Raw genomic sequence first — 60948 nt, 5'->3', positions numbered from 1 at the left:
GGCTCAAGTCCACAGGAGTCTTGGGGTTATAATCTTGCCAGATTATTTCAGGGACATTCAGCACACACACTCCTAGCCTAGTGGGTATCTTGAGTGTCCTTGCCTTCCCTTTTCAGGCCCCTGTTACGTATAACACATGATTTTTTACCGATGTCTAAGGATGGCATGCTTACATCAGATCTATGTGTCCTGTTTGCTGCATATCACATCTGGTCAAAGAAAGGAATTGCCAAAAATTGTGATTGTGTACCTACTGAGGATTCTGAACAGTCTTCGAAGCCAGTCCCATCCATGTACAATACATTGTGATAGGGTAACCATGAGTCAGAAATGACTTGAAGACACAACAACAAAAGTCTACTGTAGGGCAAGGTGACCTATACCAGACTATTTCTCTCAAGGAGGGGTTCCAGCTGGTTTGAAATGATAAAAGGAACTCCATGCCACAGAGGCCACTTGGGTAATGCTGAATTCACACTGAATAATGTTTTTTCCTGTTAGCGTAAAGGCAAGCAGACAGCTTCAGTTCCAAGTAAGTAGGATCCTTTGCTCTGCCAGCCGATAAACTTTAATTTTGACCGAGAGCGCACATACAGACACATTCTTGAAATTCCAGTTTTCCAGTTTACTTGATGGTACGTATAATTAGGGACTGATAATGTTCCACAGGTTGGCAGGATGCATGTTGCTATAGCTTACCAGTCATGTTTGTTTCTGTTGTTTTCTTTGAACAGTTGATTCTTGCCAAAGCCAGATAATCCAGTCATTAACTCTGATTTATCTTACATACCAGCGTCAGCCACTAAGTGTATATCATCACTCATGCTTAATTCATAGCAGAATGCAAATTGTGCTGTGTTAGCCTTTCTAAAAGTCCATTAGCCAAAACAGAACCCAGTAATTTATTGTTACCAGTGCTTTAGGATGGAGGAGTGGGAGGGTGACGACAACCCTAAAACAGTGGGTAGGAACCAACATGAAGAGCTATTATGAGGAGCTAAAGAAAGGAACTTGGTTTTCCTGTCTTCAACTAGTCATATCTGTTTATTATGAGCAAATGATTGCTGTTGACCAAATATGGAAAGCATTCACCATAAATTGCCAGAGCTAATTTTTTAAATGGAACAAAACTGATTGCGAAACAGACCTATGCATTTTTTATCACTTACCGCTAGTTCTTTTAGGTATTTTGAAACATTTACTGAATATTGGTATGTACAGCATAGGATATGAACATTATGAAAGAACTGTCAGAGATGAGGAATATTTTTTTATCCCCATGGGGAATAAATTAAATTAGATTTCACCTTATGGGATGGTAGAAATGGCTCTGCTGGGGATATTGCTGGGAAAGGAATAAGCCTCTGCAATTGATTAAATGGGTAATGGTTGAACTAAATCAAGCTGCTCCAATCTTTTGTTAAAAACTCTTCCTCCAACTGTTATTTAATCAATTAACTCTATCAGAATCAGGAACATGGAGCTAGCAATGGAGGCATGTGATATTACCACAGGGACATACCTGTCACCTAAAAGCACACATGCCAGCTGAATGTATTTTTCTTAAGAAACATACAATAAATCAGAGGAGGCTAGAAGTTCACTCCAAAAGCACTATGAGAAGTAAGTGGATCTAACATAATACTACAGTTCTATATCTCCAACATCCCTAAATTGAATTTTTTTCAGGCACACTGCATAGGAGACCAGAAAGACTGCTGAATCTTGCTATCTCTGCCCATCATCAAAGATTTTTTTCATGCCATGGAGATGTGGCAGCTGGGATCTAGAATTCTGATGAAGAGATCTGGCTTCATATCCTCAGAGATTATTTGGTAATATTGGCAGCCGTTATTTTTCAGCCTAACCTACCTCACAGAATTTTTGAGCAGAGAATATATGACAACCCCTTATCTATTACCTTATTTTCATTATCTAGAGTCTTGATAAGTATTCATTTGCGGGCTGCAGAAAGAGTTCCTTGCAGGCAAGAGATATACCTTAGCATTTTATGTGAAGAAAGAAAATTGAGTCAGTAGGTACTCATATTTTTTTTATTTTCCTAACTGAAATACTTCATTCCTCCCCCCCCCACTACTGATATCAATCCATAATGTGACTCATATTATTTTCTTTAAACTTTTTTCACAGGATGTGCAGGTATCCCTTAATTATCAAAGTAGATGTGTTCCTGGGCATTACGTCTTCAGTGGAAACTTTGGCATCAGAGACAGAAATAACATGGATATGACAGGAATAGGTTCCTAATCAGAAAAGAGAAAAGCATTTCAGTAAGTTTCAGCAGCTAACAGTAATGCACATGATAAATGAAACAACCAGGGCAGTGAGGCCTTGCATAATTAAACAAAATAATTTTCAAAAACCTTCTTCCAAAATACACCCAGAGACATTTTCTTTCTTTCACCAGCCTCCAATTTCTTTGCTTTCCATTTTGGTGGCCCAACTTATAGATCAATGCTCTTTCCTTTTCTTTTTCTAAAAAAAACACCCCATATTGTGCGGAGCAGGTAAGGCAGACTTATCTGTTCTTCCCCTTTTGCATTTTATGCAATTCTGGTGGGAACTGCTGGTATCTTGCCTATTATAAACAAGTACACACAACTGTATAGCACTGGTTAAAGTAGAATCCCACTTTTTTCACACTTTAAGCTTCATTGCACTGTTTTACTGCAGATATGCTGCTGCAGCCTGACACTAAAAATCTGTTTCTCCAGCCATCTTTGCCATGCTCCCAATGCCAATGGTGCTAAAAACCTTCCAGCTACACAGGGGGTGGGGAAAAAATAAGGTCTTTACAAGCATTTCAAATACTTTATAAACATGAGCTCCTTTGTCAAAGGCTTTGATAACTGAGGCATGCCTGTATACCAGTGAATTTATCTTGCATAAAGTCTCATCCAGATACTAAAACTGTGGCCAGGTCTGAAACAAAAGACTACAACAGAAAATGCCCATATTTCTGGTATTTGCTGCATGGAGATGGTTTTCCAAGTTCATCCTTCCTCTCTGAGTCAATGCTAGAGGAAAGATAGCTTTGGATGGGGGGGAGGGAGGACTGGCTTTGTTGGCACATTTTGCTGGAAGCTGCTTTATCACTTAGCTATTAACACAGCAGGAAGATCCTGAAGACAAAACCCATTGCACTGAGATGACTTTTCATGATCAATTATTCTGAAGCATCCTTTTCTCTATGGAATTCCAAAGGAGCTCTGTAAGATGAGATATCTTAGCACATGTGAAGTTTCCATTAAGGAAAGGAAAACCCAGCACAGAGTTAGCAACCTGTGCCTGCTTCAGGATCACAACTACTTTTATTTAGCATCTGTGGGATGATCCCCTTGTGGTGTCCCTTCCTATCAGTATACAGGAGTGTGCTGCAAACAAGAACAGAACTGAAAAACCAGTTTGTTTGAGTGAACTTCCTGCTGGGAATTCCTTTTGAAAGTTGCTCTTAACACTGTTTTGTCTATACTTTTTAGATATGTATAAGCTGTATACAAGTGGTGCATGTTCTGGTTCTGGTGCATGCTCAGGTTATTCATATGTATCTATATTGTATTGGGTTTATTGCACCTAGTGCACTATATTTACATTTTATATATAGGTGTGTGGCACTGCTTTATTACTATGTTACTAGTATTTTGAAACGGCCCTCGGGCTATTCAATAAACTGTACTGAAGTACCGTTTTGTCTATGAGCAATGACAGAGAGGAAAATGCTAAAGATAAATGCTAGGCAGCATTTTCTGAACTGGTTTGTACTCCTTGGGGACAGCATACATACTGTGGGAAACTGGGAGGTAAAAGGGTGCTTGACTGTCTCCATAGAGTCATAGAGTTGGAAGAGATCCCAAGGGCCATCCAGTCCAACCCTCTGCAGTGCAAGAGCACACAATCAAAGCACTCCCGACCGATGGCCACCCAGACTCTGGTTAAAAACCTCCAAAGAAGGAGACTCCACCACTCTCTGAGGGAGTGCATTCCACTGTCAAACAGCTCTTACTGTCAGGAAGTTCTTTGTTTAGAAGGAATACTTTTTCCTGTAGTTCAAATCCACTGTTCTGTGTCCTAGTATCTGGAGCAGCAGAAAAGAAACATGCTGCATCCTCAATATGACATCCCCTCAAATATTTAAAAATGGCTATCATATCACCCCTTAATTTCTCTTCCCCAGATTTAACATACCTAGCTCTCTAAGACATTCTGCACAGTGTGGTTTTCAGACCTTTCACCATTTTGGTTGCCTTCCTCTGGAAAAACTCCATCTTGTCCACATCCTTCTTGAATCATGGTGCTGGTGAGGCCTGACCAAAGCAGAATAGAGTGGCACCATTACTTCCCTTGATCTAGACATTATATTCCTATTGATGCATCCTAGACTCACACTGGCTCTTTAGCTGCTGTATCACAATCGATTATTATTGGTATTTTAGGGCCAAAACAGATGGCCATAAAGGGGCAGATCTATGCTGTATGCAACTGCACACTGTGGTCCTGATCTGGTGATTTTTCTGCCCCCAAAAAAGTGGCAAGATGCTGCTTCTTTTTGGGGATGAAAAAAGCTGCCCTTTCTGCCATGGCAGCAGCTTTTCAGCATTCCTGCAGCATGGCATGTGTAAACCCGTCGCAAAAATGTCATGACGCAGCCCGCAGGGTGGCATGACACCAGCTTGGGGGCATCGTCAGGCCGTGCACCATGCGCGCACTTGCTCCCACAGCACCCTGAAGCCGGCCTTTTATGCCAGTCTGTTTTGGCCCTTGGCCACTTGAGAACACTGGTCTGACCTCTGAGCACTAGATGCAACTATAAATACAAAAGAAAAATCAAAATTACTCTGTGAAAAATAGTGTTGGAGGGTGGTTGCCTGGGCTGAGAAGGCATTGTCACTAGGCCTGACTGGCCTAGTAAACATCATACTTGGGTAGGCATTTGATCTCAAGCCTTTCCAGTCTAATATTCTAGGCCCTACACTACACGAGCTCTCCTGTCCCATTATAGCTTGACACTTAGGCCCGTTACAGACGGGCGTAAAGTACGTCCTGGGGACGTACTAGGGTTAGGGAAAATGCGTGCCTTACGTGCGCACATAACCCTAATACATCCCCAGGATGTACAAAATGGCGGTGCCCGTTCCACAGGGGGGCCGCCATTACAATGTCACGAATGTGCTGCCTCCAAACAGGGCGGCACAGACATGACGTCTTTGCGCCGTGCGAGGGCGCATAGAGCGCCCTTTCCACGGCACTAGAAGGAGCTCTGAAACGGAGCTCCTTCCGTGATTTGTGTCGCTGGCGCAGCCTTTAGACAGCTGCGCCAGCAATGCAAGGGAGAAAGGGGCCGTTGGGTGTCCTTGGGGCCAAGGACACCCCTTTCCAGGCCGCGGGGAAGTGGCCTTTTGCCGCTTCCCCGCAGCCTGGAAAACAGCGGATCAGGGCCCCAGAGGCTGCCGTTCTGGCAGCTGAGGCCCCGATCCGGCGGGGAAAGGAGCGCCTACAGGCTGCCCCAAAGGGCTGGTCTGTAATGCACCTGTGTAGTTTATTGCCTGTGATCAGAAAGTTAGTGCATTATAGGTTAATAGGACCACAAGAAGGTCAGAGCTATTAAAATCATCAAATACTAATTTTACTACCAATGTGCTAATGTTTGTATAATAAATAGCACAGCCACTTGAACTGTTTTGAAGGAAAAGCCAGCCTAAATTGTGAACACCACTCCTTTTTCTCGGACCACACCAGAAATCTACCTGTGCCTTGTGACCCCTGGGCAACAACTGGGCCATTTTACGAATTTTAATTGTGAAAATCAAACAAATTAAGAACTTTCTGTTCTGAGTTACACTTTCTTCATGCATTTGAACCAGATTTTACTTCAGAGAGTACTATGTAGGGTTTCAGTGGTCCAGCTAGCAATAAGTCAACTTCTCAGCAGTAAGAGAAATCCATTTGTTTCAGAGTCTGCAGATGTGTTGAAATCAGATCTTTTTTCCAAACAGGTGTTAACCAAGTCTAAACAAGCCAGGTGGTTTAATGGAATCCTTTAATTCCAAAAAGCTTGCATGAAGATTTAAGGTGAGACACCTGCCTCTGAAACTGCTGCAGAGATCAAAGCCAGGCTTTGACTCTTCAAATTAAAAACCTGACAGGTGCAGCTCATGCTGGGCAGCTCTACCGTGAACAATAGGGTTGCCTGTAATACGCCCATTGACAGAGCAACAAGTTGCAAAATTTGTGCTGCAGCATCTGTGACTGCTGCCCAGCCTTCAGAGCAGCAGCTGACACCTGCCTGCACCGCCTTGTTCCACATTGCTTATGGGGGTGTACATGCATCTTAATGACAGTCCTCCCCAAAGCTTCACCAGCTCTTTGATGCATTTAAAACTGGTGGAGATTCCCAACTTTCTCTTTACTGCCAATGAGAAAAGCCAAGAGGGGCATTTGAAGGAAAGAAGCTGTGGGTGTTAAGCCCTTTCCTTACTTATCCTCTGTGACATCTCCACCTGGTCACTGCCTCAGGAGATAAAATATACAGAAAAACTGGAGGCAATTGAATGCTTATGCATCCCCTTGCTAGCCTCTCTCCTACAAATGCTTCTCCACTGCTGCTTTGCATATTGGTGGCCGCATGTGTAGTTTTATTCCACAGCAAATCAAATGGGCAAAATTTGAATTCAGATTCCTTACTTTCAATCCAGTGTACTACACTCATTGTTTGCTGGATAAATGCCCATCTTGTATTTTTCTAACCCGTTTATGGATTTCCTAAAAAACTTATGTAAGTACCTTTGTAGAACCCATGTATAGAAGGACCACTGGTCTGACCTCATATCCATCTAGTCCTCTATTGTTGTTATTACTAATAGTGATCAACAGTGCCTTGGGGGACAAAATCCCAGGTTTGATAAATGAACTGGAAACATGGGTATCTTAACCATAGTCCTTTTACCATCTGTGTTCTCTCTCTACCACTGGCCTATGGGAATGCTTGTGTTTGGAAACAAATGTACTGGGAAGACATCTTTTATGCTGCAGAATTAATTCATTAATTGACCCAAAATCTAAAGGGAACATATAATGAATTTTCCCAGGGAAATGAAAGAAATCTTAGTCATAACAGACAGTACACCATCTCCTCTTATTTACCCAAACAATATGCAATTCAGCAGAAAGCCCCGATAACAAAATCCACATTTGAGTTACTAGGCCAAAAGCTAGTACACATAAGTCTAAGGTCAGGTCATTCCCAAGGATATTAAAGCGCTCACCACACATATTGCACAGAATTCCTCCCAAGAAAGCATTTTATCCACTTAGTTTTCATTCACTGTTAAGTATTAAGTACAGAGTTCATGAAATATATTACTGAGTTTGCTTCAATGTCTTTTTTTCTTTGTAGTTACTTCTGAATAACCAGTATTTGTTGCAATAAACCAATATTTATTGTACAGTATATGAAAAACAACACTGCATATAATTGTCTTCAATTAGTATTAACTGAAGCCTCCTGGAAAACAGAGCAACATTAAATAAATGATCATAACTGAAATAAAATAGGCTTAAGACTGTCCTTAAAAAGAGATGCTGACTCCAGCTGCTTCTAACTTCTGCCCCAAACTAAAAGCATTCCCTGCTATTTCACATTCATGGTCTGCTACACCAAGGCCTTCTGATTTTGCTTCCCAAAGAATCACTACCCAACCAATGCCTTGTTGAAGAGACTAGTCTTACAAATGTTGTCTTTATTTAAAAAATTAAGGAAGAATATTGAAGGTGAATATTCTCCATTTTAGGATTAGTCTGAGAGTGGAGTATATCTGGTTTCAAATCCATCCTCACGTTAAAATCATTGGGTACCCCTGGCCAGGTAACCATCCTTCAACTTGGTTTATCACAAGGTTACTGTGAAGATAAAGGTGTGCAGGAAAGAAATGATACACCTTAGTTAGAGAAATGTGGAAGAAGGGTAGGACAAACATTCCAGTTTTTAAAATGTCAATACACAATAAAATGCCTGTAATTTGCTAAATTTAAAAATATTATTATCTGTTATGAGTTGACAACGTATAGCTCTCCAGATGTTGTTGGACTGCAACTCCCATCATCCCTGGCTGATATTGCTAATAGGCAGACATTATTGGAGTAGAAATCCAGTAACATCTGGAGGGCCACAATTTGTCCACCCTTGTGTTACTAGAATGCAGCAGAAATTATATGCAAATGTACTAGCGATAGTATGTAGAGAGATTTTGTAGCACCTTTGAAACTAAGTGAAAGAAAGAAGTTGGCAGCATGAGCTTTCGTAGACCTCACTCTACTTCCTCAGATGCTTTTGGTGAAGTGGAAGCCAGAACAGACATATATATGCCATAGGTATGTGAGAATGCCAATTCAAATTCAAAATCCTTTTTGTATGGAATAGCAAGTCCAGTTTTAACAAAGGTGATTTGTGGACAAAGCCATACTATCCCATACACAAAGGATTAGTAATTTGAATTGACATTCTCACATACCTATGGAATATATATGTCTGTCCCTGGCTTCCACTTCACCAAGCATCTGAGGAAGTATACTGAAGTCTAGGAAAGCTCAAGCTGTCAACTTCTTTCTTTCAGTTAGTCTCAAAGGTGCTACAAGATCTCTGTACATACTGATTCTACAGACTAACACTGCTATATCTTTTAGTACTAGAGATAGGTTCTACTGAATCCCACAAAAACTTGCTTTCACAGAACTGTTACAGGATTCCTCTCCTGTGTTACAATGTAGTTTGAGGCTTTTCTTTCCTCAAAACTATCTCTTCAACCCTCAGTCCTGCTCCTGATTCTTTCCTAAATACACTCTTTTACTTAGTGACTTAGGGATGGGCTCCCAGTATCCTTCTCAATTAAGTGTTTTAATATTCTTGGTAGCATGTATTTGATGTTGTTATTTATAAATTACTTCCAGCAACTCCTTTGTGAATAAGAAGAAAAATAACTTTCAGTAGGGGGACGGTGAGGGGGGAAAGGGGGCAGCAGGGATTCAGTGTGTGGTGTGCAAAAAAGACAAGGGGAACCAGCAGCCTTTAGGACCATGTTGGGGATTGCATGAAATTTCTTTGCATGGTCCTCAAGAAACCACCTCACAGCCTCGCTGATCATTTTGGGTGGTGCTGTCTCCCGTTCTTTGCCTGCCTATGTGAGTTCACTCCCTTACTGGCGTCTTTTGCTAGAAATGGCAATTGGGAAACTCTTTGAGGCTTGGGCACAGGGCACTGCATCTGAGGCTCAGAGCAGCACCATTTTGGGACAGACTGGAGCATAGAGTTAGAGCGGGGGAGAAGTGGCAGCAAAAAGGTGTTTTCAGTTTTGGGACCCTGTTCAAGCCCTCTGCCAACCTGCCACCTGTCCCATCATCCCCTGCCTGCAATTTCACCCCAATGAAGGATGACAGTTAAGGAGGGGGCGTTTTAGATCCCCTCGTCAAGTGATGAGGGCATAATAATGGCGGCACCCTGTATACATGGTGCCACCATTGTTACATAAGTGCCGCGCGGTTGCCACATGGCACCGTACGGCACTTATGTAATGAATGCGCCAATGGAGCACTTGTTATGCTGCTGCTTCAAGAGAACCTGCTTTTGTGGGTTCTTTTTCTGCCGGTGGGAAGCCTCGTGGTTTGGTGGCTGAGGCTTCTCTCTGGCGGAAAAACAGGCGCTAACAGGCCACCCTTTTTGGGTTGTCTGTACCATGCCTTAGTTAGCTTCCTCTTTCTCCCTCAATTGTTGTAGTAACCAGGCTCACCCTCTTCTGCTCTGCATCCACTTTGTGGCTATAAGCAAGTAGGCTAGATTAAACTTTACCTATTCCATCTCCCTAAATAGATGTGAAAGAGTAGCCTTCTCATTTCAACTTAAAGATTTTTGGCTTAATTTCCAAACAGGAAGATTCATTCTGTGTGTATGTGTGTGTGTGCATTTGAATGACAGGTTGTGTAATTCTGGTGGGTATGTAATGCACAATGCTTAATGACAACACTGGAGCCACCCCTAGTCTCAGGGTTTTGCCTGGAAACCTCTAGGTGTGGAAACTGGCAAAAGCTATTAAGTGGGGACTACAATCTAGCTAAATCCAGTTGAAAATCCTAATAGCTTCACCACATTGATAAATAATGAATCAAGTGTAATATTTAAACCTCACAAGTGCTCATACCACAGTGGGCTTTCATTATGCACTGGGGTTTGGTTCCAGGACTCCCCGTGGATAACAAAATCTGTGGATGCTCAAGTCTCATTCAATCCAATAGCATAAGATTCTTCGTGATTGGGTGGGCTAGAAATAAATCTTTATTATATTATTATTATAACAAAATGGTATCTCTTATATAAAATAGAAAATCTAGGCTTGCTATTTGGAATTATGCTTTTTCTGAATATTTTCAAGTTATGGATGCTTGAATCCATGGATAAAATATCCGTGGGTAAGGAGGGCTGACTATATTTTGCATTCATTATCTCAATGATCCTTACAACAGTCCTAAAAAGTAGGATATTATTCTTCTGTAACAGACACTGAGGTTGAGACTGGCTTGTGTAATGATACCGAATTAAGTTTATGGCTCAGGTGACCATTGACTCATAAACTAATTGGCACAGAGGTGTAGAGTTTAGCACTATACACTATGCATTTGGAAACATTTGGAAAAATAGATGCATTGGCCCCTGGACAGTTTTTGAGGTGCTCATCAAAACTCCCTTGCCCATTCTCTACACAGCCCAGAAACATATTATTATAATATCATAAAAGCCCAAATCCTCAGAGGACTCTGCCAAGCCAAATTCTGTGATTTATGGTGTCATCATAACTATCCTGATTTCCAGTTTCTCTGCTGAAATGAAAACCATGCAGTTCAGAAAATGGGATCCAGACCTCAAGGGATATTAAATATACTTTGTGAGCAAACTGAGTGGATTTTGATAATGTTCCTTTCTTATTCAGTAACAAGAACAGGGCATTCTTCTTTTAAAAAGCAGAGTTCTTTCATTTGTAAACTAGGGGCATAATCACCTTTATGAAACTTATTCCCAGCTTTTTCCCTTTCAAACAAATTGTTAAAACATTTGCAATTCATACTAAAAGTAAAAGGTAACAGTCTCTAAGTGTGTCTCTAGCTAACATTAATCAATGTAACCCTGGATGCAGAAGGCAGATATACTTACTCTGTTTCATACAGAACAATATTTAATGGTAGAGTTAACCCCCATGAACTCTGATGGCTATGACAGACTTACTGAAATTCAGTCTCCTGCTAAATCTATTTCCTAATAATGTTTGATATTAAATTCCATATGCCAATTAAGGTAAGGAAGACCATGCTTCCTAAACTAAGTACAAGTGTCTTGAACTTTTAAACAGATGAAATCTAAACATTAAAAAAAAAACACCCTCAAACAAACCTCAGGTTCACTGAGAAAGTGCTATTTTGCTTTACACTTCCCTCCATCTCTTCCTTTCTCTTTTGGCATTGTTAATGCTCATTTAAGTACCTACACATGGGATTGCAAAGGACGCTAAAGGGTCTCACTGTCTTCTAATGACAGTTTGCTCTCTGAAATTTAATGCTGTTAAAATGATTGAATGGCCAACTTGGAAAATCTGTCTCTCTTGTGTGCCTGTTTGTGACATCTGCTACCTTTTTATTTGTCTTCAAAATTAAATGCAAGGCTTTAGAAAATGCACTTCAGATGACAGGGCCAACTCTTGACAGGCCAAAATGAAAAAGGATACTGGATTTAATGCTTTGAGGTTTCACAAAGGCTGCAGAGTGAAAACTGTCACGAAGCCAAGCTAATACGACTGTTTCCTTTATGCTCAGAATACTCACCAGGGATTTCACTGCTTCCACACAGGAAACAAGCATTGTTGTGCTAGACCAAGGATTTATTTCTTACAGTCTAGAGGCATGACTAAAGCATCTCTCTATACCACTGTGGCCACCCATCACAGTGCCCTTTGAAGGGAGACTACAGTGGCATCCACGCTGCAGAAATAATCAATTTTGACACCACTTTAACTGCCGTGGCTTACTGCTATGGAATTCTGGGAACTATAGTTTGTTTTGGCCCAGAGCTCTCTGATAGAGAAGGCTAAATATCTCACAAAACAATTCCATAGCATTGAGCCATTCTAGTTAAAGCAGTGTCAGACTGGATTTCTGCAGTGTGGGTGCAGCCTACAGCTCCCCAATATGCAAAATGCTGCCAGAAGGTTAGTACTCCTGTAAATACAGCCTGTTTGTTCCTTGCTCCATGCACTAAGAGGGCAGAAGGGGATGGGGAAACATCTGATCAAGACCATCATCCTTCCAGTGGAATCTCTCCATGTGAACTTAGCAGTCTCCAATGAGACTTGGCAGTGCAGGGCACCACCCAACATTTTTTGTCTCATTGCCTGGGAAAAAAATACTTGCAAGATCTTCATTTGTGAAGAAAACATTTTAAGTAGAATCCTGTATGTGCATTACCCCAGTACAGGCAGTGGCAGCAAGAGAGAACAAACAAAACTGCATATGCAGCAGTTATGAAGGCAGGCAGGTACTGGAGACACAGGCTGCTGAGAAAGATACAGATTTGGTCAGCTTTTTCTCATCATCATGTGTGAACCCAGGAAAAGTGTCATCCCCAGCATAGTGAACTGGAAAGTGAGGTGGAAAGGAGGCATCTGCTGTAATTCACCACATACCAGATGGTATCTCATGTATACGTCCAAATCAAAAGCCTAAGAACTAGTTCCATCTTTTAACTGAATCTTATGTAGCTGTGTGTATATATAAGAGAAAAATAGAGAAACAGAGAAATGAGAAGGAAAAAATAAAATTTAAATATGTAACTAAAAAAGAAATAAAGTACATGTGAATATAACATAAAATTTGAGGAACCCATCTTTTTTTCCACTTGTGCTGTGATTTGCAGTACACTCTTATGGATTCCACATTACTGATAAAAAATATTTTCCACCTTGCCATATCACACTCAGCAGGGCTCCTCTTCCCTTGCCATATTAATCCATCTTCTTTGGTTTCTGTTCCATTAGAAAGTGGCTTCTTTTGAAGGGAAAGGATGAAAAAAGGGGTTTAGGAAGCCAAAGCAGCATAGCAGAAGCTGAGGACGAACATGATGGGAACTGGTCATGGAAGTATACTTCCTAGTTGCCAGCTATGGAATCTCAAAATGGCACACGCCTATATCCCACTTTATGTAGGAATCTACTGCCACATTTTGCTCAGTTTGCACACCAATTTATGAACCAAGACCTGTGAGAAATTGAAAGATCAAAATCATTTGGATGTAGTACAGCACCAGTTGGGTTTGTCCTTTGCTGTCACACTATTCGCCCAAGATAGAGGGCCTTGGGGTATTTTTCTTTCAGTGTGGGCCACTGGACAATGAAATAATCAGAAAAGTGATAAAGAATCTTTCCAGAGAGAGATAAATTTTCCACACGACAGATGCTCTCGACATAAACAATAGTTATTTTCTTCAGTCTCAGCATCTTGAGTAGAAGAGCAGCTACACATATGGGGACGCAGGTTCCTGGGCCATTGCATAGCACCTGACAGAAAAGAAGAAAGATGACTAGAAAATGACACCTATAAAAACCAACAATCATTAATAATAAGTACAGATAAATGCAATCAATTACACAGGTAATGACTCTGAGTGTAAAGCTAAGGAAGGTCTGATCACAAAGATAATTGAAAAGAGAAATCCTTTAACTCCCTTCCCTCCTTTCTCTTTATTGTATTGCCCAACTTTTGTTATTTTTGAGGTCTGCATTCCCTCAGGGATAATGTGTGGGGACAACATGCTGGCAGGTGATAAAGTCAGAGCAAAATGTAGGTAAGCCTTCTTCATTGTTTCTACTGTATCCAGTGCTGTCACTGCACTTGCAGAAGCAGCTATTGACAATCTCATTCCTTCTTGCATTCTGTGGAGTTTATCACATGGGAGGAATTTCTCTTAATTTCAAATGAAAAGAAAGTGCGGTCAGAACACATTCACATGAATTCGCTAGTTCAGCGAATTTACGTGAATTCGAATTGCGTTCCGACTGACTTCCCACTGCCCGAAATTATGTGTGGTAGTCTATCACACAATAACGTTAAACCCCATGATTGCATTTGGATTGCCATTGGATTATACTTCCAATTTCCCTTGTCTGATAAACTCCTGTGATACACCCCAAAACCTGCTATGGAGGGCAGGGAAACTGGAACAATTTTGGGGTGTTGGGAATGTTGGGTGTGGCAATCTCAGTGCTACTATGAACATCAAATTGGAGTTATTAATTTACTTAATTAATTCCCTGACTTCCTCCCAATATGTGATCCATGGCAGCTTACCATATAATTAAAAAAAACCAACAACTAAAAATGAAACAGAATAGTAAATAATAATAATATTTTTTTTAAAATCATAGTTAGAAAATAGCACTACTTTTTTAAAAAATGAAATCACTGGAAACATTACACTGAGGATAAAAGGCCCTTCTGCAGCAACCAGTTCATAGTCTAAAGAATATCTTAATAACAGGTCTTTGCTGGCTTATGAAGGGAGAACAGTGAGGGGGGCAGTCAAGCCTCCTGTGTAAGGAAGGTTCACAGGCTGGAAGCAGACAAAAAAAGGGGCCTTTCACATGTTCTCACCAAACCCACCTGTGATGGTACTGAGATCAAGCATAAACCCACCATCAAGGATATGAACACTTGGGCAGGCTCACATAGGGAGATATGGTCTTTCGGAATTTACCCTTTGTTTCCATCATCTTTTATTCTCTGTCTTGGTCTCTTTTTGTCACCTTTTCTTCCTTCTGTGCTCCAGAGAACAGAACCCGGAACAATGGATGCAAGCTACAGGAAAAGAGATTCCACCTCAACATTAGGAGGAACTTCCTGACAGTAAGGGCTGTTCGACAGTGGAATGCACTCCCTCGGAGGGTGATAGAGTCTCCTTCCTTGGAGGTCTTTAAACAGAGCCTGGATGGCCATCTGTCAGGGATGCTTTGATTTGGATTTCCTGCATGGCAGGGGGTTGGACTGGATGGCCCTAGTGGTCTCTTCCAACTCTATGATTCTATGATTCTATGATTCTCTTCTCCCTCCTCATCTATCACTGATACATGCAGAGGAATTTGAAATCAGAGCTCAGGCTAAGAGCCAAATGTACTCCTAGAGCTAAAAGTTGCTTTACTGCCTCCACTCCAGACCCCATTTGGACAGGGCCATTCTCTCCAAATCTGCTTGTAATTATTTCCTTCTCTTACCTGTCAAAGTGTAATACATCTTTGCTGCACGTTTCCCTTTAACTTATACTGAGTCAGATTGCTGGTTAGAGCCCTCTTCAGTAGATCTCTAGGAAAGAAGTATTTATGATCTCTGTCTTCGGAGATCAATTTGTCTAGTGATACTGAGGACTGCATCTGAAAACCTCTGCATGCAAGAAATGCACTGTCGTACTGAGCTGCGGCCTCAATAATAATGGCATTATAAGCATGTGTGTAAGCATGTGATACTCTCAAATAATTCACAGGGGCACTGAACTGAGGAAGGGGAGGGGAGGGAGGAGAGCAATGGTCTCTTGATTCCTTTGTTGCTACACATTTCCCATTTCCTCTCCTTGGCAACAATCTCACTTCCACTTCATCTTGTGTTCTTTTGGCAGCAAAGCAGGAAGCTGGTGTGACATGCTTTGGGGTAGGACATGGAACTGAGCACCATCAAACCCAGTTCTCTTTGCCTTTGTAATCCTTGCCATGAAAAGATGTGACCAAGCAATATCAGAGTGTGGTCCAGTTAGCAAAATTTTAATGAGGAAGAATATGCAATCTAGGAGAGGCCACAGCAGATTGCTTTTGCCACAGCCTGCTGGAAAAAGCAAGATTCTGCCCCTTTCCCTCCTGTCCTTCCTGCTGAGTTGAGTCCAAACTATTTTTGCACCTTGTACTCAATTTACAGCAACCACAGAAACCTGAGGATCAAGGGGGAAAGTTAGAGGAGGAGAGAGACACTAGGACATCTTAAAAGCAGCTTAAAAAGTGGACAACAGAAGATTCATTGGGACTTGCCAAATTGGGATAGTTAAAGCTGGTGGGAGGCAATTACAAACAAAGAAGAAATGGTGTGTACGGGAGGCAGGAACACACTAATACCTATCAATTTCTGCCAAAGTATTTAAATAAGTGTTCTTGAAAGTTAAATGAACAAGGCTGCACCTCCAGGCTTATATCCATCCACAACTAGATTCATGTAATGGTAGGTGGCAAACGTTACCACACACCACGAGGCAGGGAAAGAGCTCACTATGGGAACCCTACTTCTGCTGACAGTCATATTTTCCCAAACATTGAGATGGGGATGCACAAATGCTAAATCAAACTGTATGCCTCAACTTGAGCCCAGAGAGACTGAGGTTCTAAAAGAATTACCAGGCAGAAAGAGAGGAAAGGATAAAGGGCTCTGGGAGTATCCAAGATTTCTGCGGGGAGAAGAGGAATTGCAAATGTGGTTAGTATGAGTCATCTATGAATTTATTATAATTGGACTTCAGAGAACTATTTTCGTGGGCCGTGACGGAGATGAACAACTAATAAGAAAAAGAAACAGCAGTAGTCTGTTTAAAGAGTCCCTCAGACTCCCTCTTGACATACTCTTCCACTGAAATAAATGAGAATTGCTTCCTCCTTTAGAGCAGAAAATTATATTGAATGTTGTGGTTCTAATTTAGTCTTAGTTGTTCTGTACTTCTTATTCACTGTTCAGCTGTTTTAATTAAATAAAGAATTACCTCACAAAGTCTGCAAATGGCAGTGTTTTTTACATTCTCCATATTACATTTTCACCAGGCTACCACTTAATACAGAATGACTATCCTCAGGGATTGGATCATTTTTGATATAAATTTTAAGCATCAGCAACTGGCAGTCATCAGTCCAAACATGCTCCTATGGAGAGTACCAATGACCTCCCCTCCAGTTGTCAGCCAAGAAGTAAAATAAAATATGAAGGAAGAAGTGGCTATAACCATTAGGGATTGGTGGGCTGGCAGGCCACTTTCCATTGCCCTTTCCAAATGGTCCTCCATTTGGAGGACTCTATTCTTTAATTAAGGCTGCAAACTTCAACTCATTAACCAGTTAGTTAAACAGATCTTTTAAATCAACTCAATAGGCATCCCCAGTCGGGCTATTCAGCTATTAGGCAATACAGAAAGGGAACATAATAAAATCTCTTTCGACCCACAGATGGCAAGGATCACCAGAGAAAGGCCATTTCTCCCTTTGACTCTTTCACAGGCTAGCCTCTCCTAAGATAGAATGTGTTATGACAAGCAGATACACTATCTAAAAACAAGGGAACGGAGCTGTGATCTTACTAGTTTTGAAAATGTATACAGTTAAACTTTTATGATGGATTTAGTAAGAATTCTTCAACTGCATGGTAGTCCTAGTTTTGTTGAACTGTTATAACTCAGCTTTCACATATCAGTGAATTGCTCTGAGCCATGAGGAGGAAGAGGAAGACAACATTTCTTCCAGGACTTATCTACATTTGCCTTCCACCTTCACAGGGCAGACATACAGCACTGTAGTATCCAAGTGGTATCCTACAATGTTTTGGATACTCTACCACACAGAAAATGCAGAGGAAAATAGGAAACAGCAAGACTACAATAAATTCTTTCTAGGAGCCAGTTTTGTCTCTTCTCAACCATGATCTTGTTACCATTCCATCAGAGTAAGGAAGAGGGAAAGGTAAGAAACAAGACTACCCTATCAATTCAACTGACAGATCAACACTTTTCAGTTCCTCCTCTTCTTTATTCTTTCTGGTTAAAGGTAATAAAATTAAGGATGTTTGCCTGCGTTATAGCACTGTCTGTGTGTGTGTGTGTTGTCAACCTATGGCAACCCCATACATTTCATAAGGTTTTCTTAGGCGGTTTACAGACTGCCCTTTTGGGGCGGCCTGTTCCTGCCCCTTTCCCCGCCGATCGGGGCCTCAGCTGCCACAGTGGCAGCCTCTGAGGCCCCGATCCGCCGCTTTCCAGGCTGCGGGGAAGCAGCAAAAGGCTGCTTCCCCACGGCCTGGAAAGGGGTGTCCTTGGGGCGTCATGCTCCAAGGACACCCCAACAGCGGTGGGGAAAGGAGAAAGGGGCCGCTCGGTCCCTTTCTCTTTTGTGACGCTGGCGCAGCCGTGTAAAGGCTGTGCCAGCACCACAAACCCAGGAAGGAGCGCCGTGGAAAGTGCACCCCAGGCGCCCTCGTGCAGCACCAGGACGTCACTTCCGTGCTGCTCCGTTTGGAAGCGACACGGTCGTGACATCTCAATGGCGGCACCCATGTAGAATGGGTGCCGCCATTTTGTACGTACTAGGTACTTACTAGGGTTAGGGCATCCGGAAAGGGCGCCCTTTCCTAACCCTAGTACGTACCTAGTACGTACTATTGGCGCATCTGTAACACGCCTTAGACAAGGAATCCTTGGAGGCGGTTTTGCCAGCTCTTTTCTCTGAAATATAACCTACAGCATCTGGTATTCATTGCCAGTCTCCCACCCAACTATTAACCAGAGCTGACTCTTCATAACATCCAAGATCAGATGAGATCTAGTGCCTTTAGCAATTTAAGCCACTAGGTTGTGTGTATGTGCCTTCAAGTCACCTGTTGACTTATGCTAACCCTTTGAAACTCCATTAAAGCTGGTTATTACCAGGACCTCAAAACCGTAAAGAATTATGAGTATTCTTGTTTACCTTTTCCCTCACAATTCCCTTTTTCTTTTGTGTCATGTCTTTTCAGATTATAAATCTGAGGGGCTATCTCAAAAGAAACAAAAGATATGAGGCCCACCTTTATAATATAATAGTGTGGTATAAATACTCTGCATACATACATACATACATACATACAGGATTGGGCTAAATAAGGTCTTCCAGCATAATCTCCACATAAATACACAATGGCACAGAATATTCACACTCATAATGACCAAAGGAGACTGCAGACCTAGCTGGTGTAAATTTGTCTTTACTGGGTAGATGGGCAAAGACAGGAGAAGTCATCCCCACCCCCAAGACTTGGCACAGAAGGAACACTGACACTTTGCAGATGAAAGCTGCTTCAGTCTTCGAAATGTGGCAAAGTATTCAAATGACATTTACTAGTTCCAGTGCAAGAATCAGAGCTCCTTTGCCTTACAGAAATTAAATATCAGCCAAACTGGCGAAAGGAATGGAAAAAAGCCAGTTCTTGAACATGTGTTGGAACAAATTAAACTCCTACGTGTATTTTAATTACATTTTGGAGATCTCAAGATGTTCCCAAGCTAAAAGAAACAAAAGGAGGACAAGGACCTGAGGTCTCAAGTGCAAATACTACTCTTTAATATGCAGCCATTTTGCTGAAGAAAGCTTTAAGGTCCTTATCAGAGCAGAAAACCACTGCAGAAATTAGGCTTTGTGAATCCAACAGTGGTAGTGCAAGACACTGTCTTTCCATGTTCCATGCCAAGGCCTAGTTCAGAGACAAATAATTGCCTGAATTTTGGCAGTGACTCATGAAGGCACCTAATAAACATCTTTGTATTCTCTTCTTGCCAGAGTCCTAGAAAACAGAGAGCAATTATAATGGCCCTTCCCAGAACAAGCTGGCATGGCAAAGTAACTACAATGTTGGATTTGTGTGTGAGTTCAAATCCTGGGTTGGTTACTGCCAATAGTTATGCATGTGTGGTTTTAATGGAAGTGATACATAAGTAAGCTCTTAATGGACTGGCAACAAAATTGTGCTGCAAAACTTAAGGCTGGTCACTAGTTAATAAAAATAAATGGCCTTTTCTTCACCTCCCCATACCACCAGTGATAGCTGTTCACACAAAATATTGTTGATATTTTATACAAGGGATTTCAAAAAGAATGGTGCAAAAGTAATACTCTTCTTATTTGGTTTTGCACCATTCTTTTTGAATCACCTTGTAAATCTCTTTTGTAACACAAAACAATGGCGGGATACATACCGCCATTTAGTACGTATAGAATACGTACTAGGGTTAGGAAGGGGCGGTGCTTCCGCACCCCCCTAACCCTAGTACGTATCCTATACGTACAAGATGGCGGCGCCCCTTCCACATGGGCGCCGCCATCTTTGCGTATCGGACGCTGAGCGTCCGTACGCGTCGCGCCGCTTGCGACGTAGCGGCGCCTCGCTACGTCGCAAACGCGACGGTAAAAGAAGCTCCATTTTGGAGCTTCTTTTTCGGTCCGCGCGGGAGTCGGGCCGTCTGAAGGCTCCGGCTCCCCCGCGGACCTACTGGCGGCGGCGGCAGACCGCCGCAAAGCGGCGGTATGTACCCCGCCAATATCAACATTTTACTTCCATCCTTTGCAAGAAAAAGAAGGCCCCATCTTTGTATGAGTTTTGAAATCTTTTTAATTGTATTTTGTTTTTTAACTTGAAGATGAATTGTTTTAATACTGCAAATAGTTTAATTCTGTTTTAATGTTAACTTTTTGTATGCTTTTAATTGCATTGTTCTTTTAAATTGTAAGCTGCTTTGAATCCCATTTTTGGGGGTTAGGGGATGAGATATATAATGCAAATCTACAGCACTATATTAATAAAGCATAATAATAATAATAATAATAATAATAATAATAATAATAGCAGTGCCCTGAGTAGTACACAGATTCCAGCTCTATAGCACCATCTTGGTTACATATCAAGTAGGAAGTACTGGGGAAGAGCCTTGTCACTACGCAACAATGGAGCAATTTAAGTTTTTATTAGATCACTGGTTAAAAGGTGGTTTTTCCACTCCTGTCATTTGTTCACAAAGTTTGGCCATCTTGCCTTTCACATCAGGGAGCAAAATATCTTGGATCAGCCTTTCAGCTTCTGCTATGGGTGCCTCTTTTGAGCTGGATAAGTGGGTGACAGGGACGTAGCCAAGGGGGAGAGTGTTCTTGGGGTCCGGACCCCTTCCCTTCCGTTAGATAAAATGAATGGTGTGTGCTGCCGCACCGCCGCACACAAGCCCCATTATAATGGTGGCACTTAGTCTGGACCCCTCCCTTCCCAAAATCCTGGCTACGTCCCTGTGGGTGAGTGGAGGTCATAAGTAGCTTGATGGATCTCTTCGTTACTCCACCACTCTAAGGGTGTATCTACACTGCAAAAATGAAGCAGGCTGACACTAGAGCTCTCTGACAGACCAGGATGAATACCTCACCAGACCACGAATCCTAGGATTCCACAGGATGGAGCCATGACAGCTAAAGTGGTGTCAAACTGCTTTATTTCTGCAGTATGGATACATCCTAAGTAACTTTTACCTCTGAAAAGGTAGAAAGAGCTCTGGGAGGCCTTTAGAACAGGTTGAGTGATGGGTCAGTTTCTTTGCCTAGAGCGACAGAGCTTGAGAGTAAGCAGTGGAGAGATGGTTGCAGCTGATTTGTGACAAGCAGTGGCACAGCAACGGTACAGAAGTGAAAGATAAGGAAGTCTCACCCCATTTTCCATTTATATTCCCCCTACATTCTTTGTTAGAAGAAACACGGGGGTGTAGCAAATTTATGCTGTAGAAAAACTCGTTTTTCTAGCTGTGTGACGTAAAAATGCTCCAGCATAACAAATAGGCATTTCATATTGGCCAATGAATGTGGGACAAGGCTGTTAAAGGCTTGGGCCCACTTAAAATAAATTGAAATGTATGTGGGTCTATATATTAATGCCTGATTCTTACACTGAAGAGGAATAAAAAGTGAAGGTACTACAGCTTCCACCACTAACTGAATGCATGAGCAATCACTTTTATATCACACCATCCTCTATTCTCTTATTATTATTATTATTATTATTATTAAGCTTTATTTATATAGCGCTGTAAATTTACACAGTGATGTACATACAATCAATAAAATAGATAAAGGTAGATAAAAATAAGCCTGCCTATGGTGTACATTCTACAAAATAATAAAATAATAATATTAATACAAAGAAGACAACAAATTAAAACTATCAAATAATTAACATGCAATGCCTGGGAATGCTTCCTTGAATAGTATAGTATTTAGCTCAGCAATGAAGCTGGTTAAAGAAGTGATGACCTGTGCTCGAGGGGGAAGGAGGTTCCAAGAGTGAGGGGCAGCAAGTGAAAAGGGGCGAATCCAGGACGGAGCAGTAAAAATCCTACGCTGAGACAGCAGACCTTGACTACTAGAATAGAGGGCGCGAATGGGATGGTGAGGGGAAAGAAGCTCTGATAAATAAGGAGGGGCCAGCCCATGCAGGGCTTTAAAAGTCAACAGCAGAAGCTTACACTGAATATGGAAAGGGAGGGGGAGCCAGTGAAGGGATGACAATAAAGGAGAGGTATGGTCGAAACGGTGAGCAGATGTAATAATGCATGTGGCTGAATGCTGAACCAAAATTAAAGGACGGAGGAGCAAAAGAGGAAGCCCTGCCAGAAGAAGGTTACAAAAATCTAGTCACGAGACCACTAGGGCATGGATCAAAATCTTGGCAGTAAAGGCCAAGAGAAATGGTAGAATTTTAGTAATGTTATACAAAAAGAATCTACATGCCTTGGCTGTGGCCTGAATCTGGGGGATACACGACAGAGAAGAATCAAAAATGAAACCAAGGCTGTGGGTTTCCTGGACAGGTCGAACAGAAATGTCGCCAAGAGAAACAGAAAAGAACTATTGAACAGTATGCTTTGGTGGAAAAACAAGAAGCTCCGTTTTGGACATATTGAGCTTCAAACACCAATAGCACATCCACTGAGAGACAGCTGTATGACAAGAAGAAACTTGCTGTTCAAGACCCAGAGAAAGGTCAGGGGTGGAAAGATACAGCTGAGTTTCATTGGTGTGCAAATGATAGAAGCCAAAAAAACTGATGAGTTTTCCTAGGGACAACGTGTACAGAGAAAACAGCAGGGGACCCAAAACAGAGCCTTGGGGAACTACAACAGATATGGGAACAGAAGACGAAGCCTGACCATCCATCTGTACTGCCCCACTGAGTCCCTTTTCAACTAGAGATGCTCTCTCTCTCTCTCAAAAAAAATACTCAATGAAGGCAATTAATATGAACAGTACATTAGTAAACATTTATATTTTCCGTCATGAAAAGTACATGGGTAAATATTTATATTTTTCAGCAGCCTCAGGATGACTATTAAGAAGTCAGGAAAGCCAAGACTTTCCGGTTATTCTGGAAAATGACAGAATTTAGGGAGCAACCTGGGGCTCTTTCACACTGTACAATTATAGTGGCATGATTTCATTTTAAATGCAAAGTTGCATCCTATGGAATCCTAAATCTGCAATTTAGGGAGGGATATTTAGAATTCACAGCCAGAGATCTGTAATGCCTAACCAAACGCAGGATTCCACAGGATATTGCTATGGCAGTAAATTTGAATCATAGAGATATAACTATGTCATGCGAAAGGGCCCCTGGGTTTTCTTCAGAAGCCTCAAGTGAAAGATATTCTGACAGATTGGGTAGACTAGGATGCTAATAGCAGGAAAAGGAGATATCCTTCTGGTTTCCCTAGAAGCGTTACGTCTAGCTCCACCTGGCAAACGCATCCAGGACAGCTACTATCCTCCAGCCAGCCAGCCAGCCAGCCAGCCTAAAAATATAAGAAGTCATTCAATTAAAAAATTAAATCACATCCTTATGAATCATTGGTCAAAAACAACAACTGTTCTGTAACCAATGAAGCACAGCAAATTTGGCACTTCTTCCCTGAGCTATCTTCAAAAAAGACATTATCCTTGTTTTCCTTAAAAGGTGGGACTTTCAAGTAAGCTTGAACACTGAGTTGCATATGTGGTGGTGGTTGCCCACACTCACATGTACAACTTCATCTTAAACATGCTTACTTGAATGTTAAGTCCCACTGGGGATGAAGGAGGCTTATTCTAGATAAGTGCAGGCTTTTGTTTAAAGTGGAATAATGCCTCAATTGGCATAATAGTTTGAGTGTTGAACTACGACTCTAGAGACCAGGGTTCAATTCCCAGCTCGGACATGAAACCCACTTTGGCAAGTCACACTCTCTCAGCCTCATGAAAAGGCAATGGCAAACCTCCCCTAAATAAATCTTGGCAAGAAAATCCAAGATTGGGTCATCTTAGGTCAGAAATGAGTTGACGGCACACAACAAACAACAAAGGCCTCAATCCAATTCCTAGTCCCAACTAGAATAGGCCCATTTAATCAATTGCTGAATGGCAGGCTAAAATTTACAGATATGCCTTTTATCAGGGATGTCAATAGTGGGAAGAAGGGGGATGCGCACCAGACAAGGTGACACCTTAAATGGGAGGTGACACTACTGTCCCAAACATCTACCTTTTGGCAGAAACAGGCCTTTAAAATGCTGAAGAAATGGTGTGAGTGGGGTGAGGCTCAGTGGAAGGAGAAAGGAGAGGCCCTAGTTTTTTTAAAATAAACTTTAAAATTTTAATTAATTTTTAAATGTGTTTTTAAAATTCTTTTAAATTTATCTTTAAAAATGTCACATCTTATCAAATTTTCACTTTAACCACATGAAATGATACACATGTAAATACATTTTGACTGTGCATATGATACTGCTATTTCACAATTATTACCATTACATTCAGATAATACAGGAATTATGATTTATGAGTAACATTAGTACAAAACCATTGCTAAGGATTCTGTATGGTGGTATGGGAGGAGGTCAATGACTGTGTGTGTGTGACACCATGAGTTACCACACTGATGCCAACTCTAGTGATGCTATTGCCCTTTATTTTGTGGGTTTGGCCTGGCCACAATAATTTACTAAAATGAATACAACTGGTGTTTTTAATTAAAGGGCACAATCTCAATTTATCTAAAAATAATAGAAGCAAACTTGGGAACAAACTTGTAACATCAAAGTATTTTTCACTCTACTTTTAACTAAGGATGCTGTCACAGTGCAGAATTAATGCAGTTTGATACTGCTTTAACTGTCTTGGCTCCATGATATGGAATCCTGGGATCTGTAGTTTCTTATAGCATCTGAGCTCTCTGACAGAAAAGGTTAAATAGCTCACAAAATGACAAATTCCAGAATTCCATAGCATTGAGCCATGACAGTTAAAGTGGTGTCAAAATGCATTAATTCTGCAGTGTAAATGCAGCAGCATAAGAGATACATAACAACTGAGTTATTTCCAGCTTGAACATAACTCCAACTCAGGATATGCAAGGATGAGTAAACAGAAGAAAAAAAGAACAAGCTTACACCACTACAGAGGGAAGGAGAGCTTTACAAAGGCAGCCAGTATAAAGACAGGCACTTCAAGTGTAAAGGTGAGAGTACTATCTGATTTATTCATGATGAAATTCTGGATGATCTCCAAGAACTGTGACTTAACAGGTGTTTTTTATATTCTGAAAATGCCAAACTCATGCTGGAGAAAAGCTTCAAAGAAACTCTGGATCTCAGTTAGTTGCCCAGGGACATCTCTTTAAGTGCCAAAAGCATGTTGTTATTTGCAAGCATGTTCTGAATCCATGTCTTCATTTTCAGGGTTTGTTTGTTTGTTTGTTTCACTTTGGCATCCTCAGTTCTCCAGTTGGAGTGCATGTCAGATTCATACAAATGTACTGAATGATAAGATTAACAATAGATTTCCAGTATATGTTATAGACCAACATTTTGCAGATCGAAATTGGGATATGCATGGTCTCAAGTCACATCAGAGTGAGGGGGGAAATGGGAAAAGTAATTAATGAAGAAGAACACAAACTGGGAGAGGCTGTAGCAGTTTGATTTTTTCTAAGCCTATTGAGAAGGGCAAGATTCCGCTTCCACCTCTTCTCTCCCTCCTGTTCAGTTAACTGAGTGCAACCTACTTGGGCACTTTGAACATGCAGCAATTGAAGCTGAGGACAAAGGGAAAGAGGATGAAGAAGAAAGAAACCAAGACATTTTTAAAGCACCTGAAAAAGTAGGTCAGAAGACTGAGAATGTCCATGCCAAATTGGGACTGTTGGAGAGTATGATAGCATCTTTCCAAGAATAATGCTAGCCCTCTTGTAAGGTTTTATTTTTGCAAGTTGGCTCCAAAATATTCAGAGCTAGCCCAGAACATTTTGCTGCCTGAGGTAGAAAAGATGCATACCAAGCTTTTCCTCCTGCACCCAAGGCAAAAAATACCCCAAGTGACTCTTCTTGGGAATAAAAATACAATGAAAACAAATTACATAATAATTTCCTGTCCTCTGATGATGGTTCAGATCTGCTGTCTAAGGCGAATGCTCTATTCTGCCTAATGGTAAGGCTGGTCCAACCAATATTTCTTTCTCCTGGTGAGACTGTACCAACAAGACCCTTTTTTAACAATGTAAAGATGCCTGGAGGTCTGTTGACTGTAATAAAGGCTTTGATTGATTGATTGAAATAAAAAATAAAAACTTGGGATGTCTGATCAAGAAATCAAGACAAACTCAGTCCAGACGTGCCCATCTAAGGAAGAATCCTCCTGTTCCACCCTCCAGTTGCAAGTTGGAAAGAAATAGTGCAATGCTGTGGTTAGAATGTTGGACAGGAATGCTAGTGATCCAGGTCCAAGTCTCCACTGAGCTATGAAACTCTCCAGGACACCTTGAGCCAGTCACTGTCTCCCAACCTACCTCAAAGGACTGTTTGACAAACATAGCCATGTTATTCTGGAATATCAGTATGCAAAAACATCTTGTAGCACCTTTGAGACTAACTGAAAGAAAGAAGTTGAAGCATAAGCTTTTGTAGATGTGGTCTACTTCATAAGATGCACGGAGGGAACCAAAGGATTGTTGTAAGTATAAAGTAGACAGATGCCAGACATACAAATACGACTAACCAGTCAAAGGTGAGATATAAAAGTAACTGATATAAAAATAAGAAAGCTTGAATAAGTCTTTTATTCCTACTATAAGGACCACCTTTCCCCCTAAACTATGGAACAACATTTTAAAGGGAAGCAAAGAGAGAAAGCAACAGACCACTATACCCACACACATTCTGCGTTTCTTAAACAGACTGTATTGCTCTTTTCCACTGTAGTTCATGAAAGACATCCTAAAGCTGTGCCAATAGGAACTATACATGAATGCTTGTATAAATAAAAAGGAGACACACACTTTGCTAAAACTACAGTTGGCATAACAGCAACCAGTGTTAAATGTTCCACATGAGTGTTAATGATCAAACGGTAACGTTTCAGTGGAAGTAAGTTGTGAATAAATGATATTCCAGATTACATAAATACAGATATGGAGCCCAGGACAAAAACTCTGTTCTGGAACCACAAGGCTACTCAGAGAATCTCCTATGTAGCCATTCATGTCATCACCTCAAAAAGAAGTAAGAAATAGGGCCTGTTTTGTAAAGAAGAACCCTAGAAAACTGCAGTTCCTCAGGTGTGGAGATTTAAAAGAGCATTACTTCTCAAAAATAAAAAATAAAAAATCAACACTGAGAACATTTAGGGAGAGAAATTTTAGGAAGGCTAAAATGTGTACAGAAACCTGCCACGAAGACCCAGAAACGACTTGAAGGCACACAACAACACCACAAAAGGTATACATGGTGCCTATAAAGAACATGGTCCAAAGCAACTCCTCAGAAGGCTTTTGCATAACTACTCCTTATTGGCATGTTCTGCTGTTGTCTTGGCTGTGCACAATGTAGTATGCCAGGGACTAAAAATGAAGGCTGTACTGTATGTCCCCTCATAGTATTCTTCTCCAGGCTTCTATCTCTTGAGACTCTCATCAGATGCAACCTAATGCAGCGCCTAGGCGAGAATGTACAGTAGGAAGCTGAAAAGGTTTACAGTCAGCTGATTTGGACTTCAAGGCCCTAATTTGCCATCGTGCACACTTCATAGCAGAAGAGTAGTGCACCAGATCATGGAGGTGGCATGGGGCGTACCCTATGACACAAAAAGGGCAGGAAGACTGTGACCTTGGTGTACAGCTATGACTATGTCAGGCAGGTTAAATACTACATTCTCTCCTTTGTTGGTGTGTGCCTGCAAGTCATTTCCAACCTATGTGACCCTATGGCATCACAAAGTTTTCTTGGCAAGATTTGTTCAGAGGGAGTTTGCCTTTGCCTTCCTCTGAGGCTAAGAGAGGGTGACTTGGCTAAGGTCATCCAATGGGTTTCCATGGCTGAGTGAGGATTTGACCTCTGGTTTCCAGAGTCATAGTCCAACACTCAAACCACTAAACCACACTGACTCTCCTCCACTCTCTATTTCCCTTCTCACCCAATCTCTGAAAAATGCTCTAACTAAGGAGGGATTTGATAGCTTGGATATTTCCAGTGCAAACATCCAAAAGAACACAATCACTGTTATTGACAAAACAAAGAACATTCCGATCTCTCTTATATTATCATCAGATGCAATTGCTTAGGTAATTATCAGCCACATGGTGTTCTTTCTGAATTCTGGAGATCTTATCATCACTTCCCTCCCCTCCCCAATTTTCAGGAGGGGCACTGCCTAAAAACCAGCTGTAACTGCATGTTCCAATATTAGCAGAAGGTGGGGAACTGAAGCCATCCACAGAACCGGTGTCAGCCAAATTAATTCCTGAGGTGTTTGGTGGTGGTGAGGAGAGAGCTGGTTTGAGAGTTTCACCATTAAAACAAAATAAAACAAAACTACAACAAAAATAAACCAAGCCCCAGGCACAACATTAACAGACACATGGAAAAGGAATGGTCCCAGTTCAAATAAAAATTAGCCAGACCTAAGCCCCATTTACACTGTAACAACATGATAAAGTTCTTCTAAATTCTACTTAAAGGAATAACATTTATGAGTGCTTCTCTCCAGATGGTAACAGTTTCACGGGGGTAGTTGTGTTAATTTGCTAGTTGCAGAAAAACAGCTGTCTGTTACTTATCGATTATTTTGGTTCTTTGAGAAGCAAAGAGAAGCAGATCTCATCATATCTCTAGACAATTGGTTCCATTGCCAAACAACTCTCACTATCAAGAAGTTCCTTCTAATGTTCAATTGAAAGCTACCCTCCTGTAACTTAAAATCATTACATCTGGTCCTAACCTCTAGAGCAGCAGTGGACAAGCCTGCACCCACCTCTATTGGCAGCCCTTAAGATATTTAAAGAGTGTGATAATGTCACTTCTCAGTCTTTTCTTCACCAAGCTGAACAAGCCTGGCTCCTTCAATCTCTCCTCATATGTTTTCTTCTCCATACCTTTTACCATCCTCATTGTCCTTCTTTGAACTCACTCCATCTTGTCTATATCCTTCTTAAAATGATGTGACCAGAACTGAACGCAGTACGGATAAGGCCTGACCAGTACAGAATGTAGAGGGACTATTAGTTCTCTCAACTTGGAAACTATGCTTCTATGAATGCATCCTGTATCTGTGCATTTGGTGTTTGCAACTTAAATATAGAATTTTGCATTTGTTTCTGCTGAATTTCATTTCATTAATTTCAGCCCAGTTTACTAGTTTATCAAGGTCCTTTTGAATTCTGTCCCTATCTTCCAATGTGTTAGCTATCCCTTCCAGTTTTGTATCACCTGCAAATTTGATAAGGATACCCTCCACCTCATCATCTAAATTATTAATAAAAATATTTAAGACTGTCTCCCCATCCCCAGGACAGAACCCTGCAGCACTCCACTTTGAAAACTCCTTCCAATCTGAAGCAGAGCCACTGATGACAACTCTTTGAGTGGGTTTTCCAACCAATTATGGAGCCATATGATGGCATTTCCATTTGTTCCATGTTTAGTCAGTTTGCTATTCAAAATATCATGGAGGTCTTATCAAACGCTTTGCTGAAATCCAGATAAATGACATCCACAGCATTCTTACCATCTACTTAATTAGAGATCCATTAAAAAAAGATATAAGGTTAGATAGGCAGGATTTGTTCTTGGCAAACCCATTCAGGCTCCAACTAATAACTGCATTGTCATCAAGATTGCAGATGGACTCTTATATAATCTGTTCTAATATTTTCCTTGATATTGAGGTCAGGCTGACTGGCCTCTAATTTCCTGGATCATCCAGTACGGAGGGTGGGTGGATTGTGTGAATTCATGGATGACAACTGATAGGGTCACAGTTACAGGTAAGTTACCTTTTTTTTCTTATTCATGTTTCTGTGATTCACATAGGTAACCAGTGAGCTAGCTTACTGTTTAGGCAACAATGAACATACATTGAGATCTGGAGAGGTCAGATAAAAAAAAACCTCACCAAATCAAAGCTGCCAGTCACTACTGCTCTAGAGATGTTGAGAATGAGGGAAATCAGTATAATAAGCAAGTAAATACCTAACATCCAATGAGTCCAGCACATTGCAGAGGATAATGGGATATGTTTTGAGTTCACTTTCCATTTTCAGTAACTATTCTGCTTTGGCTAGGCTTAATATAGTGTATCTAGCTGTACCCATCTTTCAGCAAGCCTTGCGGGACTGTAGGGTGGCAACTACTGACCTGTCTACAGCAGCAAAATATTTGAACTAGACACATCGAATATTTTTTCTGAAAACAAGTGAAACTCCCCACTTACACAAAACTAGCAAAGAAATAGAAAATTAAAGGAAGAATATTATGTTAGACATATTATAGAGGGAATTACCACAAAATAATTTACCAGATTCCCTTGATTGGAAAAGCTTTTAAGAAATAACTGAAAAACAACAACAAAATTCTTAGCAGGTTAGCCAAGTGGCTCGTAAGTGAGACATCCAAGATCTGGGCATAAGATACCAAAATATATAGGAAGATAATCCAGTGTTTTGAACTTACTCCACCAAGAGGAGAAAAAGCCAATGGGGAATCATGATGTAAAGGAACAATAACTCATTATCCATTCTAGCAGGCTACTGAAGTGCTATGAACTTAAGACATTTGGAGAACTGGAGAGAGAATGGAAAGTCTTAGCTGAGTGAAATAAAGATCGCCTTTCATATAGTTCCACTGTGTGAGCATTTCTATAACACATGTATCTGTTTATTATGGTGATTTTAACAAGCTCGTGAATCTGGAATTTTATAGTGCTTACTCATCCCAAAAAAGAGTTTTTAAAAAAAAACCATGAAGGGGAATATCTCCCCCATCCTTTCATTTCCATGTTTCTAACCTGGCACCTTTAAGAGAGATGGTCACCAAATGGCACGAACACTTGGCTAAACCACTTAACACTGTACTGCATTCTCCTGAACACTGTATTGCCTTCAGCCTCAAGTGAGATGGCTGCTTTCAATCTGTCAAGCAGTAAACAAGTATGAAATCTATTAAGGTTCAGAAAGCCAGATGTAATCCAGCCTACATCATAGGAAAACATTGGAGTGATTTAAGAAAGCCGGCAAAATCAAGGGGCAAGCACACGTATGTTTGAATACTAACCTGATAAAGGAAAGGATAGAAAACAGTTTGTTTCAAGAAACAACTTCTTGAAATAGGAGTCTTTTTAAGAAAAACAAAACTCCACAGAACATTTAATCAAATTAAGAATGGCAGGCAGCAAGTCCCTGATTCAAATCTCAACAAAGCCATGAATCTACTTGGGAGCCCAAGTCTCACACATTTACATAGCAGCCTACTTTTTACTCATCTATTAGTGCTCTTGCCACTGCAAAACCAGGACTAGTTATATTGAGTTAATTGTACATTAAGCATTTTAACCTTCATCCTGATTAGATATTTTAATCCCCCTAAATCAGTTTTGTTGCAAAGTCCATACAGAACTAGACCTGTGACACTGGCATTTTACACATCTGATGAGGTGTAAATAATATCGTTATGTTTCAGTCACCTCTATTTACATTTTTTAAAACAAAACAAAACAAAAACCCAGCTGGGACAAACATTATTCCAAGAAATCTATTTTATGTATATGTTGGTTATACTTTCTCCAAACAGGAGGACTGAATAAATGCTCTGCCTCGTGTGTGTATGTGTTTTATGGCTGCATGTGTTGAGGTGTTGTAGAAAGCAATGAACCATTTTTATACACCGTGACACAGTGAATTCTCATTAGCTCAAAAGCTATGAAATTCATGGGGTTATCATAAACTGACAGACAGCTTAAAGGGATCTTGTAGCACTTTTATTTTATTTATTTACATTATTTGAGACCAAGAGAAAGAGGCTGGCAGCATAAACTTTTGTAGAATTGTTTACTTCAGATAAATGGGTAAACGTGAAGGTATATGTAGACACAAAATACACCACATTAAGACACTAAATGGAAGGGTATTGCTTATCTCCATGGATGAGACTTAAAGATGTGAAATATACTAAATTGGGAAGGTACCTCTGGGACACGAAGGTATGATTTCATCCCATGGAGATGTCCCAAGACTCATGCCTTTTTGCTACGGAGGTTAGAGGTGAGGAACACCCCTTGTCATTGCCAATCAAGAATAATAAAGAAAATCCTCTATAGGATGTTTCCTCCCATTGGAAGGGAGGACTGCCTTCTACTACACACCTTTCCAACTGGGAACAAGAGCAGCCTGTAAAGGCAACCATTTTCAGCTAGTGTTTCCAGGGCACAGCTGAATCTTAAACTCTTGCTGTTTGCTAGAAAAATGGATGTGGGGTGAAGCTGAGTTTTCAACTAAAGCACCAGGCAATATTTTGGCTGAAGATCTGATGACATCGGAACTACAATGTTCCCTGACCCCGACTGACACTATCTCATCTGTAAAGTGGTGGTGGGGAGAGGGGACAATCCAGCTTCCTTCTCACGGGATTCCCCATCCCTGTGCTAAATACTAAATATAAGCATGATCACTGTCACTACTTCCCCGGACATGTTCACGCATAGCATCCAAAAGGGATGTGATGGAGGGGGAGAGAAGGGAAGGAAGGGAAAGGAAGGAGTGGAATAGATTCTATGATTGCATAAAAGCTTAACAAAAACAAACGTGTAAATATAGTGGAACGGAGCCAGATCTCTTGGGGGGGAAATGACACAAATTAGCCACCATTTATTTCAAGTGGATCTGCTGTCAGCATGACTAGGTCTGGCTTTAAGCCAACAACTTGAATATAGTCCTGAACTCAGGTCTGAGCCTGGATGCCCAGGTTTTACCAATGGCCAGGACTGCATTTGCACAGTTAAAACTAGTGCACCTGCTACACCTGTTCCTTGAGAAGTCATGATTACCCCCCATTTGGATTTACTGTAACATACTCTATAAGGGGCTGCATTTGGAAACTGTTTGGAAACATTGGCAGGTCCAGAATGCTATGGCCAGGTTGCTGACTGGGGCAGGATATGAGGAGTTTATAACCCCTCAGCTGAAATAGCTCTACTGGCAGCCAATTTGTTTCTGGGTAGGATTCAAAATTATGGTTATGACCTTTAATGCCTTACATGGTTCCAACCACCTAAAAGACCATATCTCCGAATACAAGCTAGTCTGAGTTCTTTGGGAGAGGGCAGTCCCACCATTTCACAGGCACGGTTGTGAAAACATGGGAGACATTGTGTGTGACAATGAAAATCCCACAGTTATCTCCTACCAGTGAACAGTTGCCTATCCTGTGTTCCACTCCTCTGGGAGAGTGGGAGGTCCACTCTTCTCTCTGATCACCGGTAACAATGGAATTCTCCTAAAAAGTCCCAGTTCTATTCAGGAAGATAAGTGACATATAGAGAAATCTCCTCACTTTAAGGACAAAGTTTAGCTGAATTAAGGCTTTCCCTGGGCTGGATAAGGAATCTTCTTGGGCTGGAATAGGCCAGGGGGGAGTAGAAGTTTTCCTCTCCTGATACCATTGTTAGAAATGCCAAACTGGGAAGATGCAGGTTCAGATCCCATCTCAGACATAAAGTCCACTGGATGGCCTTGGGCCAGTCTCACTCTCTCTCAGCCTAAGGCATCTCATCTGTACAAGTAAGATGTGGGGATGAGGAAAAGAACAAGAATCATGTGTCTTACCTTCAGCTTCATGAAGGAAAGGCAAGATAAAAAAATACTAAATAAACAAAATGCTAAATTTCAGAAGCCTACGGAGTACAGTATTTGTGCATACTTGTGCCATAGCCAACTGCAATAGCAGGTTGTCACAGTGAAGCCCCATCTGGTGAACTGCTTGACTGTCTCCTGTTTCTACAAAGTGAAAGCCAGGCACTGTTGCCCGTATTTGCTTAAATTGTGCATTCCTTGCACTCCTCAAATTTCTCCTCCTAGTCAAGAGGAGTTTGGGAGGGTACAAGAATTTGCATGATCAACACAAGCAACTTTTAAAAAGCATTCCAAAATCCTACTGCCTCCTTGTTAACAGTACACAGAAAAACAAGGGGGTGGGGGAACACCTCTGCCTACACTGATTCATGCCTAGACTCTCCATAAATTCTAGCACAGCAACTATGTGTTTTTGGCACCATTTCATGCTTTTCTAGATGTTTCCTATTTTTAAAACTAAGTTGTTGAGTTCCATGGCAGAAGTCTTTGATAAAATGCTGTCAACTCACAACCAACTTTTTCTTCCATCCCTCCGAAGGCTTGTAAACCTACGGAGACCTGGGAAGCTGCCAAGAATGTGGCACTCAGTTGCTCAGTAAACATACTCTCACCCAGGCAGTTAGATATATGCTGTTGTTCTGCTAGGTCTCAAGCTACAAAGCAGATACTCTGATTCAGATATATGACCATGCTATATATTCATCAAGCTGTAAGATAACTGTTTTGTTTTTGTTTTGTTTTTTACAAAAGGACTCACACTGACATACACAGAGAGAGTGGAGGAAGGCATTGGGGGAAACCTGATCAAAGGCTACGTAACTCTCCCATTCTTTGTTATCAGATCTGTCTCCTGAGGCACTTTATAAAAGGAAACAATTAACATCTTGCATGCTTTTACAATAGAAATCCAGTGATTAAAAGTAGAGGTGGGGCTTCCCTTTTAAACTGATTAATCTTTTTCCAAACTCCCTAAAACCATTTAAGCAAGATCTTTAACCAAACGGAAAGACCTTCTGGATTAGCTTGGTACTGCATGAAGGAAAAGAGTATGAGCCAGATAGAGCTTTACATTCTCAACCTCATGGGAAATAGGGAGCAGCTCCATCCTTGTAAGGGTAGGAGATTGGGATCAGAGGACAACAGCCACAGAGGAAAGGTTTTCTAAACTCACAGTGAGTCACTTGTGACCACTCCTGGCCTGTCTCTGCTTCAACTACTTCTGCTCAGGAGGAGCCAAGCAGGGCAAAAGGCTCCATGCACAAACCAGCCTGCTGGGATTCCCAGTGAATTCTCCAAAACTCCACATTCTTTGGAACTATACCTCACAGCTCTGTGTGAACAGGGTCATTATTTCAGCAATCATTACTGAAATGGCAATGACAGCTCTTTATTGCAAATATGAAAACAGGAGCAGCAGAAAGGACAGCTGATTGTTCACAGCCTCATGGGAGGGAGGGACAGAACTGTCTTAAATGTGGGTTGTACTCATTTTGCATATGGTCACCATTATGTCCTACTTCTGTATGAATTGCTCAGTGGGAAAATTGTACAAAAGTAATAATTGATTGTTTTGAAAATTCTTTAGAAGTACATAAGAGATAGGTTAAGGGCTACTCTTCATCTCTCCAAACACTAGTCTGCTATGTGTGTCAAAAGTATAGTTGCTACTCCTCCTGAGAGTGATAGAACCCAATGATGTGCTGCTGCTCAAGTGAGACTGCATGCGGGAAAACATGGCTGTCCTTATAGAAGCAGCAGTGTTTTTTTCTGCACAGCCTTTCTGGAAGCCTACTTGGAATGTTATGTAGAAAAAGCATGGCTTGTTGCCTGGATCCTTGGAAGCAGCCATGTGTTTTCTTCCCCATACAATCTCCCCAAGAGTGATGGCACATCATCCTCTCCCATCACTTTCATAGGGAATTCCATGTAGTAGTAACACACATTGGCCACTCCATGCAACTGACACCTGCAAGCAGAAAACTCCAAGAAAAAAAGAAAAGGAAGAAGAAAAACGAGAGAGTTAGCCATTGGGCTATCTTGACATGGAATTCAGTAGCAGTGTAACTCTGAAATGGGCCAATCTACAAATTAGTATGCAAAATAAGGACCAGGCAAGTCCATTCGGGAATATGAATTCCTCCTCAGTCCCCAGTTGGAGATACCCAGGCAACTCATAGCTGACTACAAATCTGAACAGGCGAATTCTGATTTGCAGCTCACATTCTTACCCATCATACACACTGTCTTATCAACCAGCTTAGAAAACACTGGGAGTCAAAATACCTAACAGCTGTTGATGTGTCTTGTAAGCACAGTGTATTCGCAGTTTCAGCATCCACTGTCAAAACTGCTATCCATTATCTTCATAGCCATAGGTGCATCAATAGCCACCACACTACTTAAAACATACACACAGACATGCAACTTCAGTGCAAAGTTCATGAGGAATACTGGCTGCACACTATATTCTGGCGCTGCTCTTTCAAGCAAAACATCTACAAACAAGTTTGCTCACTAAAAGAGCAAACTTGGTCACTGCTGTTTCCAGTCGATGCCACAATTATTTTTTACCAAAGGACTGGTTGACTTATGCAACAATTAGGTTACCCCATGGTACCCTTTCTCCTTTGACTTTTACACATCATCTCCTTCAGTAATGTACTGCTCTATTTGATTATCTAGACAATTTCCCTTATGATGGAAACTCAATACCATTGATGCTAATTAAATGAAGCCACCACTGTAACAAGGCAATGCTCTAATGTACTCAGCTCATAAAGATTGCTTTTTTTGTTTTTTTTTGTTTAACTGAGGCGTTTTACTTCCTCTTTAATGAAAAGAGAAAATCAATATATAGGAATGGGCGACATGGGGGACAGCAGAAATAGGATCACAAAGACCACTGTTTCGTTTAAGAGACCAGGTCATCTACTTACTTTATGAAAAAACTACTAAAAAAAAGTGCAGAGAGTGTTGGATCAGGGCTCCAGCCAACCCCATAAACAATCTTGTCTCCATACACTTCTTTTGTCCCTGGGCAGATGGTGGAGGAGGAGAAAATGGCACTCCTTAGACAATTAGATTTGGTCCCAAGGCCTTGAGTTGCTGATTTCATTTAAAAAGGTAAAAGGTAAAAGGTTTCCCCTTTGACAAGGTTGTCAAGTTGTGTCCGACTGTAAGTGGCAATGCTCACTTCCATTACTAAGCCAAAGAGCCAGTATCATCAAAGACAATTCTGTGATCATGTGGCCAACATGACTACACAGAATGCTGTTACCTCCCCACCGAAATGGTACCTATTTATCTACTTGCACTGTTACATGCTTTCAAATTGCTAGGTTGGCAGAAGCTAGGACTAGTGACAGGAGCTCATTCCATCATACAGCACTTGACTCTTGAAATGCCAACCTGACAATCTTGCAATTGTCAGAGTCAGCATCTTAACCACTGACTCACTGCATATATGAGCCCTAGTGGCGCAGTGGTTAAATGCCTGTACTGCAGCCATTCACTCAAAACCACAAGGTTGCGAGTTCAAGACCAGCAAAAGGGCCCAAGCTCGACTCAGGCTTGCATCCTTCCGAGGTTGCTAAAATGAGTAGCCAGACTGTTGGGGGCAAATTAGCTTACTTGCTAATTAGCTTACTTGCTGTTCACCGCTATGATCTTTGGAATAGCGGTATATAAATAAAACAAATTATTAATTAATTATTATTATATACAAAATAAAACAAAATCTGCAAGTGAGCATTAACTAAAGTCCCAGAATGTGTGCAAACTTTTCAGTTCTCAACAACTGATGATATGAAGATAGTAAAGAACTGAAGATACTTAAATCTACTTCCAGAGATTGGAAACTTTATGTTTTGGAGTACAAGTCCCCTAATCCCCCAACCTGTATGTTGAGAGGCTATGTGAGTTGGGGGGAGGGGTTCTGAGAGCTATGATCCCCCAAAAGTAACTTTTCCAAACTCTGACTACTTCTACGGGGTCATTTATTCAGTTATTTGCATAAGTGGTGTAACAACTTAGTATGAAGCTTGAAGTGGAGAATGGTGAGTGGGAAAATACTGAAGAAAAGAGATGCAAATACCCACAAGGATTTGCTACTGTTTTTGACTATGCCACCCAATGTAATCTTATTGGTTCTCAATCCACTATTAAAGAATGTCACCCACTGGTACATTCCATTCATAGCCTGTAGATTTCAGTAGTCAGAGGATAGCTCAAATAGTAGCAGAAGAGATATATTGCTTGAGACATCTGTTTTCCTCTTCTGTGCAACAGAGGCAGATCTTGCCCCTATTATGTTCACATAGGATGATGAAAGCACAGAGCCAATGTAAAGAAGTGTTACGCAGGCCTGTTACAGACAGCCAAAATAAAGCTGCTTCGAGTCACTTTGGAGGTATGGTGTTTCAATGATGCATGCGTCCTAAGAGTCCAGAAGCCACACCAAAGCCATGCTCCAGTCTGGAGCGTGGCTTTGGTGCGACTTCTGGACTCTTAGGATGCATGCATCATTGAATCACCATACCTCCACTGTGACTCGAAGCAGCTTTATTTTGGCTGTCTGTAACAGGCCGCTGTCTCATTTACTTCCTCTTCTGAAAAGAAGGCACCTCACATATAATCCTTCCAAACACTGCTCTACATCCCCAGATACAGTACTTCCTGATATGATATTGGTATGCCTAAAATGGAAATTATACACTCATCTCTCCACATTTATGGCTTTCACTTTTGCGGATGTGATTGTTCACAGATTTTATTTATATATACTCTCTAGGAATATCTAGGTCCTCCAGCACAACTCTATAGTCAGCTTTAAACAAAAGTCGCACTGAAGAACCTAGAGATTCCTAGAGAGAACACTCAACTAGGTATTTGTAGCTCCTCCAGAGCAATTCTGTGGTCAATATCTGGCAAATGTTGACCACAGAATTGCAGTGGAGGACCTAGAGTTTCCTAGAGAGGTGTTCTCTCAGCTAAAAACATAGTGTTTTTGTTATTTGTGGTTTTTTCACATTCATGGCAGCCCTGTGCCCCTAACCCCAGCGAATGTGGAGGGACAAGTGTAATGTTGAATGAGAGCCATGTAGCAGATTTCCCTTCAGGAAAAAAAAATCAGTTGCATAACTTTAGTGTGAGGACAACAAGCTGAAATCAACTTTGGGACTGCAGGCTCTCCACAATTCCTCTGTCACTGTAGCACTGCTGAAAAGGAGAGATCAGAAATGCTTGCTTCCAATTTCCATTAACCATAGTGTAGTGTAAGGTCAAATATGGTTTGACATTGGCTTGTTTCAAACAAATCAGTATTAAGAGTAACCGAAATGTTAGATTAAGACAATGTGACAATCTTTGGGTAAGTAAGAACCAAACTCCTCCTAGTGGTCATGCTGAAAGGGGAGATGGGCACATTTGAGGCTTGGTATGGCTCATTCTTCTCATGTTAAATAAGATTCAGTGCAGAGACAGGCTTTGGATTTGGACTACAAATGCCAAAAGTCCCAGTCAGCACAGCCAGTGGCAAGGGATTATACAACCTGTAGTCATTTGGAGAGCACTAGGTTGCATACCGCTGGTTAGCATGATGTCTAAACCATGTCAGGATCTGCGATAGATAGATGATAGATAGATAGATAGATAGATAGATAGATAGATAGATAGATAGATAGATAGAGTTCTAAGTATATACATGTGATGTTTGCTATCTCCACAGCAATTTCCCTTTGGAACAAACTAGCATTTATTCATTCCCACCCCACCCCCCACCCCACCCAGACTGTTTTACATACCAAATCTGGTTTGAGTCTGAAGGCCAAAGGAAGAGCATAAAACATGGAATGCATAGTTGTTAATACCGAAGAGCTCCACGACTGACGAACCTCCCGACTTCTAGGAATGCGATGGAGGGTGAACTTCGAAAAATGAGAGAAATAGACAAATTTACACAGAGGAATCATTCTAGTATTAGCACATTCCATAAAGGTACTATGTTTTTCTATTGTTGTAGTCCAGTAAACCTCCCATCTTCACAATCAGGAATAAACACAGGAGAAGCTCCTGCTGGGTTGAGCTTATTGTTTTGTAAGGCTAACCCAAGACCTTATTTTGCTAGAGGAAAAGAACACAATGTTGTTCCCTCCTATTTCATGTAAAAAAGCCCATTAGACTGACAGATGGATTTTTTTAACACTGATGATGTGAGAGCATCCTCCACAACACCTCAAAGCAGCAGACTAGCTTAAGGCAAAATACGTGGCACACATCATTCTACATCACGTTGTTGCCACCCCCAACATGTGCTAGTAGGGCCAGCCCTGTTATTTTGAATGGACTCCACAGTACATCCTTAACTACAGGAGATATTTCCACATATCCCGAAGTTAACCTAAATAGACTGTCATCTTCCTTAGGGTTTTCCCCACCCTCCAAAGCAGCACCCCAACAAATGATTATAATAGTTAGGTAGTTTAGTTACAGCCTCAAGATCTAAGGCTGAGGTAGGTACAAAATTAAGGACCATGGCTAGCAAAGAACATGTCTGTATTTAACAGCTCACTACTAGTATCTAGAACGCAACAAGAAACACCATGCAGACAAATCAGTGGATGAAGAGTGCCCATCCTGTTCATTTAGCCTGCTTGGCTTTTGTGCTGCTGATGGAGTCAGGCAAGGATTTGCAACATACAGCCCACAAGGAAGTCTGTGTTGGCCATTTTTGTGGGCTGTACAGTGACATTTCAGTGACAACCTTGGTACTAGTGGGCACTTCAGTGGTGCTCACTGGCAAATATGCATCTGTGTGGCATCCAACGTGTTTGGAATGGACCCCCTGGAAGTTGTCTCTTCCTGGAGAAAAAAAGGTTTACACTTCACCTCTTTTGATCCATGTTGGACTGCTTGGCATTTACTTTTTGCTGGCCTTCTAAGAGGTTAGCATTCTGACCTTGAAAGACAAGGCTTCTCCACTTGCCTATCTGTGAACAGCATGGAAATGAATGATAACACCCTCTTCATGGGTTAGAAGAAAAATTCTATTTAGTAACATCTTAAAGGTTTTTTTTAACAAAGCTGGAACTGATGAGAAATTATTATTAAACTAGTTTCAAAATGCAAAATAGATGTTCCTTGCCTTGCTTTTGAACAGGACTCAACTAAATAGCAGGCATAGTACCTGAACTGTTATCTCAGTGCCCCACCTGGTGGACAACAATATGCACTGTTAGCCACATAACAGTAGAGTTCAAAGGCTTCTTGGCTTTGAATTCAAGAACAGGGTACCTTTGAACATATCCTGAGTTTAGGAATTTGCTTTCCATACCAAAACTGAATGCACATTACATTCACACACAAGAACACCCCTAATTATCCCAAAGATCACAAGTGAGGTGGGACAAGTCATTTCATTGCTGCTGTCGTTAAATATCTGGGAATCAGAAATTTTTGACCACTGACAGCAAATGACCCCAAAATCTATCATTAGATTCAACCTTCCTTTCACCCTTGCATTACATTAACTACATGAGGTTTTTAAAATGTCCTGTTTTGACCATTCTCAGCCACATTTTTCACCGGCAGTACTCAGTGGAGGATGTTAGATTTTACTGCAGAGAATTATTTCAAGATCTGTTTTACATCTTTCCAAATTATGATTAAGGTGAAACAAGAATATACAAATTGCTATTTCAGAACATCAAATGTCTATCTAACCTACTACTCTGTATGCAATGGGAACCTCAAAAGAGATGTGCAGCTGTGATAGCACTCTCTTGGGTTATGCCCATACCTGGAAGGCACCTGAAATGTCACGGCTCTGAAGGTGGCCACCTACAAGCATGGTGCTATGTATATGCACCTAATCCTTGTGTTGAAGTGGTAAACAGCAGAACATATGAAAATCCTTGCTCGATTAGAACAAAGGCCACCTAGCTAGGCTAGCATTTGGTTCCCACAGTAAACAGAAATAACAACAAAGAAAGCAAATATTGGTGAGTAATCACAACAGAAAAAACAACAGAGGTGCCATATCAAAAACAAGTGAGATTATAAGAATAGAATAATGTATTCCCAACATATACAACATATAGAATACTATTTTTGTTTGTTATTAACTGCTGTCAAATTGAGTCAACTTCGACACATGGCAACCATAACAATGAGTCCCTCCTATCATCAACCATCCTACTAAGGTCTTGCAGGGATCATTTTTAGTGCAACGATGCAAATCATCTCACTCATACAGTCCGGGTTTGTTATTCACATTATGGAACTGCATCGATGCACATCTTTGCAACTTCAGTTGCTCACAGGTGCAAACATTTGCATTAAGATGGAGCCAACAATGTGAATGCATTTTGAACATGTTGAAGACATGCAGCGTTATATCCCGGGTTTATTCGCATCAGTTATTCACACTACCGATGATGAGGATCTTTTTTAAAAACTCGGGGGAAAACCTGATATTGATTATCGCAGGTTGAGTGGTTTTTTTTAGCAGCCCCTCCAAACTTAATTGGGTGCATTCGGGATGTGAATGAACAATAGAGATTCAAGTCGGATTCATCCTGGATTATTTTCACAGTGTGAATAACCTTGCAGATTCAGAGCCATGGCCTCTTTGCTTGAGCCTGGAATATGGCCTTTCTCTTTTCCTAGTGCCTTCTACCTTACTAAGTATTATTACTATACTATACTATACTATACTCAAAACATATATATAATAAAAAATACAACATATAGGACAATATAATCAAATCATATATACAATACAATGAATTTCTGGATAATATTCATCTTGACCGAAAGGGTCTTCTTCACAGATTAGATACCTCTGATTAGAGAAAAATCTAAACATATTTTTTGAAACAATGGAAATTATTTATAGAATATATACAGAAGAGGGTGATACAATGGTAATTAGTTTTAGTAACTGATGCTAAAACAGATAAAGTAAGAACTGGAAGTTTAAAGCTAAGATCACAGTTTGTGGATTAGAAATGTTAAAGTAGAATTATTTAATTGCTTAGCCATGTATGATATTATATCATTTATAACAGATATATTATATAATATTATAATATTCAATATAATACATAATAGATATAATATATAAGAGAGCCAGAGTGGCGTAGAGGTTTGAGTGTTGGGCCGTGACTCTGGAGACAAGGGTTCAAATTCTGGCTCAGTGATGGAAACCCACTGGATGACCTTAGGGAAGTCACACACTCTCACCCTGAGAGGACGGCAATGGCAAACCCTCTCTGAAGAAACTTGCCAAGAAAACCCCATGATAACCTTAGGATCATCGTAAAGTTGAAATTACTTGAAGATGCACAACAACATCAGCATCATATGATAAGAGGAAATGGGGAGGATTAAATTAACAATCATGGCAGAAGAAAGTTAAAAGTCTTTTATGGTGTCTATTGTTAGTATATTAATTATAAGTATGTGTTTATTGTCTGCAAGTGTAAATAGTAATTGCATTTTTTTCTTTTTTAGTAGTGTGTATTTATTTGTTTTAACAATAAGTTTTGAAAAGTATGGAGAATATTTACAGCAACCAGTTCTGAGAACAAACCTTCATCTCTATGATACATAAATGCTCCTAATCATTTAACAGGAACAATATTATCATAATAGAAGAATTCAAAGATGTAGCTGTATTAGTTTGTAGAATCTTTTAGTTAGTCTCAAAGGTGCTACAAGATGTCTCTACAAATATTCTCACAAGCAAGACTACTGCATAAGTAACACAATGATAGATTAACAAAAATACATAATAAGAAAGCAACTAAGAAATAAAAATAGGGGGGGAAAGTAACCAAGCATGAAAGTTATACTGCATATATACATTCTGTACTGTAATCCCACAATTGTTGTGTGACTTCAAGTTGTTTCTGACTTATGGTGACCCTAAGGCAAACCTACCATGGGGTTTTCTTCGCAAGCTTCTTCAGAGGGGGGTTGTGATTCCCTTCCTCTGGAGCTGAAAGTGTGCGACTTGCCCAAAGTCAGCCAGCAGGTTTCTATGGCCAAACCAGGATTCGTACCCTGGTCTCCCAGAGTCTCAGGAGATTATCGCATGGGAAAACAGGTGTAGGTTACATGCTGTTTGTATCCATCTCCGACGGATCTTACCGCACTGCCCCATGCCAGGGCAGGAGGCAGCCCGTATGCAACCCAGGCTTCTCTGGCACCTTTTCAAGAATGGAAAAATCCCGTTATGGTGTCCTCCAACTTTACTGTCTGGTCAAGAACTTTAGCTGACATGCTGAAGTACAGACGGCTACATTCTCATGTCCACAAAAGACAACCACTGCAGAGTAGCTACCAATGCCATGTTCCTAATTACAGCATAATTGGACCACACTGTGGCATATTCCTGCAGGCAATCTCTAAGATGATGTGGGTGCTTTCTGCTCTGAACCAGCACCTCCCATCTACTAAACATCTTTAACGTATGCCATCTTTTCCACAGTGCTGGAAGAGACCCAGAGAATTCTCTAACTGAAACACATATTTCAACCAGCTTCATTGTATTCTAAGTGACTTAATGAAAGTTTTGCTTTGATTAGCAGAAAAATATATAACAGTGCCCAATGCTGGGTTTGTCCCAGCATCTTGCAATCATAGTTACAGTATTTTGTCTTAAAAGATTAGCTTTCCATACTCCAGAATATGGCTTAATCTTTTTTTTAAAAAAGGCCAGAGATAACAGATAATGCCTTAGCTGCCAGCTCTCACTCCCATCCAAGCCTCTGTTTTTCTGTTTATTTCCCTCTTATATATGCTAAGAATGTTCAGTCTTAGCCTTTGGAATGTTTTAACCAAACAACTATAAGCAGGAATTTTAGTAATGCTGGTGAGAAAAATGCTGTAAATCTTCTCTGTTGTTACCTGGACTAAATCTGGAGGTCTGGTTTACCACTGTGTTATAATCTTTACGTCATTTTGCACCTTGAAATATAATTTCAGATAGAATAGTCCAGATCCAGAGATCTATGAGGACACCAGCAGATATCATGTAAGTGTGTTCACCTACTAACAGAAAATGAGGGATTATTAGATGTGTAGTATTGTCATTGTCAAATTACCTGGCGGCTGAGGAAAGAAGAATGGACCTGGTACAATCAGCTCTTCCAAAGTGTTGAGGCTGAAGGAGGAATGGAACACTCTGTCCCTCCTCTGTGCTCCAAAGAGCAAGCAGATAAACCACCCCAAAAGGAAAGCACTCTTCTTCTCCACAGACCCACCAGCAGGCTAGTTATTAATTGATGTTATTAACATTTGTAGACTTATTTACATGATGGACCATCTGTTTTGGTAATATGCAGGCACACATATGCAGGGGGCTCTCCTGGTCACAAAATCAGGCAGGGGAGCCTGATTGTTACTGTTACTGCTATTCAGAAAGGCAACTTGACAAGTTACTTGTTGCTAAGAAGTTAGCACTATTGCTATTATTGTACCATTGGAAAAGAGGATAAAACGCTCTCTCGTTCCCTCAAGTGACCAATTCAGATACCGCACATCAGAAATTCTGGGGAAAATACAAAAGACATTATAAGGTAATTCTTCCCACTGTGACATGAGGTAGCGGTAGACACTATTATGATCCTTCCTCCTTCCCCTTCCATTGCTCAGACTAGGTAAGCACAAATACACACAGAGGCAACCTGTTACAGTTTCACTGAAAATGGTTCCCTACCCGAAAACTGGAGTTCCTATCCACAGCCAAAATGCAATCTGCAGTGACATGCTGTCGCTTTTGGTCACCAGAAATGGCAAGTGGAATAGCATGCTATGCCCCTTTCTTGCTCCAGAGGAGCCAAAAACCCAGGCACTGTGGCCCCCGGGGTTCTGGACCAAGCTCACCTCTGATCTAGAACAAGATGGGGAATCTTTTTTTTTCCTTTCAAGGTCTGTATGTCCGTATGTCCTGGAGCTAATATGTCAGGGGACTAATGGTAAGCAGGGTTACAGCCAAATGAAAGGTATTCTGAAATTTAAAACAAAAACCCAAAATCCAAAAATCACAAGCATTTTGGATAAGGGAGACTCAACCTGTACTCGGCCTCTTTCCTGGGACCTCACAGCTGTTTTCTTCTATAGACATATCTACAATTAAGTGATTAAAACTTATGATTAGTCAACCTAAAGCTAAGAGCTACTCAACAGAAAACTCAACTGAGAATCAGGTGAAAGCTTTTGTCATACATTTAAATAAACATCTTGAAATTCTATTCTATCACAAGGCAATTATTTTGCCCACTCAACTCACCAGCCCCCCAAGGCAATGCATAATTTTAAAAAACACTTTAAACACATCAAATAAATAAGTAAAACCCAATGAAAAATAGTTCAAACATTTCAAACTGGATTATTTCTGCAGTGTGTTTCTGGACAGGCCCATAAGGGAGAAAGCAGTCTTTCAGATATCCTAGCCTCTATGCTGTTTTCCATTTTTGTTTTCACTTCATTTCATTTTACTCAGATACCAGTAATATTTTTTCTACATTATGTGGAAGGGGGGCAGATGGAGACTTCCTTGTTCTATTTCCATGCCAAACAGTACATATAAGAAAAAGCTTTTTTCTTTTATAGCTTTTTAATATTTTTATAGCTGTATATATAGATGGGAATAAAAACTCCATCTTTGAGATCTAAGACAGAACTGTAATGGAGATCAATTACTTCAGTTCTCACTGAAGGCCCAGCCCTTAGGATTTGACAGGAACTAGATCAGATGGGAACAGGAAACAAAAGTCAACCAAACAGTCTCAAGCAATATTAATTGTTACAAAGTAAAGGACACTTTGGCAGAGAGAAGTGCATGCCTGAAGAACGTTTTTCAAGGAAAAAACCAACAAACAAATATAGCATGTAACAACAGCAAAAACGGAAACCTTCAGAAGCTAGTCCAAGTCAAACATAACTTTCATATCCTAGAGTTTTGGTTACACAGGACTTGTTAGATACTTAAAAGAAAACAGATGGGTGCTAATATACATATACAAAAGATCGTATCAAGTAAATTCAACCCTTCTTTCTTTTTTGCTATTATTACACGTAGCAAGAGATTGAAAAGAAAGATTTCTTTGTGTGGTTCCCCCTGCCCCTAAGTTTCTCATTGCTGTACAAACTGGATTGGGAATTGGATCAATCCCACAGTGAACAGATTAAAGCCATTGGCAAAGCTGCAATGAAGCTTAACCATTACTCAGATGTGTGCTGAAGTCAGATACAAAGTTAGGAATGTGCATGTAACACCTCAATCCTAGGGCTTGCTATGCAAGCCCACTAAGTGTTTACAATATGGCTAACCAGGTGCTAAAGGAAGACTGTGCAAAAGCAGATTTGAGTAAGTTCCCCTTTTTTGGACCACGGCTCCCAGCAGCTTTGCCATTGGTTATGCTGGCTGGGGTTTCTGGGAACTGTAATCCAAAGAGTAACTTTTTTGAGTTCTGCAAGTGTTGGTAGTAGACGGATATGCTTATGATTCATCATATTATATGAAAGCAGATGTAAAGGCAGGCGAGCTGAATGTGTCTTTGAACTTACTGATGTGTGCTGAAGATGAACAGCCCCCTTTCAATGCAAATTTATCAAACAAATGGAAAAGCAACTTTATTCAACAGTGCTAGCCATTCCAACTGAAACTAGAAAGAAAACCCTTCCTGACTGCATATCTCTCCATTGTGTTGTTGCTGTTGTTAGCTGCCTTCAAGCTGACCTTGACTCATGGCAACCCTGTGAATAAGAGGTCACCAAGCCCCCCTATCCTCTACCTTTCGGCTCAGCCCATGATCTCCCAGATGTGAGTCTATCCATCTGGAGTATGGTATTTCTCTCTTTCTTCTGCCCTCTACCTTTACCAGCATTATTGTATTTTCTATTAAGCTGTACCTTCTCATGACATGTGTGGTATTTCACACATTGCCTGGTAAATGTATGTGAAGCTGGCAAAAGTGAAACAAGGGGCTCATGTACACCAGCTAGAACACTCTGGGCTGCTCCCAGAGTATTCTGGCCTCAGAGATGCCCTGGATTCCTCCTGTTATCTCTGCACCCTGTAGCGACACTGGGCAGCTGTCTATACATGTGTCCTGTGTTACCTGGCGCTCCCACTGCTGGCACAAGTCACTCCTTCTGCGGTCAGAAACAAGGTGCCCAACATCAATCACATGTCTGGGCGCCTCATTTTGACCTCAGAGGGAGTGATCTGCACCAACAATAAAGGCGACAGGCAACACAGTATGATGTATGTGTAAACAGCCACCTGGTGTTGCTGTGGAGGGCTCTGGATTTTCTTACATAATCCAGAATAGAAGGTACATTTTAAAAATCCAATATAGACAGGGATTCAGCGGATTTGGTGCAGAACTGGCCTTCCCTCATGAAGACAGTCTGCACTTGATTTAGGGCTTTGGTCCTGCATCATGTATACAGGGTGTTTGGGGGGGGGGGGTAGTGTAATTGGTGCCCACGGTCAGCAAGGTAATGTGCATGTTGGTCAGAAATACTGATTTATTTCTTTGTCAATGTACATGTTGTGTACCTAAACATTTATTCATTAAGCAATTAATGTGAATATTGCCCACTTACATATTAATTGCCCATGATCCATACAGTCACTTTAAATGCACATTTTATTACATGGGGAGGTTGAACATATTAATCAGGAAACATATGGCATCTCTACAGTCAGAGGTTATCTTGCATAGACGAGGAGGGGAACCAAACGTATGGTTAGTCTGTGTTATGGAAGAAAAATATACAGTTTATTAAAGATAAGGAATAAAATATTTCATTCAACTGATTACAGTGAGGCCCTTGGAACTGACAGATATAATACATTCTGGAGATCTTATTAAGAAACAATTTATGTTGACAAGCAATTTAAATGACCAAAATATTAAGAAATACCAACAGCAACTTACCAAGGAATTGGAGAACATTTCTGCTCTTTTTTGTTCAAAAGAACGGATTTTGTCTTCACTCATTTTATCCGAATCAGCCAAAACATAATGCCTTGGAGAATATGCTTGGGAGAGGCTATTGAGTAGCCTCAAGATTTCTGTGGTGTGTCCTCCTGAAAATTTCAGAAACAAAGTTAGTTTAAGTTAGTAACTTTGGCTTCATACAGACAGGCCAAAATAAAGCTGCTTCCCGCCACTTTGGAGGTATGCTGTTTAAATGATACATGCATCCTAAGAGTCCAGAAGCCACACCAAAGCCACGATCCAATCCTAAGGACTGGAGCACAGCTTTTATGTAGCTTCCAGACTCTTAGGACACATGCATCATTTAAACCGCATACCTCCAAAGTGGCCCGAAGCAGCTTTATTATGGCCTGTCTGTATGGGGCCTATGTGATTTGCTACCTTCAGCACTGGCCTGGAACACACAAGCATGTTCATCTCTTGGTGATCATGATATCAAGTGGTGACTGGCAGGTAACGATGGAGCAATAACCTGTCAAACAGCATAGACAGAATTCTTCTGTCATTTCACATACAATCTTTATATGATCAGGCATTTCACAGATTATCCTCTGAATCTACAAGCTTTTGAATTCACAATAGGTTGGGTAGAATTTCATATTAACATTCTTTAGCTACGGCTAAAATATGATGTATCTTTATAAGATGTTTGCAATGCTCCATCCTCAATATGATGCCCCTTCAAATATTTAAACAGGGCTATCATATTACCTCTTAACCCTCTCTTCTCCAGCCTAAACATACCCAGCTCCCTAAATTGCTCATCATAGGGCATGGTTTCCAGGCCTTTCAACATTTTAGTCACCCTCCATTGGACATGCTCCAGCTTGTCAACATCCTTTCTGAATTGTTGTGCCCAGAACTGGACACCATATTCCAGGCGGGGCCTGACCAAAGCAGAATACAGTAGCACTATTACTTCCCTTTATCTAGACACTATACTTCTAGTGATGCAACCTAGAATCTCATTGGCCTTTTTAGCTGCTGCGTCACACTGGTGATTCATGTTCAACTTGTGGTCTACTAGGACTTCTAGATCTTTTTCACATGTAGTCTTCTTAAGCCAGGTGTTCCCCATCCTAGTTTGTTTTTTGCTGCCGAGAATAGAACATGGAACAATAGATACAAGCTACAGGGAAAGAGATTCCACCTCACTATTAGGAAGAACTTCCTGACAGCAAGAGTTGTTCAACAGTGGAACACACTCCCTTAGAGAGTGGTGGAGTCCCCTTCTTTGGAGGCCTTTAAACAGAGGCTGGATGGCCATCTGTCCGGATGCTTTGATTGTGAATTCCTGCATGACAGGGGGTTGGACTGGATGGCCCTTGCAGTCTCTTCCAACTCTATGATTCTATTATTCTAATTCTGTCAATTTTATCTTCTTTGTCTGTATTTACTAAAGGGAATTGTGCCCTGCTACTATGCTGCTACTGTCATTTGTAGAAAGAAACTAATGACCAAAAATACGGGTAAAAACATGGGGAGATGCTTCCTACTAAATCAATCCCTCACTTGCTTTAGCCATATTGCCTGAAAGATTTGCAATTCAAAAAAGTCCCTTTCCATCCAAGGCAGGACTGAAAAATACTATTGTGAGATGCCAGAGAATGTATTGAAGACCTGAAGTATGCAAACCATGAATACTGTTTCTGGTAGGAAATTCAAGTGAGGAGCACCATCAAAACCGCAGCCCAAATAGGACAACTGAAAAACTCAAGGAAAGTACTGCAATGCTTGGGGAGGTTGTTTTTTTTTTTTTCCTTTTAGCATAAGCTTATCCACTCAGGTCTCCAAAGCATTACTGTACTTGATTTGTAGAGAGTCACCTTAGTTTATAGATTTGGGTGTGTCAGTAATGACAAGTAAAGTTTCTACCAGGTGTCATTGCCTGGAGTTTTCTGCCATTCGTGATTCCAATTCTGCCCAAGAATTTAAAAGAGTATGTTGTTGTTGCCACTAGGAGGGGTAGGGGATTTAGATTTTTCTATTACATATGGAAGAACTGGGTTTTATCGTTACAGCCCCAGAGAACACAATCTGTGTTTCAGAACACAAGGAGCATGTCAGCTCCTGAGAAAGGGAGAAACTTGTGCCTTGTCTGCAACAGCTGCTGAGAGATCAAAAAATGGGCATCAAATTCCCCTTGGTCGGATTACACAGCACAGGTCCTTCATGTGATGGTACATTTTGCAATCATAATGTACACCTTTCCCAGGACACTGCTGTGATCTGTATTCCAAATACGGTCATAGCCACCACTTAGTATAGGACAGCCTTCCCTGGCATGGTGTACTAGTTTGAGCATTGGCCCACAGCTCTGGAGACCAGGGTCCAAATCCCTGCTTGGCCACGGAAACTCACTGGCCTTAGAAGCCACATTGTCTCAACCTCAGAGGGAGGCAAAGGCAAACCGGCTCTGAATAAATCTTGCTAAGAAAAACCCATCATAGGTTTGCTGTGTATGTGTGTATACCTTCGGGTGTTGTGCAAACTTATGGCAACCCCAGGGGTTTCAGAGGGGTTTCTTAGGAGTAAAAATAAAATCATAATCCAGTATGAGACTGCTTTAACTGCCCTGGCTCAATGCTAGGGAATCCTGGGAATTGTAGTTTTGTGAGTTTTTTTTTTTATTTTACTTACGCTCAGGAGTTGAAAATTATAGTACTGAAACGAACTGAGGGCAAAGTTTGTCAGGATGAAGGATGCAGGTCATGTCAAATTCTCTGCTTTGGAATGTAAACAATTTGGAAATGGCTCCCAACTTATAATTATAACCCAAATAAAGAAAATCCTGCAAGAGACAGTTTAGGGACAGTAAAACAAAACATATAGTAAATGTTTAATTCAACGTAAGCAATGAAAATGTGATTTGTCGTTTCCTTTGTTCAAAACACTATAAAAACTTGATTTGTTTTAGAAGAATCGTGGTCCCAGTAATTTGGAATATGAATTTCCTCTGGGAGCAAATGCTGCAGCTGAAAATAAACCATGTTTCCTTTTCAAACACGACTCCTGGGTCTCTCTAAGGAAAAGTAATCCACAATAGATTTGTGTAACATTTAGTCTTCTCTTCTCTGCCACAGAGAGCCCTGGTGTCACAACAAACTACAATTCCCAGGATTCCCTAGCAGCACTGAGCCAGGGCAGTTACAGCAGTGTCAAGGAACATGCCAAGGGGGTCTTCTTGCAGCACCTTTGAGACTAACTGGAAAGAGAGAAGCTGGTAGGGAGCCTGAGCTTTCCAACACTTGAACCCACTTCCTCAGGTGCAAGTAGGCTCAAGTCCAGAGAAGCTCATAGAACCATAGAGTTGGAAGAGACCTCAAAACAGGGCCATCATCCAGTCCAACCTCTTGCCATGCAGGAATACATATTCAAAGCACTCCTGACAGGTGGCCATCCAGCCTCTGTTTAAAGACCCCCAAAGAAGCAGACTCTCTCTTTTAGTGAGTCCTTTCAAGCCCCGTATTTCCAGCCTAGGCCTTTGCATTGACAATAAACTACAGCTCCCAGCATGCCTCGCGAAAGCAGCCTCAGCGATGGCCCGCTTCCGCCTTACACAGAGCCGGCCGCGTTGCCTGCTGGGTATTGTAGTCCTGGCGGCCTCTTCTGCCACTGCCAGGCCCAAAGGCTTACCGGAGCCGGCCACCGCCAGGACCTTGACGTTGGCGTCGGCAGGGCCCCGTCTCTGGAAGAAAGGCCCGAGGAGGAAGAGCAGGAGCAGAAGGCAAAGGAGGGCGGCCACGGCGGCCCCCAGCAGCATTGCGAGGAAGGGATTCATAGGAAGGCCATTGATAGAGGAGGCTGTGTAGCACACTACGGGAGCCGAGAGGGCTCAAAAATGATCAAGAGTTCGCTACTCTCACACTGCTGTAACTCTTTGTTTGGCTCAAGGCTATAGAATTCTGGGAGGTGGAGTTTGTTGTCCGCTCTGGGCCCCACAACAAACTCCAACTCCCAGAATTCCATAGCCTTGAGCCAAACAAAGAGTTAAAGCGGTGCCAACCCGGGTTTATTTCTCCATGTGGATGCACCCTTCACTGTACTGATACATATATAACACAGTGTTTTAATGGCAATATTTCCTCAGAGGAAACACCATGTTTTTACCTGAGAGGACACCTCTCTAGGAATCACTAGGTCCTCCAGTGCAACTCAGTGGTAAATATCCAACAGACACTGACCATAGAACTGCGCTGGAGAAGCTACAATGCCTAGTAGAGCATTCTCTAGGGATCTCCAGGTCTTTCAGTACAACTTTTGGTTATAATTGACCATAGAGTTGTGCTGGAGGACCTAGATATTCCTAGAGAGAACATATTAATCAAATACGCGAATAATCAAATCCACAAATATCAAAGGCACAAATATGGAGGGATAAGTGTATACACAAATGCAAGAATGAAAACACACACACAAAATAAATAAAAGATTCGTACACTTCATTGAGGGGTGTGTTGTGTGATACCTACATGTAGACGTAAATGTTTTGGCGGGATCGCAACAAAGTTTTGAGTGGTACTGTACTACACCATCCTGGCTTCTCGCCTCTTTATTTTAGGCTGAAATCCTAAACAGAAGAAACCTTTGATTCAAAAGAGCGAAATATCCTGCAGTAAAAAACAGGCAGCAGCCTAGATTTTGATAATCCCCCAACAGTTGTAGTTCTTTGTTTTGTGGGAGTTGCACTGCCCTCTTTTGTTGTGTTTCAGCATATTATTTTAAATAAAAGATTGCTTCTATATTTTCCATGTACAGTGGATCCTTGTTATACGCTGGGGTTTGGTTCCAAGATCCCCCGCGTATAACAAAATCCATGGATGCTCAAGTCCCATTAAATATAATGACATCGCAAAATGGTGTCCCTTATAAAAAATGGAAAATTAAGGTTTGATATTTGAAATTTATACTTTTTTTGAACATTTTCAAACCGTGGATGCTTGAATCTGTGTGTAAGAAATCCGTGTATAAGAAGGACCAACTGTATTTTATGTGCTTCTATACAGTATTTTTTAATGGAGTGAAATTTTGATCCCAGAAAGAAATGTGCTTTCAATATGTGGAAGGAGATTTGATGAGGGCCTGAACAGACAGGCCAAAATAAAGCTGATTGGGTCACTTTGAGGCATGCTGTTTAAATGACACTCGCATTTTAAGAGGCCAGAAGCTGCACCAAAGCTGTGCTCCAGTCCTTAAGACTGGAGCGTGGATTTGGCATGGCTTTCAGACTATTAGGACATGTTCAGCATTTAAAGAGCATACCTCCAAAGTGACCCGAAACAGCTTTATTTTGTCCTGTCTGTTCAGGCCCTCAGTTACAAGAATCTAGCAACACACCTTGACAGTTCACTTCTATCTTCTGACTTCTCTTGATGGCTTTATCTTTTAACCCAGTGCTTCTCAAACTGTGTGATTATGGTGGACTGTCACCCTGTACAAAACATCATGCCACAATATTTGCACCTTATTATAATGGTATTGACATAGTAGTTTGGAAGCTCGCTATGGACTGGTGCAGGTCCACAAGACACCCCTTTGAGTAGCCCTGTTTTAATCTTTCACCCTTGCAACCTGTGACTACTTTGCTAATAGGTTACTCTATTGCTCCAGATGGTAATAAACATCCAGGAGTGATCTAACCAACCCACTGCCCTCCTTTTCAGGGATTTCTCTACCCACACTATTCATCTTCAGTAAACTGGAAATCTAGGAATGTCCATTGCAGCATGATGTTCTGTTGACAAGTGTATTTCATAAGTTACATGACACGGATGTTAGGGAACTAGGGTTTCCCCCACCCATCCATGTGGACTATACTCCAGTAAGACTCAGAGCTTGGTTATGTTATTTTTGGATTACAATGCCAAGAATTCCCCAACCAGAATGGACACAGGGAATGTTTGCTGGGGGTACTCTGGTAAGGCTGAAATCATAAATCTTACTGAGAAGTAACCCTGAATTAACATAGTAGAGAGCTTGTTAAATTGCATAGATAATGCTGAGATAACAGTTCTAGCCATATTTTTATGGGACAACGTTCCATTTAAAGCAGAAGGAATAATGCTGTACTAAGTGTAAATTTGTATTGATGAGTCAATATTTGTTAGCCCATGGGTGGGCAACTTGTGCCTCTCCAGATATTGTTGGAGTCCAAGTCCCATCATCCAGCTGGCATAGGCAATATTCAGGGATTATGGGAGTTGCACTCTAAACTATATAAAGGGTAAGATTTTTCTCACTCTGGCTAGTGGTCCTTGAACTGCTATTGTTTTTTTGTCCCTGTCCACTTAGTTTTTTGGAATTTATATCTCCATATTGCTCATACTGCTCTCCATATTGCTCATTTCCCACAAGAGTCCGGAAAACTCCTATAAATATTGTGCAAAACAGCAAAGCACATAATGAATGCAGAATGAGCACCAGAGCGATCCAAATTTCACCTGTATAAAAATGAATCTTCATACTGTCCATGAAATTGTCTCATTGGAATAAGAAACAATTTCTGTACTGTTTGGTTAGGGGGAAGTGGAAGCCCTGTTCATTTGTCTTTATTATAGGGTGTTTACATCCTATAGCACCAAGGAAAGGAAATGCATTTACCCCATTAGCTCTCTGTCCCTCGTTCTGTTACCCTCCCTGTGCGTGAATGGTGATAGGCTAAAATGGAGAGCCTTTACTTTGGTGGAAAGTTCCCCCTGGGAGTCAGAAGCCTGATTTTACTGACATCTAACTCACATGGGGTGTCTCTATAGAAGGCAGTGGGTCTCTACTTCAGACAGATCATTAGCCACATATAGCAGGTGACAGAAGTGACGATGGGGAGGGGGGTGAATAGTGCATTACTCTTGTGCGTTGATACAACACAATTTTAAAATGCCTGATTAGGAATAATGTCTTAAAGTAGAAGATGAATCGAGGTCAACTCAAAGGCAGGTAACAACAACAACAATCTGTGAGGTATGCTATTGACGGTGCTTTAGGGATGAGCTATCAGAGATCCCTTGGTTATTTGGAAGGAGATCTACTGGTTTGCTCCTTCAAGTCCACTTTATTTCTGGGGGGCATCATTTTTAATAATGTGATTGTTTATTTCATTTTTCATGACGTATGTCATGAAACTGTTTGCCTTCCTTCTTTCTTTATACTTCCTTCCACCTTTCTCCACCCTCCCTGGTCTTTCCCACTTGCATTGACGTTGCATCCTTACTAGATCTTCCACCTACTTTCTTAGGGATGTGTGTTTCCAGAAGAAAATATCAGCCTGTCCTCCTACACAAACCCAAGCCACTTGGGCATAATATTTCCACACTGACAGCCACAAAAGGCAACCAATTGCAGATAATCTGTAAACAAGAGAATTGTTTTTTCCAGCTGGCAGCATTGACCTCGGGACACCTGGAAATCATTGGGATGTACTCCCAAATAAGGACGGAGTCATATACGGAGTTAGGTGTGTTCGCTTAATTTCATAGGTTTTAATGAAGTTAGGTGTGCCAACTTCATTGAAGCATTATAGCCTCAATTATCGCTTTTGCCCTTCTCACCTTTCATCATGACAGCTTTGCAAAATTGCTGCTTCCTGTTTCTTTGGCTAGTCAGCATTTCTTCTGTGCTGTCCTCTTTTGCAACAATAATAGAAGTAAGTCAGTGTTGTTGGTTGTTGAGATAATGTGGCAAAAGTGTAGCTTACATCCATCCTAAATTAGTAATTGTCAAGGGAGGGTACAAGTGCTTTCTAGTTATTAGCACTCACTGTAGTGTACTTGAAGGTCAAATCCAAAGCTGTGCACTTTTTCTCTTTGGTCTTCAAGGCTGCAGTTTTTCCTATGCTTAGCTCTGGTCTTCTTTTCTGTTGAGATCTGTGTTCTAACACTCAGTTATGGTGATGAATGCGGAGAGTCCAACAGCTAGGAAAAAGGTAAGATGGAAAATTTGTTGTTGTAGTTCTTACAATGGTTCTTACTGCTTGTTTTCAAGCAGTTTCTGATTTATGGCGACCCTTTCGTGAGGTTTTCTTGGCAAGTTTTTTCAGAGTGGGTTTGCCATTGCCATCCTTTGAGGCTGAGAGAGAGTGACTTGCCCAAGGTCACCCGGTGGGTTTACATGGCCAAGCTGGGATTCGAAGCCTGGTGTCTCAGTGTCCAAGTCCAACCCTCAAGCCACCATACCATGCCTACTCTTGTTGGTCTGTACAGTCATATATCTAAGCAACATGTGTACATGCTGCACAGAAGTTCTATCCAGATTTTTGTTTTAGTATTAACTAAATTTAGTGTTAACTAATACTAATACTTGGTCAAGTAGTCAGGCAGTAGAAAAAGAGGAAGACCGAATTACAGGTGGATAGACTCAGTCAAGGAAGCCATGGCCCTGAGTGCAAGATATTAGCAGAGCTGTTGATGACTGGAGTGACTGGGTGACTTGGAAGTCTCCTATTTATAGGGTCGCCATAAATCAAATTTGACTTGATGGTAGTTAACAACAAACCTGAAGAACAGCATGCTAGGCCTATACCCCCTTGGATTCCTTTTCTCCAACTCTGCTTAAAATTGATGCTTAAATAGGGCTAGATTAGTGATCTATTAATTTGTATAGATATCCCAATGTAATGAGGTGTATATGTGTGCTTATACGGGTTTCTGGGTTCACAGCTCTGTTGCAGTAGTCAATATCTTGATTGACAAATAGTAGGGAAAAATAAGAACTGTAGGGTTTATCTATTCATAAAAGTACTATGCAAGTCTACATCAGGGTGGCAATTGTGCATCCCCCTAGATGTTACTGGACTGCACCTTCCAACAACCCTAGACAACATAGCTAGTGGTGAGGAATGCTGGGAGTTGCAGTTCGACAACATCAGGTGGGCCACATGGTCTCACCCCCATTCTACATTAAATTTTAAACACAGAAGAAAAACGTTAATGCATTTGATAAAGAATGGGAATGAATGAAGGAGACCATAGGAAGAACACACCAATTCAATTTTATCCAAAATAAAACAAAAATCAGGGGAATGGAGTCTAATAAATCAGTTCTGCTCTTATATTCTAGTCTTAGTGTATCATCTCAGGCCCAGTTGCTGCTACACTGCCGTGGGCTAGAAAATTGCTTTAGATGTTATCCTACCACTCTTTTGTTTCAAAGGTGCTGTTGAATGAATACTGTAGGTACTGTTCTGTTGTTCGTAGTCTTCACTAGTTAGTGCTTTTTATTTAAATGCTCCTTGTATTCTGCTCAGTCTCTTCCTCCTCTCATATCTTACAATTTTTCTCAGAACTGATTCATCCCTCCTTCTAAAAGAACATGGTCCTCTGTTTATAGAGACACGCATGTGTTCATTCTACCTGGGTACAGCTTTACCACTTGAAACCATGGATAGCTTCCTTGTGAACAGGGATTTCTCCTCTTGAGATTCAGGTTTTCCAAAGAAAGAAAGTACTAATGGGGAGAGGGGGATGAGGCTAGGTTCCTCTAGGCTCTTGTATGGGAAAATATGTTAAAGAGCATTGAAGGTGATTTTTACACTGGGGTAGAAATAATCTGAACACTTATACAAACACTGCAACTTCATATTCATTGGAACATGAATAAAGACATTCATGTGTTGGCATGCCTTTCCATCATGAGGCTGGCAAGAATAATTCCCATTAGATAAAGTGGCTCAGAATTTGGATAGCACAAAAGGGCAGCAAATTATTATTTATGTAATCTGTTATTACTGCATATTTACTGCTAGGAATGGTGGATTTTCTGCCTCATATACACAATAACGTAACTTGCTTTGGGCCTTGCATCAGCTTGGGGGACAGTGCTACTCTGGTTTCCAGGCTAGCTCTCCCAACTGATATCAGGCAATACTGATGGAAACAGAGTTGTATGATGCTGCTCCATTGTTGCTATTGTATTTTTATTTTATTTTTTAAATTAAGTTTTTAATTTCTTTAATATTAAACATTTAATCTAAAAATAGGTTTTGCACCTTTTTAACATTACTGTTAATCAACTTGACAGCCACGTTGTTGTTGTATTTCCTAATTTTTAAAATGTAGTTTAAGTTTTTAATTGCTTTAATTATTCGGTTTAATACAACAATAGGGTATTTACTATAAGCCAACTTAACAACTATGTTGGACAAAGAGATTGGATATACACAGAATAAATAAAATAATATCTTCTCTGGAGCATTGGATTAAACCGTGAGCTTTTGTAACCATCGTTAGTTAATCAACCAGAATATTGACCATGGCCATCATTAAAACATAATCCCTTTGGCAGTGTTCTATGATAGTATGGTCAGATTCACCTGCCACCACAAACCAGGGAACCATGAGTTGTCAAATATAGTCAGCATTCTGGTACACACTGCCCAGTTACTTCATTTGCCACAGGAATAGTTTAACAAAGTGCTCCAGTGTTGTTGAAAAAGCCAATCCAGTATCTGCCTTGTTTCCTGTCTACAATCAGCCCTAGAAAGAAACAATTGGACAAGCCATGTATTTTTGGGCTGCCTTTGACACCTTGGATCATCAGAACCTGCAATTATAGTTGGACTAATTGGGAATAATTATTATTAAATAATAATTTAAACCAGGATGAAGTGTCCCTTTATTATTCCCAATAATTAATAATTATTATTAATAATAATAACGGGACACTTTATCCTGGTTTAAATATTTTTGTTTGTTTGAATGTTCCTCCTCTGCTTCATTTCAGAGATCTGTGTCGAAAGCCTCTCCTGTAATTGTAGCGGTACTACAAGGATCAGTTTTGGATCCTCTTATTTTTTCATTATACAGTATACTCTTCCTCTTGGAGCCTTATTGAATTAAAACAGCCCGGTAAACAAATGGAGAGAACTGCATTTATCTTGTCTGTCTCCACATGATGTCAAAGCACTCGAGTTCTCTTCCAGTTATAAAAGCGTGGGAGAGGTTCATAAAAGTGTTGTAAAAGTGTCCTTTTTGCCAATTCCAACATATTCAGAAACTAAAACTTTTTTCATAGGTGGCTGAGATAGTGACACAAACTTGTGTTTCATGCACAAAATTATTTAAAAATATTGTATAAAATTACCTTCAACTTATGTGTATATGAAACATAAATAAAGTTTGTGTTTATCCTTGGGTTTCATCTCCAAGATATCTTATTATGTACATATATGCAAATACAGGTATTGTAGGCCCCCAAATCAATCTGTAAGCCCACTGGTCCCAAGCATAAGGGCAACTCAACCTTTCCAGACCAGCAAACTGCTTATACTCAGCAAGCTTGAGTTCTTACAGTTCTCTATCTTTTCATGACATGTGAACTAGCCTCGTATGTCACTTGTACATTTCAAAAGGTAATGTCAGAAATGACAAGTGATGGAGCTCAAGCTTTACCAGGAAAATGCTGGGAAACAAAAGCAGCAGAGTGTGAGGCTTTTTTCTGCTGGAAAGAGCAGCATGCTGTTGCATTCCTGAAAGTTTTGCAAACTTGGAAGGACAAGCTGATCTTGGGCATGTAATGTGTGACGTAACATTGTATTTAATGGGACTTGAGCATCCACGGATTTTGGTATCCACAGGGGAGTCCTTGAACCAAACCCCAGGGATACCAAGGGTCCACTGTACAAGTTAAATTTATTCGTAATTGTGTAATATCTGTGCAATACATTTTTAATTGTGTTGAAGCACATAGGTTGAGTGGGATCAGAGTTTTCCACTGTACCTTAATATAGATTCTGTGGTTTGAAGATTCGTATGCTGTGCCATGAGTAAATATTTACACACAACCCATTTGGCATTACCACATTTTGTTGCATTATGGCCTGGAATTTAGAATAATTTATTGGGCATTGTTACCACTTGAGGTACACAGAGATGCAGCAGTGGGAGGATGCAAAATA

The 60948-nt window shown here is 40.9% G+C and overlaps 1 protein-coding gene across 3 annotated transcripts; it reads right to left on the bottom strand.

The window, feature by feature from the left end:
- Positions 1-2107: 2107 nt before the first annotated feature.
- On the bottom strand, positions 2108-52855 carry ALG14 (ALG14 UDP-N-acetylglucosaminyltransferase subunit). Of its 3 annotated transcripts, XR_016280500.1 has the most exons (6): positions 52698-52855; positions 48999-49150; positions 39849-39971; positions 13013-13607; positions 4207-4325; positions 2108-2264 (listed from the first exon to the last, which is right to left on the bottom strand). XR_016280500.1 is itself a non-coding variant. In XM_089515692.1 (4 exons), the coding sequence occupies exons 1-4, from the start codon at positions 52840-52842 to the stop codon at positions 13377-13379; spliced, it is 651 nt and encodes a 216-aa protein (XP_089371818.1). In that variant the 5' UTR covers positions 52843-52855; the 3' UTR covers positions 12851-13376. The 3 variants fall into 3 exon arrangements, 1 of the variants encoding a protein (XP_089371818.1); XR_016280501.1 differs by lacking the exon at positions 4207-4325; XM_089515692.1 differs by lacking the exons at positions 2108-2264; positions 4207-4325 and having other exon boundaries at positions 12851-13607.
- Between the last annotated feature and the right edge of the window lie 8093 nt (positions 52856-60948).

This window comes from Sceloporus occidentalis, unplaced genomic scaffold, assembly GCF_023333645.1.
Source record: "Sceloporus occidentalis isolate IW3139 unplaced genomic scaffold, rSceOcc1.0.p SCAF_3, whole genome shotgun sequence".
Lineage (NCBI taxonomy): Eukaryota > Metazoa > Chordata > Lepidosauria > Squamata > Phrynosomatidae > Sceloporus > Sceloporus occidentalis.
This window is presented reverse-complemented; position numbering and strand designations above follow the sequence as displayed.

Excerpts from the sequence above, each read along its gene's own strand:
- ALG14 (XM_089515692.1), bottom strand. The coding sequence starts at position 52,842 with ATGAATCCCTTCCTCGCAATGCTGCTGGGGGCCGCCGTGGCCGCCCTC. Across the intron at positions 39,972-48,998 it reads AAATGTTCTCCAATTCCTTG|TTCACCCTCCATCGCATTCC; the intron begins GTAAGTTGCTGT and ends CATTTTTCGAAG. Across the intron at positions 13,608-39,848 it reads TCAGACTCAAACCAGATTTG|GTGCTATGCAATGGCCCAGG; the intron begins GTATGTAAAACA and ends CTTTTCTGTCAG.